At 48.5% G+C, this 70,569-nt stretch overlaps 2 protein-coding genes across 6 annotated transcripts; both read right to left on the minus strand.

The window, feature by feature from the left end:
- Nucleotides 1-2,448: 2,448 nt before the first annotated feature.
- On the minus strand, nt 2,449-35,166 carry L3MBTL1 (L3MBTL histone methyl-lysine binding protein 1). Of its 4 annotated transcripts, XM_027078274.1 has the most exons (21): nt 34,505-35,165; nt 34,107-34,333; nt 33,631-33,772; nt 33,159-33,309; nt 32,892-33,027; nt 32,133-32,217; nt 23,903-23,991; nt 23,305-23,409; nt 22,310-22,445; nt 21,880-21,971; nt 20,468-20,619; nt 18,354-18,430; nt 17,741-17,826; nt 17,447-17,557; nt 16,854-16,968; nt 15,954-16,053; nt 15,575-15,772; nt 15,435-15,484; nt 10,716-10,873; nt 10,222-10,284; nt 2,449-5,265 (listed from the first exon to the last, which is right to left on the minus strand). In XM_027078274.1, exons 1-21 carry the CDS (start codon nt 34,632-34,634, stop codon nt 5,131-5,133), a joined length of 2,538 nt encoding a protein of 845 aa, XP_026934075.1. In that variant the 5' UTR covers nt 34,635-35,165; the 3' UTR covers nt 2,449-5,130. The 4 variants fall into 4 exon arrangements, with proteins under 4 accessions (XP_026934075.1, XP_026934073.1, XP_026934074.1 ...); XM_027078272.1 differs by having other exon boundaries at nt 15,435-15,772; nt 34,505-35,166; XM_027078273.1 differs by having other exon boundaries at nt 2,449-5,229; nt 15,435-15,772.
- A 14,434-nt stretch (nt 35,167-49,600) lies between these two features.
- On the minus strand, nt 49,601-55,466 carry SRSF6 (serine and arginine rich splicing factor 6). Of its 2 annotated transcripts, XM_027078278.1 has the most exons (6): nt 55,213-55,455; nt 54,838-54,986; nt 53,420-53,544; nt 53,061-53,269; nt 52,752-52,835; nt 49,601-52,646 (listed from the first exon to the last, which is right to left on the minus strand). In XM_027078278.1, the coding sequence occupies exons 1-6, from the start codon at nt 55,317-55,319 to the stop codon at nt 52,283-52,285; spliced, it is 1,038 nt and encodes a 345-aa protein (XP_026934079.1). In that variant the 5' UTR covers nt 55,320-55,455; the 3' UTR covers nt 49,601-52,282. The 2 variants fall into 2 exon arrangements, with proteins under 2 accessions (XP_026934079.1, XP_026934080.1); XM_027078279.1 differs by lacking the exons at nt 49,601-52,646; nt 52,752-52,835; nt 53,061-53,269 and having other exon boundaries at nt 53,489-54,155; nt 55,213-55,466.
- Nucleotides 55,467-70,569: the final 15,103 nt, after the last annotated feature.

Raw genomic sequence — 70,569 nt, forward strand, 5'->3', positions numbered from 1 at the left:
GCGCACTGCAACGAAGAGGAGCCCCCGCGTGCTGCAAATAGAGAAAGCCTGCACGCTGCAACTAGAGAAAGCCCACATGCAGCAACGAAGACCCAACACAGCCAAAAATAAAAATAAATAAAATAAATAAATTTATTAAAAATATCAATTGGCCATAAATGTATGGGTTTATTTCTGGACTCACAGTTCTATTCAATTGGTCTTTAGGTCTGCCTTTATGTCAGTATCATACATGTTGATTACATTAGCTTTGCAGTCAGTTTTGAAATCACAAAGTCTGAGTCCTCCAGCTTTGTTCCTTTTCAAGATCGTTTTGGCTTTTGGGAGCCCCTCGCGATTCCATACAAACATGAGAAGCAGATTTTACATTCCTGCAAAAAAGGCCATTGGAATTTTGATAGGGTTTGCACTGACCCTATAGATCACTTTGGGTAGTATTGACGTCTTAACAATATTGTCTTCCTACCCCCGGATATTAATTCTTTCCATTTGTCATGTTGAGGAGGTTCCCTTCTATTCTTAGTTTTCTGCCAGTTTTTATTGTGAAAAGGTGTTGGATTTTTGTCAAATGCCTTTTCTGCATCAATTCAGATGATCATATGTTTTCCCCCTTCATTCTAGTAAGGTGGCATATTATATAGATTGGTTTTCTTATGTTGAAAAGACATATCCTTGCATTCCAGGGATCTTCCTCCTTTTTTATATACTCTCTCATTTTGACGGAACACACCCTCCAGTGGCTTCCTGAGGAAAGGTGCATAGGAGATAAAAGTTTGAAACCTTGTACGTTTGAAAATGTTCTGCTTTCATATTTGACCGATAGCTTGGCTGGGTACAGAATTCTAGGGCAGAAATAATTTTCCTTTGGAATTGTGAAGACATTGCTCCTTTCTCTTGCTTCCAGCATAGCTATTGAGATGTTCAGTGCTACTGTAATTCATGTTCCTTTGGATGTGACCTGTCTTACTCCCTCTGGAAGCTTTTAGATCTTCTCTCTGTTCTCATTATTCTGACATCTCGCCGTAATGAGGCTTGGTATCGTTCCTTTTACATCCATTGTGCTGGGCATTCAGTGTGATTTTTAAATTTGTCTCTCTGTGAAATTTCCTTTTTTTTTTTAAGTTTGTTTCATATAACTTGTTTTCTCTGTTCTCTCTTAATGGCATTCCTGTTAGTTGTATATTGGACTTCTAGTTAGTCCTCTAATTTTCTTATTCTTTCCCATTTTCATCTTTTTTTATTCCACTTTTGCAGCAATATCAACTTTATCTTTCAACCCTTGTATTGAATTATCTCTGCAATCACATTTGAAATTTCCAAAAGTCCCTACTCATCACTCAATGTTTCTTTTCCTTTTTTTTTGGCAGTACGCGGGCCTCTCACTGTTGCGGCCTCTCCCGTTGCGGAGCACAGGCTCCGGACGCACAGGCTCAGCGGCCATGGCTCACGGGCCCAGCCGCTCCACGGCATGTGGGATCTTCCCGGACCGGGGCACGAACCCGTGTCCCCTGCATCAGCAGGCGGACTCTCAACCACTGCGCCACCAGGGAAGCCCCTCTTTTCCTTTTATAGCAGCCATGGCTGGTAGGCGATTAACTTTGGACAAATGGAAGGATCAATTATTCCGCTATGATAGTAGGAAAGAAGGATGGATGGATGTAGGTAGGAGGGGACTGGAAGATGAGGTGGCTGGAAGGTGGGGTATTCCTTCTGAGGACCCCCATTTTCTCTGTGACATAGATGGTGAGGACATCCATTGAGACAACTAGGAAGGTGATGGGGTAGGAGGTTTGAGGAGCATGAAAAGGGAAGTCAAACCTAATCCACCACCCGCCCTCCAAATTCCAGCTGCTTCCTGGGCAGCCCTAAGGGTTGACACTGAAGCCAGAGATCATCAGTCAACCATGGCACAAATCGACTCGGTAAGATAAGTTCCTGGTTAAGGTGTGGAGACGATGGGCTCTTGGACAGCTCCATGGCTGGTATTCTAGCCAAGTAGTCTGGCTAAAGCAGTGGGCAGAGGAATTAAGGACCTTGACAGAAAGGCGTTGATGTGATTGAATTTTTCTGCCACTTTCCCATCAGCTCATACTATCTCTGGGAACCTTAAGAAATTCTAACTGTTCAGCTTGACATTTCCCCACCCCCAAATCTGAGGTTATTTTAAAAACCAGAGGCTTCGTTGAATTTTCTGCCCTTGACCATGTATAAACTGTCAAGGATCAGGCCATTTTCACACGGTTTTCAGGAGGTTCCCGTTGTTTACATTTCTCAGTGTTGACAAGTATACCCATTCATCTTTATCCTTTGTTTTTTATCTTTAAAATAGAATAAAAATCAGGTTCTTTAGGACCCCTAACAGCAAACAGAATGCTTTATTCTCTTCAGTGATGGCACAAGATTCGTCTTGTGTTTTCTGGACGTTGGATCATGAAAAGAGAAACAGACTCAGAGCAAATCATCCCGTTCTTCAGGTTTATTTATGTTGCTTCAATACACTGACAAAATACACCACATTTTGTCACTTTTTCTCTCTCAAGAGTCAAGAGTGACTTTATCTTTAACCAGAGGATTCTCTTAAAGAACACGCACATGTGCGTGCACACACGAACGCGCGCACACACACACACACTCTCTCTCTCACGAGGCAAGTACAAAAAACATTAACTCCACCAAAGTGCATGTGAATGAAAGTGCAAACAGGCTTCATTTTTGAACTCTGGGATCATTCTCTCTGCTTCATAAATTAAACAGAAGGCGTCTCACTGCCCTAGGCCGGGGCTGGGCAAGGGCTGGGAGAGGCTGCCGGGGCCAAAGGGTATGTGGTTCCTGCCTCTGGAGAGCAGGGCGGAGGGCACAGGGCAGCGGTGCCAACTCCCTCCCCTCACCCCTCACCGCACGCGCCCAGGTCAAGGTGCAATGATCTCATTGGGGAAGGGATAGGGGTGAAGCGGCAGCGGGGTCGACAGAAGGCAGATTTCTTTCCCCCTTTTTTATGATTTGGTTTCTTTCCAGAGTTTGATGTTGGCGCAGACAGTGCTGAGGCCTCCAAGTTCGGAGGCCTGGGGGCCCTTTTCTCCAAGGCCCTTGGTCCATCCTGTCTCTCCTGTAGACAAGCATTAGGATGGTGGTGGACAGACCCACATGGCACAGCTGTCCCAGCTGCACTCCTTAGACGCGGAGAGGCCCCACAGCACAGCTGTGTGTACTTGCTGTCTTCTCCTCACACCAGAGTCAACGAGCATCTCTCCCCAGTTTCACAAGGAGCAGACGAGGCCACGGAGCTGGTGGGTTTTACTGCCACCCAAGCAACCAAGAGAGAGAGGCTCAGCTCGCTCCACCTTACTCCTGGCCAAGGGGGCCCCAAGCCTCTGTAAACCCAGCCCCCAGCCCGAGGCAGGGCCTGGCCGAGCCCTCCCAGGAAGGTAGAGCCTCTGAGGACCGTCTGCGGCCCTGCGGCAGCTCAGCTGGGGGAGCTGAATGGCTGCCCTGGCCAAGCTGCCTCTGTGAGAGAAGGTTCCCTCCTGGACTGGGGCAGGGACTCAACAGAGCTTTGGGTTTCCCAAAGATAAAGCTTCATATTTTAACAATAATAGCCCTTGACATTTTCCCAGCACCGAGGCTCACGCCTGCACCCTGTCAAACACTTCCAAGACTGCCCTACACGCACCCGCACGTACACATCACATGATGGATGGGAGGGGTCTGGGGAAGGCCCCTGGCTCCACAGGAGCTTGGCGGCGGCTCCGCACCTCCATGTGTGGGGCTGGCTCTTGCCGTGGGCTCTGCCCCCGCCCCTGCAGGCTGGGAGGCGGGTTTGGCAGTGGCTCAGTGGAGGCTAGGCCCCCTCCTGGACAGAAAGGTCAAAGTCCCAGAGCCCTGGCAGGCACCTGGCTGGCAGTGCAAGACAGATGGAGAGTGGTAAGAGAGGCTTAAGGGACATGGAGACATCAAAGATAGAATTCACCTTCTTCCCAACTCCCAACTTCAAGGGGTGTTTGTAAGACTCCCCAAGAGCAAGACATTTAAGGGCCAGGTTGAATGTGATGCCACGGGGTGTATGTGCCAGGTAGCGTGCTACATCCCCACGGCAGGAGGCCTGGCAGGCATAGGGCCCTCACCCCCCGGGCAACACGTTGGCTGAGACCCACGGCTGCAGAGAAGGATGCGATACCCAGTTTTGAAAGCCACCATGCCTGCCGGACCGCCCTGCTGGCCCAAGGCCCGAGGCTATATGATGTACCCTGGGGCTCGCCTCAGCCACCTAGCCAGCCAGGGTGCCTCTTCTCCACACTTGACACAGAAGGGGGGTAAGGGGGACATCGTGGAACCTTAACCTCTGCTACAGAAGTTAAACAGGTTCTAACCACCCGCTCTACTGGAAACAGGACAGGGCATGGGACACTAAAATACCATGTGGTCCAGAACTGGGCGTGTTGAAGAAGGCATCCTGGCTCAGAATCCCCCACTTCCAGGCAAAAAAGAGAGAAAGGCAGCCAAAGCCTCCCAATGGATCCTATGAAGACATACCTCTGGGGCTCACCCGTCTAAGGGGGAAGAGCCAGCGGGGTCTGGCTGGGCCGTGCCCAGGAAACCAGGCAGCAGAATGTGGGCAGCAAAACCAGCAGACAGAAAGAGGGGAGGTGTCTTTTTGAATAAATACATTTTCGGCAGGGTCGCTTCCTGATAGGAGGAAAGGGAACAAGGAAGCAAGAGCGCAGAGAGATGCCAAAGAGAAAAGGGCCTCAGATTGGAGGACTCCTGTTCTACCAGACTGTTCTTAACGGCTGAGAGAAAGACCCTTTGGTGATGAAACAAGTCGCTGGAGATGCGGGGCCGCCATGGGTGGGGCACCTTCAAACTTCTCCATCAGTGGCGCTCCCCCCGCCCAGTCTCACCCTCACCGGTGCGCCCGGTGGCAGATGAGCTCTAGGACTCGGGGGCTAGGACTCCATCCTCCTCAGGGCTCCTCTGCTTCCCTGGACCTTGTACAAGGCAGCCCCGGAGAGAAGGACCACCCCTGATAAGGGACAGAGGGTGGCAGGGGCACGGATGGGATGTGAGGAACTCAAGCCGGGAAGGAAGCAGCAGCTGCAGAGGGAGATATTTAAGAGACCAGCCCTGAGCCGGTCACTTTAAGGTGTCGTCGGCGTTTTTGAACATGAGAATGGCGTTATAGATCTTCAAGGCTGGGCCCAGCTTGACACTCATGATCTTCACAATGTCCGCCTGTGTCAGCAAAAGGAAGGCCTCGCCGTCAATCATCTGAGGAGTTGCAGGAGGGAGGTGGAAAGCGGAGAAGGTGGAGAGGGTCACGGGGAAGGAGGGGGTGTGTGTGGGGAGTGGAGAGGAGAAAGAAAATAGGAGTAAAGGACAGATGGGGGGAAGGGAAACAGGAGGGAGGGGGAGAGGGAGGAGAAAGGACAAGGGAGGGAGGAAGGAAAAAAGGAAGACAGCAATGGGGAGAGAGAAGGAAAGAAAGATATCCACTGGTTTCCCCACGTCCACACACAGACACATACACACACATGCACGCACACGTGCTCTAGCTCTGTCTCTTTCTGCTGGCTGGTCTGGATTTCAGTATGTGTTTACATAATGTCCTCTGAGTCCTCACTGACAGCGGCTTCAAAATACCTGCTGTTGCTGTGCCCACATAAGGGTCAATCTTGGCACTGCGAATAGTAAATAAGCAGACACCGAGGGCATTCCCACGTGCTGCAGGCTGAGCGCTACCATGTTACCTATGAGCTATTCCTGAGAAGCAAGGGGCAGCGGGGAAGGAAGAGAGGAAGAGAGAAAAAGAGATGAAATCTGAATCTAACCAACCTCTGCACCTGACGTCCAGTTTATAAGAAACACAGGGGAGAGTGGACCTAGTTAAACGACACCACGAGGAAGCAGTGAGACAGATCTAGAAGTTCACATTCACCAAGACTGTTTCCAATGTCACACACACAAAAAAAAAATTAAAAAAAAAAAAAAGAGAGGAAACTATTCTAGAATAGAAGATATTTAAGAGACATAACAACCCAAACCAACTGTGTGGACCTTGCTTGGGTCCTGGCTCAAAAACACCAACAGCAAAAGATACTCTGGGCACGAGCAGAGAAATTTGAATACAGGCTGGGCATTAGGTGATATAAAGGAGCTACTGTCCACTTGTTCAGTGGGATAACAAGGTTGTGGTTATGTGGAGAAAGACTTTAGTTTTTAGAGATGCGTGCTGAAGTACTCAGGGGTGAAATGTCATGATGGCCATTATCTACTTAAAACTACTTCATCTGGGACCTCCCTGGTGGCGCAGTGGTTAAGAATCCGCCTGCCAATGCAGGGGACATGAGTTCGAGCCCTGGTCCGGGAGGATCCCACGTGCCGCGGAGCAACTAAGCCCATGAGCCACAACTACTGAAGCCCGTGAGCCTGGAGCCCGTGCTCCACAACAAGAGAAGCCACCGCGATGAGAAGCCCATGCACCGCAACAAAGAGTAGCCCCTGCTCGCCGCAACTAGAGAAAGCCCGCGTGCAGCACCAAAGACCCAATGCAGCCCTAAATAAATAAATAAAATAACCTTTCTTAAAAAAAAAAACAAAAAAAAGTTGCTTCATCTAAAAATAGGTGAAGCAGGGCTTCCCTGGTGGCGCAGTGGTTGAGAGTCCGCCTGCCGATGCAGGGGACACGGGTTCGTGCCTCGGTCCGGGAAGATCCCACATGCCGCGGAGCGGCTGGGCCCGTGAGCCATGGCCGCTGAGCCTGCGTGTCCGGAGCCTGTGCTCCGCAACGGGAGAGGCCATAACAGTGAGAGGCCCGCGTACCGCAAAAAAAAAAAAAAAAAAAAAGGTGAAGCAAATAACTGTTAATTCTCCGGGATAGGGAGATGGGTAGGGAAAGGGAGGGGAGAAGCCCATTGTGGAGGAGGGAAAGAGATGCAGACAGCCAGGGCGGGAGACGGGGCTAGGGGTGGGGTATGGTGAGCACAAGGGCCTTTTCTCTCAGCGGGTGGGCCTGGCTGGGCTGCGGAGCCTCCGGGCAGGAGCGCAATGTGGCTCCTGGTCCCACCATTTGGCCTGAAGAATCCCCTCCTCTGGGTACTGGGACCCCTTTTTTGAAAAGGTATCCTCCCTCCTATGCTCCCTCCTTAAGAATCATGGCAAACAAAACCCTTCTATGGTGTTTCTTATATGGCCAACACTGTTCTTAAACACCTTTCGTATATTAACTGATTTAATAATTCTCACAACACCCCTCTGAAGCAGCACCAGTATTAATTACCCCCATTTTACAGGTGAGGAAACTGAGGCAGAAAGACTAAGGAATTTGCCCTCATCACATGATGCTGGGCCAGGCACACAGCAGACTTCAATAATTATTTGCCGAGTAAATTAAACAAATACATGAGAGCTACAATAAAGGTGACAAAGGGAGGACTGGGCAGACTTTTCTTAGGCCCATCAGTGCCAACCACCAGACTGAACAGACTACCCCTAAGACCATCTATCCGATATGCTCTAATTTCTCACTCATGAAGCATCCCTCTAATGAACGGTCTGCGTCCTGGCTGGGAAGAATCCTGACTCAAGTCCCTGAAAGCATCAGTTCAGCCAGAGAAAGCCCATTCCTTGGAGCACGGTCCTCCCTGGGGAAATGGATGACATGGACCAGATCCCGGAGAAGGTAATCCTCAGACCCTGCAAAGGTCCTCCTCCACCCTGAGACTCTATTTGATGCCCGTGGGCCACCAGCACACCTTCCCCGCTTTTGCCATTGCTTTTTTTGTTTCACAGATCATGCTGAACTGAGATACACAGTAGATGTTCCTGGGAGAGATAGACCTTTTCCTAAAAAGGGGAGGATGCCCAAGGATCAAACTCTGGGGTGATTCCACAGCTGGCTAAACCACTGCACTCAAAGAGCGTTGATTTGTGACCTGCTGTCACCTACAGGAAGATCTCTAATGGGTGTCACGTACTTCTGCTCTGTCTCATTAAACACATGCGGTGAAGACTTGGTGGAAGACACAGAAAGCTTAGTTTTCAAATGTACAAGTTGTGTGAGGCTGGAAAGCCCTATGAATATCAGAGATGACAGAATCAAGATTTAAAACAATGAGACTATGAAACCAACGAGAGAACATTTAATAGGGATAAATGTAAAGTTTTACATTAGGCTAAAAAAACAAACAAACAAAAAAAACCCCCAGTGGTGCAAGGAACACACTGGAAAATTTGGTTAGACTATAATAGATAATTGACAGAAAAGGCACTTGGGGGACTTTGATGAACTCCAAACTGGTGTGACGTGGCTGTAATAAAGCTAGTGCAAACTTAAGTTTTGCCAACAAAAACATAGGGTTCAAATATGGAGAAGGAGAAAACAATGCAAATGCCCACTAACAGAACTGTGGGATTTTCATAAAACAGAGCACTGCTCAGAAATAAAAAGGAGCTAATTGCTGGTATACACTGTAACATGCATGAACCTGCAAAACATTACACTGAAGAGAGACAAACGCAAAAGAGTACGTGCTGTATGATTCCACTTATGTGAAGTTCAAGAACAGGTAAAACCAATTTATGGTGCTAGAAATGAGAACAGTGGTTGCCTATGAGAGCTGACGAAAGGGGCCAGGAAAGAACTTTCTGGTATGATGGAAATGTTTTATATCTTGATTGACATGTTGGGTTCAGGGTGTATACAGTCCACGAAACTTGTAGAACTGTACTTTTAAGATGTGTGCATTTCATTCCATGCATATTTTACCTCCATTAAGAAAACAAAACATCTAGGTGTCAGTTCATAGGTTGTAACAAAGGTCCCACTCTGGTGGGGATGCTGATAATGGGGGAGGTTGTGCATGTGTAGGGGGCAGGGGGTACGTGGGAACTCTCTGTACCTTCCTCTCAATTTTCCTTGAACCTAAAACTGCTCTAAAAAAAAATAAAGCCTTTTTAAAAACAAAAGCATCAGACATACAGGGGAGCAGCAGCCCAGTGTGTTCTGTGTTGGTCAGACGGCATCTGAAACTTGCGGCATAGACACATTCTGATAAGAAGATCAACAACCCAGAAGGCAAGCACCCAGAGCGGGGAGGAGTTTGGGAGCGCCACCACCCAAGGGGCAATGAAGAAACTGGCTGTGTTGGGCCTGGATAAAGAGATTCTTCCAGGGAAAGAGGAATATACTTCTTTCTCCTGGGCACCTGACCTGGCATCTATGGGGAGCTGAAACCACGCTCTCTTGGGTTAAGGGGGGTATGTGTATTCTTTGGAAGGAAGACCTAAATGAACTGAAAGGTCCCTTCCAATTTCAAACTCTACGAATTAGGCGAGTCACGATAAGGCTCTTTATTTGAGGACAGCTACACATTGAAAGCCAGAAACACCATGGATTGAGCTCTCCCTGTATCAGGCATGTGGCTATAGTGATGTGATCTGTATATTACTCTACAGCATTGGTAGATAATAATATAGATGCTGACGATATAGTTACACTAGACATTCTGGTATAGTGATCCACTCATCATTTCCAGCGCTCACATGGCCCTGCGAGGCAGTCATCATTATACCCATTTTATCTCTATTTTTTTGGCCATGCTGCATGGCTTATGGGATCTCAGTTCTCCAATCAGGGATTGATCCTGGGCCATGACAGTGAAAGCACCAAATCCTAACCACTAGACCACCAGGGAACTCCCCACCTCTACCTCACGGATGAGAAGATGCAGACTCAAAAGAGCTCCAACCAGCAGAACTAGGATTCAAATCCACCTGTCCACAAAACTAGTGGTCTTTCACCTACAGTTCACTGCTTCTCAACTTCGGTAAGCTTTTGGGTCTTAATTTTAAGTGTGTGTTAGGATCCTTGCAGTAAATGGCAATAGCTGTGCCAGTCAAAATACACTTTAATTGACTGGCATTGAGGAAGCTAAGTTTGGAAGACAAAAGTTCGAGCAGAGAGCACAATTTCTGTTGTGAATGGAATCCTGTTTCCAGGATGGTTTCCCTTCCTGAGGACGGTCTGAACAGAGGGTTTGGTTCCCAAGCTGGGCCATGGTGTGTACCAGATTTTTCCCAGAGACGTGGGTCACTGTGACTGGTCCCCCTAGGTGGGATGACAGAGGGCCCTCTCTAGCTGGGGGCAGTGCTGGGGAGGGCTCCTGCATCCTGCTATCTCAACGATGGTGACCCTCCTCTGTCCCCACCCTGCGCTTTGCACCTTACCTCATCTTTGAAGAGCCGTGCTTGGTCCTCACAACCTGTCAGGGTCTGAACAAAGCCGAAGACCTTGGAAACCAAAGAAGACGTGTTGCCAAGGCGACGGGGCTTGGGAGAGGAGGGAGGAGGCCGGCCTACCCGGCCTTGGTGCCTCCTGGGCTATGGCAGTGTTGCTTTTTCTTATCAGCCTAAGAGGATCTTGCATCTCTGTGCTGCTGAGTGAGCGAGGTGGGGCCCCTTGCTCCCGAGGCCCAGGCCTGAGCCTGTCTCTCCTGCTAGACTAGCAACACGCCCTCCTCCCCATGCACTAGGATGGGCCTATCAGACAGTCCCTCAGTCCCCCCCAAGGCCCCCACTGAGCAGCTGGGAGGGACTGTGGACCGCAGGAGGTTGAGTCAGGAGCAGTGTGGGCCTCTGCCCGACAGGGGCCTTTCCTGAGCCCTCCTGCCAGGGTGCGGTGAGGGCAAAGCAGAGGAGGAGGAAGAGGGAGGGGTCCTCACCTCATTGATGGTCCACTTGGCGACTGTCGAGGCTGAGATGCCCGCCACTCCTGGTAGGAGCTTGCGGTGCTGCTCCCAGCACGCTGATAGTGACCGGTCGGGGTGGGCCGACAGGGCCGACATGAAGAGGGACTGGTGCATGACGTCAGTGGTCAGTGCTGGAAGGCAGAGGCAGAGGCAGAAGCAGAGGCTGGCGGCCAAGGCCAAAGGCTAACCTGGTCTCTGAAGCCCGCTCATCCCCAGGCCACCTGAGAGACTGGCTGGCAGAGTGGGCAGGACCATGGCCCCTTTCGGATAGCCCTGCAGAGCCAAGAGGGTGATCCAGATCTCCTGACTCCTCATCCAGGGCTCGCCCCTTGGGGTAAAGTGGGTTCCTCACGTTACAGACTGTGTAGGATGACCCCACCCCCATCCTTCTGAGGCTGCATCACCCTGGGCCCTTCGAGGATGCTCTTCTCTCCTGGATCTGCTGCAGCATCCCAGAAACACCGCTAGATACCTTGCATCAAAACGGCCCCCAACATCCAAGCAACCTCAGCCCGGACATCAAAAGTCCATTCTGGGGCTTCCCTGGTGGCGCAGTAGTTGAGAGTCCGCCTGCCGATGCAGGGGACACGGGTTCATGCCCCGGTCCGGGAAGATCCCACATGCCGCGGAGCGGCTGGGCCCGTGAGCCATGGCCGCTGAGCCTGCGCGTCCGGAGCCTGTGCTCCACAACGGGAGAGGCCACAACAGTGAGAGGCCCGCGTACCGCAAAAAAAAAAAAAAAAAGTCCATTCTGCTTGTCCTCCTTTTCCTAAGTCCTTTTGGGCCCCCATTCTTGCAGCCTCAGGGGGATCCTGTTTGAGAATCAGGATCAGCCTGCCCAGCCTGACACGCACCTGCTACCTGCTGCCTCTGTCTCAAGCTCCACTCCTCCCCACTACGTCCCCAGCCGGGTCTAGTTTATTCTCTGCGCACCAGACCCCGGTCTACTCAGGCACATCTGGGGTGACCCCTGACCCACTCGGCATGCTGCCTGTCCCTCTGCTTCCTGATCTGTTCCTGGAACCCCTGGCTCCCGACTCCAGCCTCCAAGCGGCTCTTCGATTTGGTGAGTGACCCTGTTCTACCTGGCTTCCTCTTTGGCCAGGCTTGGTGGCTGTCTGCTTGGACTTCATCTACTTCTGGCCACTCTGGCAAACCTGGTCCCTACCCACCTTACCTGCCTTGGATGGGCCACATGGCCACTGTCCCATGGGGCTTGCCCTGCCTCTGCCCAGAATCCAAGACAGCTGGCTCCATCCTGTTCAGGTGGTAACTCTACACTCTCGTGAACGCGGCCCCCCACTGCCCTCCTCTTGCAGGCCCACCCTGCTCATCACATTGTCCTTGCATCCCTCCTCTTCGCGTCAGCCTTTCACCCTGACTCCTTGCACCTCACAATCACCCTCAGAGTCTCTGGGATCCCGTTTCCAGCCCCACTGACTGTTCTTCTGTAACTCAGCCTGCCTGCAGCCTCTCTGCTCATCAGCCCAAACCCATCTGGGGTGCACCCCGGATCTCCTGTGACAGCCACTGCCACCAGCCCTTCATTTACCTGCCCTCAGGTCTGGCCTCCTGTCCACCAGGTGCCCCTCTCTGAAGCCCTGTGTCTGGTGCTCCGTGTACGCTGGCGAGGAATCTGGGAGCTGTGCTGCTCCGTATCTTTCTTCCCCAGAGCACAGGACAGGAGCTTTTGCAGGCACCCGTGATATCTTATCTAACTGCAAAACATCTAGCTGCAGGTCAGAAACAGTTCCTCTTGTTCTTTTTTTTTTTTGGCTTAAAAGCAACAGAAATGTATTCCTCACAGTACTACAGGCTGGAAGTCCCAGATCAAGGCACCAACAGATTCGATATCTGGTGAAGGTCTGCTTCCTGACCCACAGGCTGCCATCTTCTCACTGTGTCTTCACATGGCAGAAGGGGCAAGGGGTCTCTTATAAGGGCACTAATCCCATTCTCAAGGGCTCCATCCTCATGACCTAATCACCTCCCAAAGGCCCCACCCCAAATACCGTGACACTGGGGATTAGGTTTCAACATATGAATTTGGGGGGGGATACAAACGTTCAGTCTATAGCACTATTATTATTGGAGGTTAATAACGGTGTGCTGAATAGGCACTGTGGAAAGGCAGGGGAACCACGGTGCGGGGGGCAGTGGAGTTAATGCAGTATAATAGAAAACACAAACTGGATTCAGAATCAGGAAATGGGGTTAGTTCCTTACTAACTTGCTCATTAGTCCTGGGCAGGTCATTTAACATGGGCCTCAGTTTCTCCATCTGTAAATAAACTGGTTGGGTAAGGAAATCACTGCTGTTTCCTCATTCCTTCCAACAGCTGACACTCATGGGGCGTGAATGGCCCTGCGAACAGAGTGAGCACAGCTGAGGCCTGTCCTCTCCAGGCGGTCTCCCCCAGGGAGCTGTTTCCCAGCAAACCGGCAGGGAGGAGGTCTACCCACGGATGCGTGAGAAGACTCCTCCGGAATGAAATCCAGAGTGACAAGTGTCCCCTCTGGGAGAGCCAGCTGGTGGAATGGGGAGCTCTGCCCAGAGGTCAGAGGCCTGGGCTCTGTCCCCCACCCTGTCCCTGAAGTGCTTCAGGCCTTGGGTGAGTCCTTCCCGGTCCAATCTGGGCCACAGCCTCAGTCTGTGGGAAGAGTTCTCAGGATAATTCTGGAATGAACACATTAGGCAAGAGCTCTCTGGCAGTCAGAACATGGAAGCCAACAAGGTGTACCAGGATGGGATAGAAGAGGTGCCCACGGCAGTCCCATCTCTGAAAGTCCCCACTCTGAGGGCCGGGAGGCAGGCCAAGACCCGCCTCACTCAGGCCTGAGGCTGCGGGAATTGCCTTCTGTTTCTACCAAGAGGAAACAGTATGGAACAGCAGCAAGAGGGAGTCAGGCAAGACATCAGGACTAATGATTCCCGCAGGTTATCGAGCACTTCACATGGACCACCTCATTTAAGCCTCTCACCACCTTTTAAGATTGGCACTATTATTATTAGCATTTTACAGATGAGGAAGCTGAGGCTCGGAGAGGTGGCTTCTGCTCAAGCTGTCACAGCATGTAAAAGGCAGTCTGCCTTGAGGTTGTGCTTTAAATCTTTGTGCTCATACTGCCCGGGTTACAGAGACTGTTCCTGAAGAACTGGAATAGCCTGGGTCCTGCCCAGAAATTGTGCATTGATCCAGGTGATTTCTCAAGGTCTCTTCTTGCCTTAAAGTGATGTGCATTCAGGGAATTCCCTGGCGGTCCAGTGGTTAGGACTCTGTGCTTCCACTGCAAGGGGCCCAGGTTCGATCCCTCGTCGGGGAACTAAGATCCCATGTGCCCCCAGGCGTGGCCAAAAAAATTATCTATCTAACAAAAAAAAATGATGCGCATTCAACTCAACTGAAACAAGATCCCCAGCATGTGTATCAGGGGATCAGGACTGTGTATCAGGACCTATGCTGTGTATCAGGACCTATGCCGGTGGCTGAAGATATAGATGAAGTCATCACGCAGTGGACGGCTCGGTCACCTTGTCCCTCCCCTTGGAGCCATGGGCTTGAGCTGTGTCCCATGCCCCTTCCAATTGATATGTTAAAGCTCTAATCTCCAGTACCTCAGAATGCCACTGTATTTGGAGAAAGGGCCTTTAAAGAGGTGATTAAGTTAAAATGAGGCTGATAAGGTGGGCCCTAATCCAATCTGTCTGGTATCCTTATAAGAAAAGGAATTTTGGAGACATGGAGAGACCCTGGGGGCACACAGGCATAGAGCAAAGACCATGTGGGACACAAGCAGGAAGGTGGCTGTCTGTACGCCAAGGAGAGAGGCCTCAGAAGAAACCAAACCTGTTGATCCTTTGAGCTTGGGCCTCCAGCCTCCACAAGTGTGAGAAAGTACACTTCTGTTGAAGCCACCCAGTCTGTGGTACTTGGCTGTTGCCGCCAAGTTAAGACAAAGGAGGTGGAAAAGTGAACTGACATGTGGGTCAGATAATTTACGTCTGTTGTACCAGCAGCGATAGCAGGAGAAGTCAGACCTGAGTTTGAAGCCCAGCTCAGCCCCTTATGAGGCGAATGACCTTGGGCAAATGACCTCACTCTACCAACCTCTCACTCCTCTTCTCTCAGGAGAGAATGACATCTATGTTACCGACCACTTGTGAGAGTCAGCAACGGTATAGGTAAAGCATCTGAAATGGTGCTGGGCCCATAGTAGGTGCTCAATAAACAGCAAAGTAGCCACTATTATTTCAGGTAATTGACACTGGAAAGGCAGATATTATTCATGTTTTCAAATGAGGAAACTGAAGCTCAGAGATGTTAACTAAGTTGCTCAAGGCCACACTAGAAAGTGACAGCCAAGGCCTCCCTCCCTGGAAGCCTAGATTGAGAAAAGCAGAGCTGGAGGCATCATCCCACCTTACAGCGAACCAGAAGTCCAGAGAGGCTCTGCGCCTTTCCTGGAAAATCACAGCAAAACCAGGGATAAAAAGGGGCTGGAATCCGAGGTCGCTCAAGGCCCTACCCGTGGTCTTGCCACTGCTCTGTATCCCCAAGTATCTCGAATGCAGAGGTGGCCTGCCTGCCAGCTTCTCCGGCTCTGGGCACCCCTGGTGACTCCTCCCACCAATTACTAAGTACTCATTGTGAACGCGGCGGAGGACACAGGAATAACTGGCCCAGGACTCACTCGGGAAATCTTCCTGTGGGATCTTCTGATACTTTGGAGGGCGTCCGATCCTGGAGAGAGAGGGACCAGGTCCATGGCAGGGAATCAGGGCCTGGGCTGGCCCAGGAGGACTCGAGGCCCTGCACCCTTGCCCTCCGCACCGGCTGTGATGGCGAGGCTTCTTCCTTAGGGAGAAGCCCGAGAAGTTCCTCTTACGGGCCAAGGCCTCCGTGTCGGACAGCTCTGCCTTCAGCCGGCTCTGGTTCCTCTCGGCCAGCGGGCAGCCCGAGAGGCAGTGGTGGGCTGTGAACTTGCCTGTGACGTGGCCAGAGCCATCACAACCAGGAGTGGGGCACTTTCTGGAGAAGAAGAAGACTTAAGATGGGCTGAATCTGATAGTTCCCACTTAGCTCTTCCCAACCCTGGCCCCATTAGGAGAGCGGCTGGGTGGGCCCTGGTCGGCCACCCATAGTGGGTATAAAACAGACCCTCTCTGAGCAACAATGCCCGAGGGTCTCTTAGCAGGAGCCCTTCACTCACCGGTGGTGAAAGCTGTACTTGGAGGTCCTGGTCTGTGGCAGGCTTCGACAGCTGAGAGGGGGACAGCCCCCAGGGGAGGCAGAGCTGGGCTCTCTGGGTCCTGGAGGGGCAGGAAGAAAAGGGTCAGCACAGGGCCCTGGCGGTGGGGGCGGGGCTGGGAGAGGAGTCATGCAGGGCAGGGAAGGTCAGCTCCCTGACTAGGAACCAGTTCCCCGGGTGCAAGGGGCCCTGAACCAGGCTGGGACACCACTTCCTGGGTGGATATGGATGTCAGCCCCTCTTGGGGGAATGAGGGCTTGGCTCTCATATTCTCTGTGGAAACCTGCAGGCCATACTCTCTGAAAGGAGGAGAACCCTTGGGGAGAGCACCTCAGGGCCGGTGTGGGCACAGCTGCCCCGGAAAGCCACATCAGGCAGATTTGCATGTTATTCGTGTTTCTCAGTTTTACCCCCAAGACTTCGGTGACCTTTTTTAGGCTCTGCCCACATGCAGAGAACAATCAAGAAGAATCAACACCACATGTGAAACAGACGTGGGTGACCTCTAACCCCTGCCTGCTGAGGGGCCCAGGATCTGATTGAGGGAGCCACACTGCCTTAGCAAACACAGCGCATGCTCGGCGTGGCTCTGCTATTCGCTGAGAGAACTCCCCAGGGGTACAACTACCTCCTAAGCATATGCTCCCAAGTGAGCTTGGCCCTTCACACCTCCAGGCTCCAAACCCAGCAAACTGGGGAGGCCAGAGGCACTGCTATGTGTAGCAAAGACCCCTGAGGTGGGGAGGATGAGGGACCCCAGAGCTCACTGTGGGCATGCTATAGAAGGGGGAGGGGTGCCAGAGCTCGGGGGCAGGGCCGGGCATCAGGAGGAGAGGGCCAGGGGGCCCCAGGGGTACACACGGAGAGGAGGCTGCAGGGGATGCCCCGTCTTGGAGCACCAGCCCGCGGGGTGGATGTCAGGGTGGTCGGCATCGATCCAGAAGTCGTAGGCGTGACTCCAGCCATCAAAGTGGAGCTGGGGAGGAAAGACCCTTGGAGGTCAGGTGCTTCTCGTGGAGCCCAGCTCAGCCGGGAGGTCCTCCAGGCTCCAGGAGGCTCTCCCCATCCCTGGGGCCCGTCAGAAGCAAGATCCTGGATTGGAAGAACCAAGGGGCCCACCCCACAGTAGTCTGTCTTGGCCACCACACTTCCCAAGGGTTTCACCCTTTAAGTTAGTGGCATCTCCCATCAATCCCATCAATAGGACAAGGATGATTAGGCCCATTTTATAGGCTCAGAGAGGGGACGTGACTTGTCCCGACTCACAAAAGTAAGTCACAGATGAGGCCAGACTGAGACCCAAGATCTTCGGCCTCAGGTTCAGAGCTCCCTTCCCTGCAACGCACAGCCTCCCTCAAGTCTGGCTCATGCCATGCCCTTGACCTCAACCCAGCCTACAGGAGCCCTGCCCAACTGGCCTGTCCACTCCTCCAGCCCAAGGAGCCCAGAGCCACCTTTATCCGATGGTCCTCAACATCCTCCACGCTGGCCACACGAATTAGGGCTGGGTTCCTGCGGTCCACGGCCTCCAGTTTCATGTTGACCAGGAAGCTGTGCGGGGGTCGCTGCGGGGGGACAGCAGCCTTCAGGCCGAGGCCCAGCTCAGCAGAGCTGAATCCCCAAGAGGGGAGCCCAGGTGCTGTGCCTGGGGAAACCACAGCCAAAGGGGGAGGCCAGGGCCCCATCCTGGCTGGCCGAGGGCTCCTCGCCTTGCCGAGCTCAGCTCGGGGCGGGGAGAGATGACTCACCACCTTGAAGGCCCAGGCGGGCACAGCAGAGGCCCCAGTTTCTTCCAGATATGTCTCCCAACAGAAGCTGTCAGGGTCTGGGTAGTCTGGAGGAGAGGATGAGCGCAATGTCTAGGCACCCAGGTGTACTGGGGGAGCTCTCCCCTCCAAGCAGGACCAGGGGCACGGAAAGGACAAAGGCCCGTGGACAGGGGGCTCCTGAGGCAGGGGGGTGCCAGGCAGAAGCAAGCACACCACCTCACAGCTCACAGGGCTTTCTGGGAACCCTGGCCCCTAGCCCCCTCCTTGGCTCTGCTGCTCCAGCCCCGGTCCCATCTGAACCCCTACTGCGTGTGGGCCAGCGTAACACCCCGACAGGGAAGGATACACTTTCGTTGCTCTGGACTCCTGCTCCCTTGCTGAGGTGGGGGTCAACTAACTTTCTTCCCTTCAACCTTAACAGAGTCAGGGTTTGACAGGCCTCTCCTGAGATCAGAGGGTTCTCAACTCCCAGGCAAAGAAGCTAAGGCTCCAGGCCACATCTGTCCCCTCCCCCTGCCCCCTAAAGACCCAGCTAATGAGATACTGGTAGGGGACCAGGGAGAGGGGGGCTTGGCTCAGGCTGCAGGGTCACCTTGTGGAGGGGTGAGGGGCTTTCCTTGCTTCTGGCACCAACCCACTGGGTGGATGTAGGGGCTGCTGGGATCACACCTGAAAGGCAAGAATTATTCACTGTCCCAAGAATCAATCTTGTGAAAATGACTCTATTACCCAAAGCAATCTACAGATTCAGTGCAATCCCTATCAAATTACCAGTGGCATTTTTTACAGAACTAGAACAAAAAATCTTAAAATTTGTATGGAGACACAAAAGACCCCGAATAGCCAAAGGAGTCTTGAGGGAAAAAAAACGGAGCGGGAGGAATCAGACTCCCTGACTTCAGACTATACTACAAAGCTACAGTAATCAAGACAATATGGTACTGGCACAAAAACAGAAATATAGATCGATGGAACAGGATAGAAAGCCCAGAGATAAACCCACGCACCTATGGTCAACTAATCTATGACAAAGGAGGCAAGGATATACAATGGAGAAAAGACAGTCTCTTCAATAAGTGGTGCTGGGAAAACTGGACAGCTACATGTAAAAGAATGAAATCAGAACACTCCCTAACACCATACACAAAAATAAACTCAAAATGGATTAGAGACCTAAATGTAAGACCAGACATTATAAAACTCTTAGAGGAAAACATAGGAAGAACACTCTTTGAAGTAAACCACAGCAAGATCTTTTTTGATCCACCTCCTAGAGTAATGGAAATAAAAACAAAAATAAACAAATGGGACCTAATGAAACTTAAAAACTTTTGCAAAGCAAAGGAAATTACAAACAAGACAAAAAAAACCCCCTCAGAATGGGAGAAAATATTTGCAAACGAATCAATGGACAAAGGATTAATCTCAAAATATATAAACAGCTCATGCAGCTCAATATTAAAAAAACAAACAACCCAATCCAAAAACGGGCAGAAGACCTAAACAGACATTTTTCCAAAGAAGACATACAGATGGCCAACAAGCACATGAAAAGCTGCTCAGCATCATAATTATCAGAGAAATGAAAATCAAAACTACAATGAGGTATCACCTCACACCAGTTAGAATGGGCATCAACAGAAAATCTACTACAACAAATGCTGGAGAGGGTGTGGAGAAAAGGGAACCCTCTTGCACTGTTGGTAGGAATGTAAATTGATACAGCCACTATGGAGAACAGTATGGAGGGGCCTTAAAAAACTAAAAGTAGAATTACCATATGACCCAGCAATCCCACTACTGGGCATATACCCAGAGAAAACCATAATTCAAAAAGACACATGCACCCCAATGTTCATTGCAGCACTATTTACAATAGCCAGGTCATGGAAGCAACCTAAATGCCCATCAACAGACGAAGGGATAAAGATGATGTGGCACATATATACAATGGAATATTACTTAGCCATGAAAAGGAATGAAATTGGGTCATCTGTAGAGACGTGGATGGATCTAGAGACTGTCATACAGAGTGAAGTAAGTCAGAAAGAGAAAAACAAATATCGTGTATCCACGCATATATGTGGAACCTAGAAAAATGGTACAGATGAACCGGTTTGCAGGGCAGAAATAGAGAGACAGATGTATAGAGCAAATGTATGGACACCAAGGGGGGAAAGTGGCGGGGGTGGTGGTGGTGGGATGAATTGGGAGATTGGAATTGACATGTATACACTAATATGTACAAAATGGATGACTAATAAGAACCTGCTGTATAAAAAAATAAATAAAATAAAAATTAAAAAAAAGAATTATTCACTGTCCCAGATGAAACTTCGAGGTCCTAAATCTGCTATCCTATGAGATCAGGGCACACCCTCATGTTACTTCTGAGTGACAGTGAGACATATGAGGTGAGAAAGTCAGAAAATTCCAACAGTAACTAAAAACTCTAACAGCACCTTAATATCTCAGGGACAATCATGGGTCACAGGGGTTTGCTCATCTTAACCTTGGTACTTTTAGATGAAATATTTAATTGCCGTCATAATTAATAAGTGATGTAGATCAAATCCACAGGGCAGTCAACTGTCCCCCGAGCAATATGTCAGGGCTGGGCTGGGTCTATGTGAAGCCTCCCGCCCCCGCCATCCCCTCCCCATCCCCGTCCCCAACCCCAGGGCCAAGTCTGGGTCCTCCCACTACCAGTAGTCATAAGTGTCATCCCAGTTGTCAAAGTGCACCAGGAAGCGGCTGTCCACCACGTCGGTCACACTGGCCACACAGATGAGGGATGGGTTCATGCGGTCCACGGCCTCCAGCTTCATGCCCACCTGGAAGCCCAGGGGTGGGGGACTCTGGGGGCAAGAAGAGGGGCTGCCATGGCCAGGCCCAGGCTGGCTTGTGCTGGCCCAGGACCCACCGGCAAAGGAAGAGGAGTAGGTTCCCTGGGGGCCATGCCTGGTGGGTGGGCAGGGAGGAGGGTGGGACAAAGAGGCTGAGAAAGAGGGTCCCTCCAGGGCAGAATTACCAACCTCAGCCCTGAGCCACTCAGGAATTTCTGGCCTCCAAGGGACTCTCAGAGGAAGCCTCACTGTGGCAGAAGATGACTGACTAACACGAGGCTACACACTCACCCAAAGAGTCTGCCAGGCTGAGCACAAGCCTCCTCTCCCCAGACAAGCCTGGCCCAGCTTGGGCTGAGGCAGGTGGGTCCACAGAGGCGTGGCAGAGAAAGAGGAGTTGATATGTGAGGCAGGGAGCGGCGGGGGCAGGGCAGGGAGGCACCTGCCACGTGTCAGGCATGAACTCCAAAAACCATCCCCTCCCTCAATCTTTACCACAGCCCTAGGGAGATGGGTATTATCACCCCCATTTTATAAATTAAGTGACTTGCCCAGGACCACAAAGCTGGCCAATGGTGGGGACAGGACTTAAACAGTTTGATTTAAAAATCTGCATCCCCCGTCACAATAGCTGGTAGAAGCCCACCGGTCACACGGGAACCTCTAAGTATGATCTCTGGGGCTGGACTGGGGCTGGGGGTACCTGCCCGTTCCTGGACAGCATGGTACAGCCCCTGGCCCACGGGGACCCTGGGCTTTCCATATGGTAACAGTTGTACTGGGAGTTCCCTATGTATCTCTCAAACCTTTTGCTTGGGATTAGGAGAGATTTTAGCTGCGGGATAAAGTTGCCAGCTGCCTTGAACAGAGAGAAAGACAAGGGGTGAGTGTTGGAACCAAATGGGAAAGCCTCAATGTTGGTCAAAAGGAAGGAAAAAGCCACTCCCACAATACAGGCTTGGACCTGACACCAAGAACTGCAGAGAAACCCAAGCCAAAAAGAAGAATGACACCTCAGTGCCCAGGCTCAGAGGGGGATGTGCGGAGGAAAGGATTTCAGCGGTAGGGAGGAGGGAGGGAACCGGGGGAACCCCGTAATCAGCTTCCTCCTCTGGCCCTGGGCCTGCCCAGTGGGCCCCTCCCATCTGGTGAGGACCAGAGCCCAGCTGGGGGCACCAGGAGATGAGTGCTTGTCTGCTGAGTCAGAGAGACTGGCCGGCTGCAGTGACTCTATCCTGGGAGGCAAATGTCCGCTCACTCAGGGGCACTCACGTGGCTCTGGCTCACAAACAGGTGCTTGGGGGCAGCCTGGGTTCTTGTGCTGCGCAGGTAATGGCTCCAGCTGAACTCCTCCTCCTTGTAACCTGGGCCCCTCGGGGGGGAAGAACAGAGCACCGTGCAGACAGAGGCTGGGCCATGGCGGGCGCACCCCACACTGAAGCAGCAGAATCAGGCAGGCCTGAGGACCCCACAAGCCTCGAGAACCTGCCCAGGGAACCCCTGCCGAAGCAGAACACAACCTGGGTGGACGTCCGCTCAAAGGGCAAGGGCAAAGCAGAAGCCCTGGGGCCGAGGCATAGCAGGATGAGATGCAGAGAGGCTGGCTGTGCAATGGGAACAGGGAAGGAGCTACCAACAGGAAGAGGGGGGGCAGGTCTGGGAGGCTCACTGCCTCACTGGGACCAACCCAGCTAGGCCTTACCTTTGGGGGGCTGCAGCTTGTGCCCCGTCTTCTCGAACCAGCCAGCGGGATGAATGTCAGGGGAACTGGCATTGATCCAGAAGTCGTGGCACTCGGAATACCCATCGAAGTGCAGACGTAGGCGGTAGCCACATACCTGGCCCCACGAGGGGGAGGGAGGGAAGCAGTCGCTGCACTCCCCTTCCCTCACCTCTCCTGGCCCAGCCTGGTGTCTCAGGGGCTCTGGTGCTGGCAGGTTCCCCACTCCACCTCTCCTCACCCCCAGGTTTCCCTGCATCCTGCACTTTGCCCCACACCCTCCCATCCTGCAATGAGGATGGTTCACATACTCATGAGTCCTGAGCTCTGGGCACAAGACAGGTAGATTCTAAGGCACTCTCTGGCCCCTCTGAACCCTGGATAGAATCCCAAGGGCAGTGACCAAGGCTCAGGCCTGCTCAGGGCCCCCAGGGACCTTTCCTTCTGCTACCTTCTCTCACTGCTCAGACCTCAGCAAGCTGATGGCGGCTCCTTGAGCACGGCGCCCTTGAACGTGGCATTCCATGCCTCAGCGCTTCCGCTCGCTTTGCCTCTTGTGCCTGGAACATCCTATGCATTCACAACTCATCTCTCGAGACTCAGCAATGGAGGCCCTTCCTCTCTGAAGCCGCTCCTGTCCCCTCAGTGCCCCCCTGCTCACATCTGTCACCTCCCCTGTGGGCTGTGGCCGTTTATCTGGCTGATTCCCACACAACGGTGAGCTCCTAAGAGGACAAGGACCTTGTTGGACTCGAGCCACCATCCCCGCCCTCAGGAGCGCTCCTCCTCAGTAACATCCCCACCCCGACCCTTCGCCTGATTTCTGTCCGATGTTTAGCTTTCTGCGCCTTCCCCTCCCTTTCTGAGGGCAGTGCAGTGCCCCCCTCATCTGAGTCCGAGCCCTCCGTGCCCCTGGCTGGCTCCTTCAAGCCATCCTGAGAGGCGTCACCAGGATGGGGGTGCCAGCCTCAGCTCACCTCAGCCACGGTGAGGATGAAGTACATGCTTGGGTGCTGAGGGTCGATGCCTTCCAACTTCATGCCCGGTTTGAAGCCATTTTTGTTATGAGTGACCACCTGGTACTGTCAATGCACAGACGGAAAAGGGCTCAGCTTCCCTCCAGCCTCACCCTTGCTTAGTGCGCGCGGGGCAAAGGAACTGCCTTGGGGCTCCACCCGCCCAGCACTACCAAAGGGGTGACTTATTTGGGCGTCTTTAGTGCAGGGATCCAAAGCAGGACGGACTAGCTCCTAGGTCCCTCGAACAATGGATTTCGGGGCTCTCTCTTACCCAAGTCATGGAAAGATCAGAATTGATTAGAAAGCACCAGAACTCAAAAGTCTGCAGGCCCAGTGACGGGTGAGCCTGGGTCCCACTCCCCTATTTCTTCCCACCGAGGAAGCCCCTTACAGTGAGCCCTTTTCTACTCTGGGCCCCTATCGAGTCTTTCCACCTTCCACTGTGCAAGTCCTTTGAGGGAGGTCAGACACAGAAAACACCAGAAGGCCTGAGTTTGGTGGCGAGTCCCTGGACTGGGAAGACAAGCTCCTCCTAGGAGGAAAGTATGTGACTCACGTCCTGGAAGAGGCTGACGGGGGCAGTGATGGCCTTCTGCTCCTCAAGGTAGGATTCCCACGACCAGCCTTCCTTCTTCTCCCCGGAGGCTGTGGGCAGGAGACAGACCGGCTGACCCCTGGGCTGCTCCTCAAATACCATCTTCCAACCCAACTCTACCTTAACCTCCAAAACAAACTTTTGTCTGTGATTACGAGCTGCCCTCTAGTCCCACTCAGCCATGAGGTGCCGCACACAGCGGGCTGTACCAAATTCTGTCCGCCCCGTCCCACCCCAGCCCACTGTCAGCAAAAGCACTTCGGATTTGGGAGCGACTAACAGAGGTTAGAGTCTCAACCACAGAGGGACAAAGCTGCGTGACAAATCCTGAGCCGGAGGACTTAATCACAGCAGCACCTAAGCTCAGCGGGAAAGAAGAGGAAAAAGAGAGATAGGAGGAAAACATGCAATGAGGAAGAAACAGAAGAGACCACACAGAAAGAAGAAACCCCCTTTTCCCGATTCTTCTTCCTCTGAGCACTGACTGACAGGCTCACACAGAGACAAAATGTATGCATGTGTGCTTGGCGTGCCCACAGAGTAGAGACTGATTACACACACATACCCCAGACATACACACAACACACACTCACACACACGTACTTTGGTCAGAGCCTACAGCCCTCGGAGTCTCCAGGTCCTGGGGAGGGGGAGCTGAATCCCCCTGTGGGACCTTCAATTTAGCCTGAGATGGAGTCCTGGCCTCCAACACAGAGGCGAAACATCCTTTAAAGATGGGAAAAGCTGGCAACATGTAAGGTAAGCTCCCAACGTCAGCCTGAAAAAATTTGCCACAATCAATTCATATCGCTTGGGTGAAGAGCTCCAGCTTCTTCTAGAAACTTCCGTGCCTCAATTTTGTCATCTGTCAAATGCAGATCACTTTGTCTACCAGAGAGGGTCATCAGGAAGAGCAAGTGAGAGGCTGTGAGTAAAAGATCCTTATGAGATACTGGATCCTTCCTAGGTCTCCACAAAGGCCGTCTGGTCTGGACTCTCGCTCTGCCTAGCTCTGGCTCGCCTGGCGATTGCTCTGGGTCATTCTGGTGTGGAGTGGTTTGTCACTCAGGAAGAAGCTTTCTCCTTAATTGGAACGTACATGGCTCCTAGGAGCTGCCTAAGTTCACCAGTCACTCCACTGAATCTTGAGATCCCAACCATCTAACCCAGATGGGCCAAAGCAGGTATTTTCTTCACCAACAGATCAACTAAGCCAGGAAACTCTGAGACCTACACCGACACAGCAACCTAGAGCACTGCTCTTCCAACTCCCCTTTGTCCAGAGTGAAACCTGGGTCGCCCCTTAGAATAGCGGTCCCCAACCTTTTCGGCACCAGGGACCGGGTTTCGTGGAAGAGTTTTTCCATGGAGGGGGGTAGGGGGGATGGTTCAGGTGGTCATGTGAGCGATGCGGGGGTAAGGGGAGCGGCAGATGAAGCTTCGCTCGCTTGCCTGCCATTCACCTCCTGCTCTGCAGCCCAGTTCCTAGCAGGCCGAAGACCGGACCGGGGGTTGGGGACCCCTGCCTTAGAACACATCACCCACTACAGTCCCTCAAGAAACTCTCACTGTTCCCACTCGGTCCTCATCTGGACTTACGGTGTAGGGGGAGGGGCAGGGAGGAGGCTTCAGGATGCCAGGCTTAGCATCACGTTGCTGTTTCTGGCCACTGGCATTCCACATCATCCTGAATAATACCTGTTTTTTCAAATCACCAGTACTATTTACCAATCCCTTTACAGCACCCAGTTCTCTGTGGATGACATCTAGCTTTTTGTCTCACTCTTCCCAAACTATAACACAAGCCAAGGAGCTGATTAGCTGTCAGATTCCTCATCTCAGGCACCTCGGCCCCGCCTTGGCTCTTTCATTCCAAGTTCATTTCTCTTTAGCCATACTCCAACATGGCCAAGCTCTAAGCCCCTCATGCCACAGTAGAGACCTCTGACATCTTCACCTGCCATCCCTCACACTCCCATCCTTACCCTCCCATCCTCCCCGCCACTTCCCTCCCTGGGCCTTTATTACCTGGATTCTCTCATAGTCATAACGCATCTTTACAGTTTACCATCGCCCGCCACTTCCTTCTACCTCAACCATTCCTTTTATCATGTAGGGGTACCTCCCATGCACTGTGTCTGGTGCCAGAAACTGGGGGTACAGGGATGGTTCAGAGACTTCATATACATGGTCCCCTTTAATCCTAACATTGTCTGGACATGATAGGCAGGGTTGGTAGTAATCCTTTTCACAGATAGGAAAAGAGATTAAATGTAATCCACTAGAGAGAGGCCTGACCACTAAACCTTTTAGTAATGACTAGACTCCCTCCCTGACCCAGCCCCCAGCCTCCTCCAGTTTCCTGCATCCTTTTTCCATGGTGAACAACTGGCTGAAACTTTAGGTAAATCCCCAAGCTCAAGTACGTCCCAAAGCTCCCGTGCATGTTTGTATAGTTTGTGTACCATACATAGGTGCCCAGCCAAGAGGGTGAATGGGGGCTGAAATCTAGCCTGGCTCCTTGCCAGGCCACGTGGCTTAGTCTGCTATGAAGACACGTTGCCTTTTTCTAATTGGTCTGTTCCAAAGGGGCACCTGTTTATAATTTGCACAAAGGCACCATATAGGCTGGCTGTAGCACCGATCCTCTCTTGATTTCCAGAAATGTTCCTTTGCTTATTTCTGCTCCCTTAGACTAGACGCCCCTGGCTAGCACTTTCTTAGCAAGGTCAGGCTGTCCAAAACCAAACTCGCAACTTCTCTGCCAAAGCTTCTGCCCCTCTCAGTATTCTCTATCCTAGTCAACAGCACCACACCATTCATCCAGTCATGCAAGCTGGAAGCTTGGAAGGGATCCTTTACATTTCTTTTTTTACTCCCCAGGATTCTTTAGTGCCTGAGTCCTACTGATTCCAACTCCTAGCTATCTCTTGACTATATCTCCACTTCTCCATGTTCTCTGTCCTTCTTGTTTTGAACCTAGTCCTAGAGCCTCTTAATTTACTGTGCCTAAAACTCAGTCTGTTGCCAGAATATCTCTAAAATAAAAATTAGTTTGTTATTTTTTTGCTTTGAGGTCCTCAATGGCTTTGGATTTCCAATCAAAAACCAAAAATCCAAATAGCTTTCCACACATACAAACCCCCTAGTGAACTCGCCTCATCCTGCATTTCCATGCCTCTGTGCCTTTGCACATGCTGATCCCTCTGTCTCAGAGATTCTGTCACCACCCTGTCCCATCCTCCTATCTTTTTCTCATCCTTCAAGACCCAGCCATATCTCTGGCACCTAGCATAGGGTTTTTTTTTTGTTTTTTTTTTTTCCGGTACGCGGGCCTCTCAAAGCTGGGGAAAAAAAGGAACAGAGAGAAGGCACACGTAATAATAGGAGAAATTTTAAAAGGGATATCACTACATATCCTGCAGACTTCAAAAAGGTAAAGGGATATTGTGAAGAACTTTAACATTCTTTTGGCGAATTCCCTTCTTAATCACCCAGTCTTAAGCCTACTTCTACACACTAATGAAATTGCTCTCTTGAGTCACCAGGGCCACAATCCAATGATCTTGTCTTATTACTCAACTCTCTTGATCTCCATGTGCTACCAACCACCTGTTCCGTCTCAGCATTTCCTTCTTGCTGTACTTCCTTGGCTGTATCTTCCGCCTCTTCTACTTCCATTACCGGTTTTTCTTTCTCCCACCCTAACCCTGCTCATTAATGGTGGATCCCTAGAAATCAATATAGTACTTCCCTCCCATCTTCTCTCTGGAAGCTTCTTCAGCATGGCTTCAGCTTTTTCAGTAGAGATAATTCCCAAATGAAGGGTTCTAGCCAGACCTTCCACTGGAAGGTCAACAGGAAAGACAAAAAAATGTAAAGAGAAGAACAGAACACCATGGCTCAAGAACAACCGATGACAAGCAGTCATCAGGATGCCACCATTGGCTGGCTCTTTTCATTTTAAATTGCTACAGATACATCTCTGTATTTATCTACTTCTTATAGAGCATGGTTAGCCAATTCATAATCAGTTCATTTTAAGACAGAATGCTTAATGAAGAGCCTGTTACTTGTGTTCCAAAAGTATAAGGGATCTATGCCTGGGAATATCAGACTCAAGAGGTTGGGCTCCATAATGCTGTGCTCTACTGTTTATCCAGCCCTCAGTTTCTATGGAGTATAAATGGACTCTTTTCAAAATCTAATGAAAGCCATGGGCCACCTCCCCAGGAAAATGAGCAATTCACAGAATTTTGCATGTAAATTTAAGAGGGCACTGCTGCAAGCGGCATACTGATCAATGTCTTGTACTGAATCACACACTTATATTCTCAACTTGTTCCCCAACTCTGCATGGCACTCCTTGTATTTTGATAGGAAACGTGTTTCTTATACCCAATTTGAAAACGGCAAGGATCTGAATAAATATTTCTCCAAAGAGAATATATAAATGGCCAACAAGCATAAGAAAAGATGTTCAACATCATTAGCCATCAGGGAAATGCAAATCAAAACCACAAGAAGAGGAACTTCCCCGGTGGTGCAGTGGTTAAGAATCTGCCTGCCAAAGCAGGGGACATGGTTCAAGCCCTGGTCCGGGAAGATCCCACATACCACGGAGCAAGTAAACCCGTGCACTGCAACTACTGAGCCTGTGCTCTAGAGCCTGTGAGCCACAACTACTGAGCCCACGTGCCACAACTACTGAAGCCCACGCACCTAGAGTCCGTGTTCCGCAACAAAGAGAAGTCACCGCAATGAGAAGCCCACGCAACGCAATGAAGAGTAGCCCCCACTCGCCGCAACTAGAGAAAGCCTGCGTGCAACAACAAAGACCCAACGCAGCCAAAAACAAACAAACAAATAAATAAATAAATTTATTTAAAAATGAACACACAAAGAGATACCACTCCATACCCACTATGATGGCTATAATCAAAAAGACAGTTAATAACAAGGCTTGGTGAGAATGTGGATAAACTGGAACACTTATATGCTACTGGTGGGTATATAAAATGGTACAGCCACTTTGGAACACAGTCTAGCAGTTCCTTAAAAGGCTAAACATATGACCCAGCAATTCCACTCCTAGGTATAAACCCAAGAGAAATGAACACTTATGTCCAGACAAAACTTGCACACAGATGTTCATACCAGCATTATTCATAATAGCCCCAAAGTGGAAACAACCCATATATATTCATCAATTGATAAATAAAGTGTGATATAGCCATACAATATTGTTCGGCAATAAAAAAGAGATGGAAAAAAAAGGGATGAAGTACTGATACATGCTACAACATGGATAAACCATGAAAACACTGTGCTAAGTGAAAGAAGCCAGTCACAAAGGACCACATGTATATGATCCCATTTATATGAAATGCCCAGAATAGGCAAATCCACATATACAGAAAATAGATTGGTGGTTGCCTAGGGCTGGATGGGAATTGGTGGTTTGGGGGGAATGTCAATTAATGGGTATAGGGTTTCTCTTTGGAGTTATGAAAATGTTTTAAAATTGATTGTGATAATGGCTATACAACTCTGTGAATCAACTAAAAACCACTGAATTATACACTTCAAATGAGTGGACTATATGGTATGTGAATTATATCTCTATAAACCTATTAAAAAGCTGTTTCTTGGGAGTTCCCTGGTGGCCTAGTGGTTAGGATTCCTAGCTTTCACTGCCATGGCCCAGTTCGATCCCTGGTTGGGGAACTGAGATCCCACAAGGTGTGCATGGTGGCAAAAAAAAAAGCTGTTTCTTGTAAAAATATGTATAAAGCACTAACTGTAAAAAAATGGATATGTTAGACATCATCAAAATGAAAACTTTCTGTTCCTCAAAAGACATCATTCAGAAGAAAACAAAAAAGCTAGCCAAAAACTGGGAGAAAATATTTGTAATATATACATCTGACAAAGGACTTGTATCCAGAATATATAAAGAATTAATAACAATTAATTCAAATAATTAAGACAATAACTCAATTCAAAATGGGTAAAAATATATGTCTAAAGTAACTATAAGGAAATAGAACAGGATGCTTGTAGCATTGCTCTGAATCTGAAAAGGCTATAACAAGTTGACCCCAAAGAGTGCCACTGCAGATACTTGACCTGGATGTGGGCAGGATGAGAGATGAAATGAGAATATCAGTAACTGTTAAAATTATCAGAATAGCTATTAACGACTATATAAATTATTAAGACTTTTGCAATGGTCTGTTAGAAAATGATGCTTCATTGGACTTCCCTGGTGGTGCAGTGGTTAAGAATCTGCCTGCCAATGTAGGGGACATGGGTTTGAGCCCTGGTCCGGGAAGATCCCACATGCCATGGAACGACTAAGCCCGCGAGCCACAACTACTGAGCCCGCATGCCACAACTACTGAAGCCTGCGCACCTAGAGCCCGTGCTCCACAACAAGAGAAGACACAGCAATGAGAAGCCCACACACCGCAACAAAGAGTAGCCCCTGCTCACCGCAACTAGAGAAAGCCCGCAGGCAGCAACAAAGACCCAAAGCAGCCAAAAAATAAATTTAAAAAAAGAAAATGATGCTTCACACAAAACAATTGAAAAGGTGAAGGAGATATATGGGAGAGAAGGCTGAGTGTGTGTACATGAGTTCCATGGTTCTAACTCTTAAACTATTGGAACATTCCATCAGGACTAGATACGTCAGGTCTGTAGAACATGAATCCAATAGGGTAGCCATCAAACTACCAAATAGAATGTAGATAAAATACAGATTATCCACACACACAGGACATGCAAGCAGCTCTGCCACCTCCACCTCTACCCCCAGATTCTTCTCCCAAAAGATCCCAAAAATGAGTGGAAAAAGATTTTAGCCATAAATGCAAACTTCTGTCTACTGACAAAGTTTCTTCCCTTGAAAAAAGGCGGAAGGGAGAAAATATCCAGAAACAAATGCCACACTAATGTTCACAGTTGAGATGGTGAAATGTATGAATCAAAAGATAACTTTAGACTGGTCAACAGGAGCCAGCTAAGAAAATGCTGGTTTAAGAATGTATTCCTGGGGAGGGAATTCCCTGGAGGTCCAGTGGTTAGGACTCCGTGCTCTCACTGCCGATGGCCCAGCTTCGATCCCTGGTCAGGGAACTAAGATCCCACAAGCCACACAGTGTGGCCCCCAAAAAACAAAAAAAGAATGTATTTCCTTAAGAAAGATAGAGCAGTTGAGCCAACCGCAGTTAGACAGTAACTCCTCCCTCTCTTTAAGACTTAAGATGCCATAAACCAATGAGAGCTAAGACTTTGGCTTCTGATGTGACAGCCTCGGGTGAAAGAGAGAGCGGTGAAAATCTGGTTTGGCTAAGATGGGCAAAATATGGAATAGGCACGATAGAGTTCAGAGCCCTGGACACAGATTGCACTCTTCTGCATGGCACTGGAGCCATCAAGGCAGAATGATGCCCTAGAACTGACCTCGCTCTCTGGTTCTCCCTGGGACAGGAAAGACAGTGACTCATGCAACTGAGCCATGGTCCAAGAGGAAGCACCAACATACAACTCCTCCATTCATCCACTGAACAAACACATTTATTGAGCGTGTACTCCACACCAGCCTCTGGACTAAGGACCAGGGATACAAATGCTTAGTAGAAGAGATTCGGTTTTGGGGGAGAAAGACAGACATTGCTACCCAGTATCTAGGTGATTATAAGTGTGATAAATGTTACTTGGCTCCAGTTGGCTGTTGTCACATGGCAATGTGGAGATGGTAATGGAGGAGACCTGAGGGCCAGAGCTAACTATGAATGACCTTGGTTCCATTTTTCTTAGAACTGAAGGGTCAGAATGGGGGCCCAAATAGCAAGGTCAGACCAATGACCAGTACGGACTTGCTCACACCACCACATGCTGCCATTAAAGGCTGCTCAAGTCTTTGGATATTGTGAGGCCTGCTCACAACTGGATAAAAAAGGATAAACAAACACATGCTATAACCCCCAAGAACACACATATACTGATGCACAAACCAAAACTACCGTCTCTCTCTGTCTCTCTCATTCTCTCTGTCACACACGTGCTAACTTATGGTTATCTGTATATGTACAACACACCATCACAATGGTAACCCGCACTCCCAGCCTCACACTTCCGAAGGTGTATCCACACATGAATATAATATATACACGGGCCATCATACCAGGCTGGCTGCTGTTCCACTCCTCACTTTCTGGGGTGCTAGTGGTGGGCTGTCCCTCTGAATCCTTTCCTTCTTCTTGCTTCTCCTGTGGAAGGCAAGCCAGATCCCAGCTTCCTGTCCTCATGGATTGGCGTGAAGCCTCAGCCTCTATTCCTGGCCCCTGCCTAGCTCTCTGGTCACATGGTGCTGTTCCCCAAACAGATGGATATTCTTCTAGGCTACCAGCAGGAACACAGCTCTGGCAGACAGTCCCTTACCACATGGGCAGAGACTCACATTAGCACACCCCCCCTAGTTACACAGCCTGACTACAATTCTCCTCATTACCAGGTGGGGAAACTGAGGACACAAATACTTGCCCTGTGCCAATTTTGCCTGCCCAGTGGAACTTTCATGCTCTGTCTTTTCCAGCTTCTTTGCAACTAGAGCCCTGTGCTCCCTGGCCTCTGGCTCAGAGATGGGGCTCCAGTGATGAAGCTTTCCATCTGCCTGCACAACTACTTGGTTATTGATTCATGTCAATGTGACTTAGCCCTGCCACTAGACTGAGATGGGAGCTCTAGAAAAACAGGAGAGCGGTTTATTTATTTCCCTCCAACCAAGTACAGGATCTGACTCAGGATGGGACCCCAAAATATGATGAGTGAGTCACTATGTGTCTTCTCTAGCCCAGCCCCACGATCTGGATTAATGGAGGGGATAGTGGAATTGAGGTATAGCCTCTAGCCTCCCCCTCCCCTCCCCATGCCCTCTTCCTACCATGGCCTCCGGCTCTGAATCCTCCTCAGATAGGCTCTGATATTCCCTATGCTTCCTTTTCTTCATGGGTTTGAGGAGCTCAGAAGCGCTGGTGCAGGAGTTGTTCTGGCCTGAAGAGTTCTCCACTATGACTGACCTGAGGGAGGGGCAGCCTGAGGGAAAGAACTACCCACCCCGCACCATCCACACCCTCTCCTAAGCCCTGAACAGGCGTGGGGCTTTGAGGCCCGCAGGCAGAGAAGAAGAGGTGAATTCCCTCCCCCTTACCGCTCCTGGAACAGCTGGGGGCAGCCATCATTGGAGGCCCCAGGATCTGGACCAGCGCCTTGCTGAGGCCCACACGCCTGGCATTGGCAGGTGCCATCATCCTCTGGCGGGTCCTGAGGGTTATCTCCTGGAGGGTCCTGGGGGAGGTCTTCTGCAGGGGGCCAAAAGGGTCTCAGGCCTCCCACCCATCACTTCCACACTCAGGCTCCGCCCACCTCGGAGCCCACGCTTGGCCTCCCCTTTGGTCCCCCCACCTTGGGCTCCCCTACTGGATAGCCCCATCTACTTCCCCTCCCACCCCACCCCACCGGCCCGCAGCCTTCTCCGCCCCAAGACCGACCCGTGGGCGTGGGCACACCTGCTGGCACCCGGGCCACGCCCCCTCGGGCCACGCCCCTGGCCTTGGCTCCTCAGGGAGTTCAGGGCTCCCCCTACTCCCACAGGGGCCCAGCTTCGGGCCTTGGGCTCCTACCCGGCTGTTGGGGGCCCGCATCGCCACCTCCCGCCAGGGCCTCGCCATCTTCGTACTCGGCCACGCCTTCCCGCCGCAGCTCGGGGCTTGGGGGCTGCTCCGCTCCTACCATGTTCGGCGGTGAGTATTCACTTATCTGAAACTGGAGTGCGGAGGGTCAGAGGACCACGGCTCCTGTACTGGCCCTTGACCCACCCCTAGTCAGCATGGTCCTTCTCCAGCCGCCTCACTGCAAGCCACGCCCCCGGAACCCATTCCCCATAAGCCACGCCCCTAGGGCCCAGCAAATGTCTCGTTTGGGGAGGTCTGCACTCCAAGCCACGCCCCCAGAGTCCCTCACTCCAAGTCCCACCCCCAGAATCCTCCCTCTCGGCCAGCTTCCCCACCTTCCGCCTCAGGCCCCGCCTCCAGGCCCGCAGGCCCCGCCCCACAGCTGCGGCTCGCTGGACCCCCCCCCAATCCTCACAGATACTGACCCGCAGGCCACTCCTAGAAGGCGGGGCCGCGGCCTCGGTCCACTCCAGGAGCCGCACTGTGCTGGCGCTGGGGCTGGCCGCCGGCCCAGCGCTTAACTGTGGCAGGACGGTGGCGGTGACAGGTACGCTGCCAGCCACTCGCTCTGAGGTGCCCACATGGATCTGCTCCCGCGGAAAGCAGGACACATCCAGGGCACTGCTGGGCAGACCAAGGGTGGCCGAGCTGGCTGCGAACAGATACACGGACAGACACGACACAGATGAGCCTGGTGGCCCTGCCCCAATCTGGCCATGCATGTGTACAGGCAGGTGAAAAGTATCATCTCCTCCCCAGGACCCACACCTGCTTGGGCAGGTATATGGGTGCTTCTCTTCTCCAGACCCCTGGCTATGCCCACCTGGAATGATAAAGGCAGCAGCGGGCAGGTGAGAGCCTGAACCTGGGCTGTCTCTGGCCACCAGGTGCACGCTGACCTCCCCTGTGGAGGGCCCCTTCAGTGTCCTCAGCATCTCCGCATGCCCCTCCATCCTGGTAGGCCTACAAAAGGAACACAGCCCCCAAGGTGATCAGGGAGGTAAGAGGCCTCCTTGAGGAGGAGCTGCCCACCCACAGAGAAAAGCCTCAGTGCTGGGGCGAGTAGGGTGTTTTAGGAGCCCAGCATCAAGTTTGGCTCCTGGCTCTGTCCAGGTCACTCAGGTGAGGGCTCTGGCCAGGCCCTGCACCTCCCCCAGTCTCTGTAAGATGGGCATGTGTGAGGGTGCTTTGTAAACTGATGTGCACACTCTAGGGAGTCTCGGGCAGTGTGTTTCAGGCCAAGGTTCTATCTGGCCAGCTGTCTCATGGCACAGCCCAGGCCAAGTCCAAACTCCCCCTCTTTCTCAACCCCCACCTCCATCCCCAACAGAATCACTCCCTTCTCCCTCTGGGGATTCAGAGCCTTCAAGTACCAGATTCTCCTTCACTCATACACGTTCATTTTCCTGGGAGATGATCTTTCCTGATCGTGTTCTTTTATGTCCCCTGTCCACCACTCCCTCCAATCCCAAGCACAGAGCAGGCACTCAAACATCTGTTGAAGAAATGTATGCATCTGAAGAGCAGAGGTAGGGCAGGAGAACGCAGGCAGTGCGTGATTTTGCTTTAATCAAGCCAGGGCAGCAGAGACATTTAATAAAGAGTGAGTTGAACAGGTAAGTTTATAAGAAAGAAGACCTAGTGACATAACAAATGTGCTTAATACCTATCATGTACTTAACTCCTAAAATGTGTCGGCCACTGTCCTAGATGCCCTCCCAGCACTGTCCAGTAGAATTTTCTGTGATGATGGAAACGTCCTATACCTATACTGTCCAACACAGTAGCCACATGAGTCTACTCAGCACGTGAAATGTGGCTCATATGTCTGAGGAACTGAATTTTAAATTCCGTTTAACTGTACTTAAATTTAAGTAGCTACCGGGGCTGGCCATAGCTATTGTTTAGCACAGAACAACTTTATACATTTTCTTTTTTTTTTTGGCTGCGCAGCACGTGGGGTCTTAGTTCCCCAACCAGGGTTTGAACCCGCACCCCCTGCAGTGGAAGCCAGAAGTCTTAACCGCCGGACCACCAGGGAAGTCCCTACATATTCTAATTAGCCTGTCACCTCCACCTCCAAAACACATCTCAGAGTCTGACCACTTCCCCCCATCTCCATCACCACCATGCTAGTCCCAACCACCATCAGCTCCCCTTGGACTTCTGAAATTGCCTCCTCATTCATCTCCCTGCTTCCCCTCCAGCCCCTGCTACAGTCTATTCTCCATTAAGAGCAAACTTTAAAATTTTTCTTTTCTTTTTTTTTTTTTGCGGTACGCGGGCCTCTCACTGTCGTGGCCTCTCCCATTGCAGAGCACAGGCTCTGGACGCGCAGGCCCAGCAGGCATGGCTCATGGGCCCAGCCACTCCGCGGCATGTGGGATCTTCCCAGACCGGGGCACGAACCCGTGTCCCCTGCATCGGCAGGCGGACTCTCAACCACTGCGCCACCAGGGAAGCCCTAAGAGCAATCTTTAACAATGTAAACCAAATCACATAATTTCCCTATCCACAATTCCCCAAGGGCTCTTGGCTGCCCTTAGAATAAAACCGAAGTGCTTTATGGTATAGAATCCAACCTCTGCCTTCCTCTCTGACCTCATCCTCCACCACCCTTCACCTTGTTCTCTACCCTTGATAGATTCTGGTTTTCTTCTATTGCTTGACGAACGTTCGCACCTCAGAGCCTTTGCCCTTGCTGTTCCTTCCACCTGGAATGCTCTTTCCCAAGCTCTGTGTTTGGCCGCCTCCTTCCCCTTCAGCAGGCCTCGGCTCAGCGGTCACGTCCCCAGAAGAGGTCTTTCCTGATCACTCAGTTTAAAGCACCACGCCCATCACCCTATCTCTTATCTCATAACTGTGTTGATTTCCTTTATGTCCATCATTATAATCAATAATGATCTTCATTTATTTATTTGTGTTTGATCAGTCGTCCCCACAGAAATATAAGTTCCACAAGGGTAGAGACTTTATCTGTCTTGTCCATTGCTATATCCCTAGCACTTAGAATAGTCCCTGGCACACAGTATGTACTGTGTTGGATTTCAGCAATTTGAACTTGTTAATAAAAAGCAGTATAGGGGGGCTTCCCTGGTGGCGCAGTGGTTAAGAGTCTGCCTGCCAATGCAGGGGACACGGGTTCAAGCCCTGGTCCGGGAAGATCCCACATGCCGCAGAACAACTAAGCCCATGTGCCACAACTACTGAGCCTGTGCTCTAGAGCCCGCGTGTCACTACTACTGAAGCCCGCACACGTAGAGCCCGTGCTCCGCAGCAAGAGAAGCCACTGCAATGAAAGGCCTGCGCATCATGACTAGGGAAAGCCCGCGTGCAGCAACGAAGACCCAACGCACCCAAAAATAAATAAATAAATAAATTTATTAAAGAAAAAAAGCAGTATAGGGAATTCCCTGGCGGTCCAGTGGTTAGGATCCATGATTCCACTGCTGGGGGCCGTGTTCAGTCCCTGATCGGGGAACAAAGGTCCCACAAGCTGGCGGTGCAGCCAAAAAAAAAGAAAAAAGGAGTGTATGAGTAAGTGATACTTGGTTGCTTTAAGGTGTTAGCAGGGCTTGACAATGGCTTTTGGCATACAGCTTAAAGGAAAGAACATAGATGTAGGCTTAAGATAGACAAGTCAGTTTGAATCTCAGCTCCCCCTTAATACCTGTGATTCTGAGTAAGCAGCTTACCTTCCCTGAGCCTCAGTTTCCTCATGTGTAAAATGAAGGGGGTAATGGTATCTATCTTGAAGGGCTCTGATGAAGATTAAATGGAAAAAATATGGAAAGTCTTGATACCGGCAGGCCTTCAATAAATACCAATTCACTCCCTTTTAACAGAAATTTTGAGGAGCTTGGTAGCTCTAGTAACAAATAAGCTGCTTGCTGGCAAAATCAGCTTGAATGGTTGCTATCTTTCCCACCCTTCATTCCTCCCTCCTGCTGTTCTTGAGCACTGATTTATCTTCCAGCTTCTCCTCCCTAAAATACAGAGTACCTCCTATATAGTATATAGAGAGTGTATATTCAGGTAGGCAAAGGCTTGAACATATAACCTGATGAATTAAGGCAACAGTCAAACCAAGGTTTGTTCTCCCCCCTTCCCCCCTTCAAAAAAATGTTAAAATATAATAGCATTCCCTGAATTTCAATTCCAATTATTTTGCTTTGCACAGCTGACACAGTTGTACCATTTTAAGTTCTTTTAAATAGAGTTAACCTTTTTATTCAAAACATTGGCAGTCATTAGGAATGAATATGGTTACTCCTGAAAGAATTCCATTCCGTCTGAAAGCCCATCATATATTTCAGGTCTATGAAGGGAGGGTGGTTGAGAGAGCTGCCCTTCTGTTCAGGTTTCTGCCCTTTTTTCAGCAGACACTGGAGGGCCAACTAGGTATCAGCATCCTTCTGTGCCCTGCGAATAGTCTCAAACGAGAGAAAGTGCTCTCATGAAGCCTACATTCTAGAAATAAGGGATAAAGTTAAGGCTGGAGTTATAATTTAAAAACCATCCTGTACAGACGGGAGGGAAAAATTATAGTACCGAGTATAAAGAAAAAAGTGGGAGGCTTGGAGCTCACCAAAATTTATAGATTGGGAAGAGGAAGAAGATCTAGCCAAAGAGACTGAGAAGGAGCTTGCAATGAGATCAAAGCGCAACCAGAAGCATCTGGGCTCCTGGAGGGATTTCTGGAAGAAAGTTTTCTCGAAAGTGGGACTGCTCAGTGGTGTTCAATGCCACTGACAGATCCAGTCAGATGAGAGCTGAGCGTTGACCATTTTAGCAATAAAGGAATCACCAGAAATCTTGACAAGTGCCATTTCAGAGGAGCTGTGGACACAAAAACTTGATCAGAGTGGGTTCTAGAGAGAAATCATTGATTAGTTCAATATTTATTGAGCATCTACTATGTGCCAGGCACTGTTCTAGGCAATGCAGACTTGTAATGAACAAAACAGACAAAAACCTCCATTATGGAGTCTACATTCTAGTGGGGAAACCGACAGTAAGAATTGGTCCTTGTAGGGGGATGGGAGAAAAGGTAGTAGAAACAACAAGACTAACAACTCTTTCAAGGAGTTGTGATGGGAAGGAGAACATGGATGTGGGGGATGGTATTTGGAGAGTGATGAGTTCTCAGGGAAGGGGGAGTTTGTTTTGTTTTTTTGTTTTTTAAATAGAAGATGCTACAGCATGTTTGTAGTTGACGAAAATGAGCCTATAAAGGAAGAAACTGACAGAGCAGGGGAAAAAGAATAATGCTAGAAGACAAGTCCTTGACAGTGCAGGAGGGGAGAGGATCCAGGGCACCTGTGATGTTTGGGACCCATCGCATGTGGCTGTGGGCTCCTGGCTAGCAGCACCAACTGTGTGTGTTTTTTTCCCCGGCTGGACCATTAACTTCTCCGAGGCCTGGAACTACCTCCTCTGTGGAACTACCTTCTCTGTGTACTTCTCCTCTACCACTACCAGCCCCCAAATTTGCAGCTCACACAGAATTTTCATAAGCTTTGTCCCTCTAGGTCCACACAGCAACACAACCAGTCTGACATGGCTCCCAGGCCTGAGCCAGATGCCAGGAATCCATCCACTCCCCGCTGCAGCTTGGTCACAGCTTCAGAACCCCACTTCTGTGGCCTTCTATGTGCACACGCTGATCCTTCTGCTTGGTACCTTACCAGATCCCATATGTCTGGAAAATTCCTGATCAACCTTCAAGATCCAGCTTGATACCTCTTCTGTGAAAGGCCCAGAATCCACCCCCCAAAACAAAGTTCATCGCTCCCTCTACTGTTCTCCACTACACCACAATCTAACTGTACATTAACTTGTGTCTTCCCCTGGGACAGAACAAAGCACCAAAGAGCCTGATCCAGAGCCTGCACCCACAAATAGTCAGTGAATGAATGAAAGAGAGATGGGAGTAAAGAGTGATCAATAACATAAGAAGAAACACATATTCCTGAAATCCGTAAATGGCTTAGCCATTCTTGCCTTAGGGGCTAGAATACTATTTCCTCCTTCTGTGTCTCTCAGAGCCTGGAAGAGGAGGGGATAGAGTGGGAGGCCCGGGCTACTGCGAAGGTTGTCACTGGCAGCCCTCAGCTGTCAGCTCCTCTCTGAACTGCCCTCAGCCAGGGGAAGCAAGTGCCCTCTCCGGGAAGCAGCCATCTGCTCACTAGTTGATACGGGGTAGGAAGGCCCCGCCCCCTTGCCTCAATTTGGGACATCTCTGCAGGGCCTTCTTCCCTCCAGAACTTCCCTTGGGACAGGCGGAGGCCTCTGTTAAGACTACATCAGCAGTTCACCTTCTTCCTCCGCCCAACCAACCTGCTGTCTTCACTCCCCTACAGGTGATATTCCCAAGGCCACCCCGATAAACCTACACTCAAACCTCCCTCTCAGAGTCTGTTTCCAGGGAACCCGACCTAAAACAACCGTTGGATTCCCAACCCAGATTAGTGTCTAGCACATAGCAGATGCTCAATAAATATTTATTGAGTGAATGTGTCCGTGTTTATTTTCTCTTGGCCTGTCTGCCAAGGCTTCCCCCAGCCCTTGCCCGTCAAGGACTCACATAAAACAGACCCTCAATAAACGCCCTTGCTCTAGGTGTCGGGGGTGGCGAGCTACCGCCCCAGACAGATACCCCCAACACACACTCTGAGCCTCAGCGAGCCTGAGCGTCGCAAACTTGGGGCCTCGGCCCCGCCCCCCGCTGCAGCTGCGGCCAGAACCCCGGAGGTATGGATGCGGGCTCCAGGGTACCCGCCTTCAGGGACTAGTGTAGACGGCGGCGGGCGGGGCAGTCACTGACCAGTCAGCCCCGCGGAACGGTTACTTTTTAAAACGTCAAAATGGCGGAATTCTTTTTATTCTTTCCCTTTATGGCAAAATAATAATAATAATTCAATTTTCCGTTATAAAAATTGGAAATTAACGGTAGGAAAGAGAAAGTTTGCCAAATGACCCATTTCAAGAAAACCAAAGCCCCGCCCTCTACACCCTCTCTTCTATTAATGAACAACTCTTAATTGACTGCATATCTCTAAAAACCAAGCCGCCTCCCTCCCCACCCTCCCGATCGCCGCCAGCTGCTGGCGGGCGCCTTGCTCTCAAGCCCCGCACCCGCCCAGACCCCCTTGCACTTAGGCTCCCCGAACCTACTCCTGGGCCCGTGCACCCCGCCGGAGGCGCTCTGGAGGAGCAACGCCCCGCGGCCGCAGACGCGAGCACTCGCTTTGCCAGGCGGGGCCGGGCGGCGCGGCGCCCCGCACCCGGGGTCCTACCTGCAAGGCCCGCGTGCGGCCACCCAGCGCCAAGCTGCGGTCCGAGCCCCGCGCGGCGCGCGCCTGCGCGCACAGAGGGGCGGGCCCGCCTCCCCGCAGGACGCGGAGCGCAGACCGAGCGCGGAGCCCGTTTGGGGGACGCCGGCCGGGGGCCCTCCTGCCAGGCACCGACTGCGTGGGCCTAATGTCCCCTAGCCCCGGGGTCGGATTGCTGCGCGGGCGGGGCGGGTCGAGATTCTCCCTGTCCCCCACCCCCTGCCTCACAGCTAGCAGGGCGCAGCGGGGCGCGGGGAAGAGAGAGCCTGGTGGGCCCCTGAGTTGAGTGGTCAGTGACACGGCCCCGGAAGAGAGAGCCTGGTGGGCCCCTGAGTTGAGTGGTCAGTGACAAGACCAGGCTGCACTCCCGTACGCACCCCGGCCGGGTCGCTGCGCTATCCAACGCCTTCCCACGGCGCCTGCTTCTCACCTGAGGAAGGAGAGCCGAGGAACGTCAGAAAACCGTCTCAGGGCGCACGAAGGGCCATGCGACCAGAAGAAAGGAGCCCCCCGCGAGGTGCGGGTTCCGATCCTGGCCCTGATGGCCTAAAGGGCAGTATCAGCCGCGCCTGCGTCTGGATGACCACATTGCCATTGGCTGTTGCTGTGACCTGGGGCATATCACTTATCCTCCTGGTCCTCCATTTCTCCATTTGTAAAGACTATAAGCTACTTCATGGCGTAGGGTTTTTGTTTTGGGGTTTTTTGTTTGTGTATTTTGTTTTATTTTGAATAATGGGTTCCCGTGGTGGTGTTGCCTTGCGCAAATCATTGTCTGTCTGTGCTTCGATTTCCTTGGTTGATCTAACTAGTCAAATCTCCCTGTTACTGGTTCTTGTAGCACAAAATGCCTCTAAACGTACGGCAGCTGTAACTTCACATAGATTTGTGTTATTGGAGAGGTTAAGAGACTGCAAGCTCCGAGAGGGAAGGAAACACACTGGTTTGTGTATCCCCAGCACCTAGCACAGGGCTGGACACTTGAGTGGGGGCTCAATAAACGTTTGCTGACTAATGATGTACTGCATGCAGATGAAAACAGGGCAACTCTTGGTACAGTCGAGTTGTGCCCCACACCCACATTAGTGATTTAATCTAACCTCTTATTTTACAGAAAAGGATATTGAGGTCCATCTGGCCTAAGGTCATGGCCACAGGTCAGACCTCCAGGCTCCTGATTTCCAGTGCAGATGAGAAAAGAGTTCCTAATTAATTGTAGGCAAATTCTCCTAACTGTTGTGATCATCAGATTTAAATTTATGCAGACTTTATTCTGGTTGCCACACCAACGCATTACATGTGTCCTTCCTCGCTGCCGTGTCAGTTTTTAATCACAACTCGTATTATTGGGAACAGGATTACAGCAGTTGAGGATGCTGGTTGCCATAACAATGGAAGTCTCTTTATTCACACCAATATACACACCATCCACTCACTTTTCTCTCATTTCTACCCAGACTGTGCTTGTTCTAGATTCCAAAAGGTTTATTTTAGGTATTCAGAAGATTAAAGGAAAGTGACAGAACTACACAAACACATAAATTTCAATAAGGAATGAGTCTTTTAGACTAGTGGAATCTGAGCTAGTGGGACGCAGGAATAAACAATGAATGCGGGTGTGAGTTGCCGATATATTATTTTTTTCTGCTCGTTAACAGTATTTTGGTGGTCTTGATACCTTTGGTGGGCCTGCTTGCCTCCACACCTTCAGGGATGGAGAGCTCCTCCCAAGTGGATGTGTTTGGGGAAGGTTCTCCCTCTAATATAGCCAGAGTTTTCTCCGCTGGTCCAATCTGCCCTCAGGAGAAAGTGATCAAGTCCAATTCTTCCCTCAAGAGACAGTCCCCTCTTCTACAAGTTAATAGCCCCCAGTGTCTTCTCCAAGTTAACCCCCTACCCAAGAGTGGACCCAAAGCTTTTTGAAATGTTGATGAATAGAAGCACAGAGAAAACTGTTGTGAGCAGCCCACACCTTTCTGTTCCTACAGATTTAAAATTCACCATTGGGGCAGTCCATGTATTTTACGAAATCATCCGGATGTGCCCTTTTTGTAAGTGGGAAAACACTTCTGCTTTCAGCGGTATGGCACATTTTGCTAATAGGGAGCATTTTGTAGCACAGACACCCCAAAATCCTGGATAAAATATTACAAGGAAGGGAGGAAGGAAGCAGGCAAGTCAAGAAGGAAGGAGAGTAAATTCATGGCTGAACTTGAAAGAAGGGGAAGTCAGCAGGAGTCAGAAACAAAGAAGGAAACAGAGCAACCAGGGGGTGGCCTGATGTCTCTCTTGTCCTGGAGGTGGTTGGATAGGGATTTGGATTTCATCACACACATAATGATGGGAGATGGGATCTTGGGTCCATGTGGTACTGGGAGTTGAAACTGAATCTCCTATATAAAGACTGGATACCCCTGACCTGGGGGTCCCATGGTGGAAAAGGCAGGGGAGGTGCAAGTTTCCGAATATGATTAGCTTCAGGTCCTGCTTTCCCCCTGGACATAGGTGTATGGGTGTATGTTTTCCAAAGCATCAGAAACTGACAAAATTTGTATTTGGCTTTGGGAATTGAAGCTTATATTTGCAACCACTAGGTAAATTTGTCTCAGTGAGGGCCAGAGCCTCAGCTATTTCTGTTACCCCAACCCTGCTAAATATCTGAATCTTGTTCTCAACATACTGATAGAATTCATGTCTCATGATGCTACTGAAAAACCCAATGGGTGGGCTTCCCTGGTGGCGCAGTGGTTAAGAATCCGCCTGCCAATGCAGGGGACATGGGTTTGAGCCCTGGTCCGGGAAGATCTCACATGCCATGGAGCAACTAAGCCCGTGCATCACAACTACTGAGCCTGTGCTCTAGAGCCCACGAGCCACAACTACTGAGCCTGCACACCACAACTACTGAAGCCTGTGCACCTAGAGCCCATGCTCCGCAACAAGAGAAGCCACTGCAATGAGAAGCCCGCGCACCGCAACGAAGAGTAGTCCCTGCTCGCTGCAACTAGAGAAAGCCCGCGTGCAGCAACGAAGACCCAACGCAGCCAAAAGAATAAAATAAATTTTAAAAAACATTTAAAAAAAAACAATGGGAAAAAAATCACTGGATTAAGCTTTTTTTTTTTTTAACTTTTTGGTTGCGTTGGGTCTTCATTGCTACGTATGGGCTTTCTCTAGTTGCGGTGAGCAGGGGCTATGCTGTTGTTGTGGTGAGCTGGCTTCTCATCGTGGTGGCTTCTCTTGTTGCGGAGCACGGGATCTAGGTGAGTGGGCTTCAGTAGTTGCAGCACACAGACTTAGTAGTTGTGGCACGTGGGCCTAGAGCACACAGGCTTCAGTAGTTGCGGCGCACTGGTTCAGCAGTTGTGGCTCACAGGCTCTAGAGCACAGGCTCAGTAGTTGTGACACACGGGCTTAGTTGCTCCGCGGCACGTGGGATCTTCCCGGACCAGGGCTCGAACCCATGTCCCGTGCATTGGCAGGTGGATTCTTAACCACTGCACCACCAGGGAAGTCCTTACTAGTTTTTAATTGGTGCTGAACAAATGACCACAAAGTTAGTGGCTTATAACAATACAAATTAATTATCTTGTAGCTCTGGAGGTCAGAAATCCAAAATGGTGGTGCTGAACTCTTTTATCTTTTGCTTGTCCCTAGAACTCTTTCTCTCTCCTTCAAATTTAAATGACAGACTTGCTGGGTATTCTTGGTTGTAGGTTTTTTTCTTTTCATCACTTTAAATATATCATACCACTCCCTCCTGACCTGCAGTTTCTGCTGAAAAGCCAGCTGATAGCCTTACGGGTGTTCCATTCTACTTCCCTTGCTACTTTTAAGATTCTCTCTTTGCCATTTTAATTACAATGTGTTTTGGTGTGAACCTCTTGGATTGATCTTGTTTGGGATTATCTTTGCTTCCTAGACCTTGATGTGTGTCCTTTCCCAGGTTAGGGTAGTTTTCAACTATTATTTCTTCAAACACATTCTCTGCCCCTTTCTCTTCTTCTCAGACTTAGTACATCTGATGTTGACCCAGAGGTCTCTTGAACTATCGTCACTTTTAAAAATTCTTTTTTTCTGTTCAGCTTGGGTGATTTCCACTACTCTGTCTTTCAATTCACTGATCTGTTCCTCCATATCATCTCATCTACTGCTGATTCTTTCTAGTGTATTTTTATTCTTGCATTCCTCAGCTTTTCGGTTTTTCTTTGTATTTTCTAACTCTTTGTTAAACTCCTCCCAGGGTTCATCCATTCTTCTGCTGAGTTGGTTGAGCATCTCTACGATCATTACCTTGAATTCTTTATTGGGTAGATCACTTATCTCCACTTTGCTTAGCTCTTCTTTTGGAGTTTTGTCTTGTTCCTTTGGAACATATTCCTGTGTCTCCTTACTTTGCCTAAATCTCTATTTTTATTTCTTTGTATTAGGTAGATCAGTTACATTTCCCTTTCTTGGAAAACTGGCCTTATTAGATGTCCTATGGGGCCCAGCAGCACACTCCCCTCTGGTCACCAGTGCTATATGCTCTAGGGGTGCCCCCATGTGGGCTCTGTGGCCCTTCTGTTGTGGCAGAACTGATTACTGTGGGTGCAGTGGTAGGTGAGGCTGAACCCTGGGCCACAGCTGGCTGTGGGGCTGGGGTGTTCTGGGACTGATGCTGGCCTCCTGGTTGGTGGGTTAGCACCTGGCACTAATAGGCCACAGGGAGGACTCCAAAATGGCGCTTGCCAGCACCAGTGACCTCATGGTAGAATGAGCTCCCCAAAATGGCTGCCACCCAGTTCTGTATGCCCCCGGGGGGAGTCTCACTTGCCTCCTGCCTCTCTGGGAAGCTCTCCAAGGTCAGCAAGTGGGTCTGACTCAGGCTCTTGAGAATAAAGCAGCAACCAGGGCTCCTGGGAGAAATGCCTGACTGCAGGTTTGGGACTAGATAGATGAGCCTGGAAATCTTATACCAGAAAGCAAAAAAACTGCTAAGATTATTAGGGTTGTTTCAAAAGAACTCAGGAAGCAACTTAAATTGACTCCCACTGATCGAAGATAGAATAAAGCAACATCAAAAAGAACTGCAGTGGGTTGAAAAAAAGTTTTAAAATCAAGGGTTCATGGATTAATGGATCTTGACAAAGATCCTGACAAAGATCAGTGGCTGCCAATATGAACAAGAGATGAATCAGAATCTTATAAAAAGCCTCCAGAATAACGGGTCTCAAATTTAAGCGTGCCCCAGATTCACCTGGAAGGCTTGTTAAAACACCTATGGCTGGGCTCCACCTACAGTTTGATTCAGTGAGTCTGGGGTGGGGCTTGAGAAAGTGCATTTCTAACAAGTTCCCAGGTGATGCCGATGTTACTGATTCAGGAACCACACTTCCAGAACCACTGCTCTAGGTTTATTAATTCACAGGGAATGCAGGGGACAGAACACGCTAAAGGATGCAATCAGTGAAATCAAGACCAAGAAACTACTCAACAGTGACCTTCAAGAAATACATTGCAAAAACAAAAAAACTCCAAATACAGTGCAAGGAAAAAAAAACTGGAGGACCCTATAGATAAATGGGACTTAAGATGTCTTTTTAGAGGTATATATTGAACCATCTTCAGCTGAAATGTCTAGGATTTCCTTCAAAAGTATCTATAGAGAAAGTGGATAGGCATATAGATAGTTAAAGCTGGATGAGTGCACAGGAGGTCCATCACACTATTCTCTAGCCAGTGTTTGAACTTTTGTATAAAAGCAGCAGCAATATATTTAAATAGTACATGCAAGGCTGTTCATGAATGACTGGAAAGGGGTACTGACATTTCTAATACTTGGGCACCATATTCAGCAACTCTGCTTTACCTTTTTCTCACCTGGCTAGAACATTAAGGTTTGACTATTCTAATCATGGAAATTTTTATTTTATCTTTGGCTGCACCGCTCGGTGTGCGGGATCTTAGTTCCCCGACCGGGGATCGAACCCGAGCCCTTGGCAGTGAAAGCACGGAGTCCTTAACCACTGTACCGCCAGGGAGTCCCCTGGAATGGTTTACAACACAGGCAGCTACTATTTCACAAGTGGCTGTGCCAGCTGCTCTGATGATCGCACCCACTGCCTACAATGTGGGAAGACACTGTTTCATAGCTGAGGACAGTTTTCTATTGCATATTCCTCTCATCTACGTAAAAGTTACCTCCAGCTCCCTTTCGGCCCTTGGCCAGGGGAACCACTGTCCTGGTTTCCACAATAACGGAGTACAAATTGATGCCATCAAAGCTCTCCGTTCAGTAACTTTGTCAGTCTCCAAAAGGATTCCTTCCCCTCCTAAAACCCAAACACCCCTTCTTTAGATCTGACCTTTAAAACAGTCTACCCCCCACAGAAAGCACCCCGACAGAATGCCAATGAACAAAACTTAAAAAATCAACGAATGTTAATAGTGGGTGACCGTTTGATAGGAACTGGGTATTGAATAGGCTCTGGTTATCTCCCACAAATTGACTATAAAGGGAAAAAGCGACTTCATAATTGATTCAGGTTATTATCACAATGTGCCACTAGGTATGATGCACTGAGGACAGTCTCATCCTTGTGATATTTCTGCCAAAAATGCAATCATGAGGAGACAGACATCAGACAAACCAAAATTGAGAAAACTTCTACAAAATAACCACCCTTTACTCTTCAAAAATGGCAAGGTCAAGAAAGGCCAAGGACCTGTTCCAGTTTAAAAGAGACTAAATAAAATCATGACAACTAAATGCAGCAAATGATCCTGGGCCAATTGAAAAAAAAGCATAAAGGATGTTATTAGACAACTGACAAAATATAAATACTGTGGATGAGATAAGATTATATCAAAGCTATTTTCCTGGTATTGATAGGCAGACACTATAGTTATATGAGAATGTCCCTGGAAATACACAAAATTTTAGGGATAGAACAGAAAGATGTAACTTACCTTCCAGAGGGTTTAGGAAAAAACAGCGTAAATGAAACAAAATATTATTGGTGAATGGCAAAGGGTAATTTTTTGTACTATATTGCAAGTTTTTCCTGATCTTGAAATTTTATCAAAATAACTATAAAAGAAGACTGCTCATTCATGCCTCTTCAATGCTTTTCACTAAGAGGAAATGAGTATCTGAAATAGATGTTGATACTTTAGGGCTGTTAAGAACTGAACCAGGATTTAAATCCTGCCTCTGTTGACAAACATACAAATAACATACCTTTCTCAGTAATGATCTCAAAAATGGGTGCAAGTTTCTGGATGTTAACAATAAATAATATAAATTACACGTGAGAGTTTCTTAGTAGAAGGTATAATACTTAAATATCACTTGACTTTGTAAAATTCAGATGAGCTATGATCAAACTACCTGGGAAACATTAATTTTACCGGGTTTGCATCTCCAGAAAGATGCATAAGAAACTAGTAATCCTGGCTTCCTCCAAGGGGTCAAGGATGGAATTTACTGTTTATTAACTTTCTGTATTTACCTTCTGATTTTTGAACCATGATTCCTTTCTATTCACTTTATCACTTTATTAAGTACTATGCTGGGGGCCCATCTGTGAAGTTGTTATAAGCCAGCCAAGCAAATCTAAACAAGCTATTTAGGATCTAGAAGACCAATTACACAAATGCAAATACACATCCTTTTAGTGAATGGAAGCATACATGGTGTTAGGGACACAAAGATGTATCTTGTTCAAGATGTGGTTGCTGCCTCAAAAAGCTCAATATTTTGGGACTTCCCCGGCGGTCCAGTGGTTAGGACACCTCGCTTTCACTGCCGAGGCTGTGGGTTCGATCCCTGGTTGGGAAACTGAGATCCCACAAGCCGCACAGCTTGGCCAAAAAAAAAAAAGCAAGTCGCAGAACACACTCATGGTTTGAATACCTTACTGAAGCACATAGGAATTACGACTGGAGAAGTCTGGGCAAATACACTGTGTTAGAAGCAGCTACCTTAGTAAGTGGACTCTAAAAGAGCGATACTTTATATTCCAAGGACATACTACTTTTGTAATTAAAAATTAAATCAGGAACTTAAAACATTCCACAAGATTTGTGTACAACCACAAAACCTGGATGAAGGTAGAAAACAATGCTTTCTGAAAGCAACATAAATAAAAGTGAAATTAGGTGGGAAAAGATGACTGAGCTCCCTAGTTTATCTGAGCAATTGTCACAGAAAATGTTCAAACTGCTACAAGGTAACAATGGGTAAATTCTGTGTGAAAACTGAAGCAGGGCAATAGCAGAGACTTAGCATGTTTAGTCCTTCGTAACAGCATAGTTACTTATTATGGTACTGTTCTAAGTACTTCTCACATATTAATCTTCATCTTAATCTTTCATCTTCACCACCCATGAGGGGTTATCCCTACCACTTTGTGGATGACACTGAAGCCAGTTAAACCATCTACTATGTTGATCCTAACCTCATGTTTCTGAGGAGCTGAAAACGAGACCTTTTCGCATACTCAAATCAGGAATGAAACTTGCCAACGGCAACTCAAATTCAAAAAACCATCTGCCAAATATTTGGCGCTAAGTGGGAATACGCAATAAACTCAAAACAAGCCTTTCCCTCAGTGAACATTTTATTGAAGTAATAAAGCACAAAGCAGGTTAACAAAGTGGGAGAAAGAAGATACCAAGAGAAAAGATGGTAACAACACAGGAGTGGAACATTAAGTCACAGGAGCAGGAAGGACTGGAACTGGCCATAAAGGCACTATGGCATGTCCACACGCTACCACATAAAAGAAAGGGGGATCCAGTTATCATTCACTTCTAGTTTGCTCTCCACCAGGTTAATACTCCATCTAGCCACAGATGAACATGTGGCAAGTTGTAGAGACTCAGATTCTACTTCAAAGTTAGCAAGGAACTAAACATTTCACTGGTCAAGTGGGCCAGCGTTATACATACAGTGGTTTAGCACGTCCAATGATGTAGGTCCACAGGTGTGGGAGAGGAACCAGAATTTTAATAAGTTGGCCTTTGCTGCTGAATTCTTATGGATGCAGACATTTACCTACACAATTACCCACGGGGTGGGGGGGAGGAGCTAACAATGCAAACAAACCTGACTACCATGCGATGGAATATCGACACAAGAAAGCCCAGTTGAAGGATGCTGCATACTTTTAGAAAGCCTAATTTCACATTGTAGTACTCCCCTCTTTCATTTTAACAGGCTGTGGTTTTAAAAGCTTTTGTTCTTTTGCTGAAAACAAGAGAATTTTGGTCAAAGCCAATTCTTAAAAGTAACTTATCCTTAAATGTAATTTGAAAGGCAGTGGAGGCTTGCTTCCTCATGTAAGAGTCCTAACTTTTGTTCTTTCAAACAGGCAAAACAATGAAGTATAATTACAGATACCAGTTTCTTCTCTCAAAATCTGAGGCTTATATTGAAAAACAACCCCAAACAAACCATATTTCTTATGAACATCTAAAAAAAAAATATCAAAAGCATTAAAGAAAATAAGGTCTTGGAAGAAGCATCAACATTCTGGGGCACTATGTTCCTAAGATTAGGCTCTAAGATTTCATAACAGGAAGCCCAGTAATTATTAGAACAAGTCTTTTTACATGAGCAAACACTAGCAGTTACAGTGTCACTTTGGCAACTACATCTTTGACTCAACCTTTTCCACACAGTCTCAATTTGATTAGGCTTGCCTTCTGGATTATCTGAACCTACAAACCAACTCTAGATTATGATGCTTTCTAGTCCCCCCTGCAGCACAATGAGTGGTACCCACCACACCCTAACACTACCCAGCCCTTAACACCTTATATGAGTGACAGCTCCCAGGAAGATGTTAAAGCTGAGCCATATAACCTACATCTTGATTTCAGACTAAGATTAATGAATGCTTTTAATGAAATTACCTTATTTAAACAATCTGGAGAAAGAGATACATACATATATATATATATATATATATATATATGGTAATTCATTTCTCAAACTGCAATCTCAACTAACTAGGCTTAACGGATGTATGGACTAATTGGTAACCCAGTAACTCCTACAAATTCGCAGTATTATAAAATTTGGTTTCCACAGTATTCATTACCCTTCATGACGAAGTACAAAAGTTTAGGGTTAACCCATTTAAATTTTTTCCAAGCCAACCACATAAAGTTCTACAAGGATGATCTAACCAATTATCACAGAACCCCACTAACTAAAGGGGACTGACTGTTAGGTGGAATTTTACTTTAATCAGTAAAACTGATTTATCAAGAGATCTGTTTTAAGTGCCTGTTAAGGATCTTTCAGTAGAAAATGAAATATTTGCTTTTCCATTTTGAATAACTCACCAAATTTCTGATCAAAGAAAGGTTACTTCCATTTTTACATAACAAACATTAAAGACCACGGAACCTTATTCTAACAAAACACTAATTACAATGACCACTTCCAGAAAGTGGGATTCCAGGCTAGATAAGATCCCAAGTAACAGGAACTATTTTTTGAAGAGTTCAATCAATTTAAGTTTGAAAAAGGTTTCATTATTTAAAAAATCTATTAATTTAGGCAAAATTGTATAACAGATCGACTATAAAATCTTTTATTTTTAACTTAACCTGTTTAGGGGGCCAATATGACTTTGGCAAATTTGAATAACAGGACAAAATAATGTTATCCAAATTGAATAATTTATTGCTGGTCTGAGACTTGCCTTGTTTTACACTTAAGTAGAATTTACATTACTTCCACAGATAGCAGATAATCAGTATTTGAAGGAATTTAAGAGTGACCTATTCAATAAGGCAATCATCTTGGTAGCAAACTTTTATTGAAATCTTACATAACTCAAGCTTTATAAAAAGCCAACATAATTGGAAATTGGGTTCTCCCTCTAAAGCCTTAAGTGTTCAAAGCTTGAAACGGTTAATTTAAAATTAAGCAAACAAATATAACAATGACAGAAACCCCTGCAGCAGATGCTGCTGAAATACTTAAAAAAAAAAATCTAAATGAGCTTAATCTTTACAAAAGTTATTTTAGCTCAAAAGCTATAAAATCAAAGTTATCTTAATTCTACAAAGGGAGAAGATCTTTGATTTCATGCCATTTCTTTAGAATCTCATCTTTTTCATCAAATTTGGCTACAAATCCAATTTTTGTATGCCCCTGTTTTCGGGAGACTCTTCTTGCAGAAGAGGCCAAGTACAAACGTGGAAGAGTAACTGCCTAAGCAAGTAGGAAAGTGTTCCGTAATAGTGTGCAAAGAATGTAGAGTTCTGGGTTAATCTCTGGAACTCGATCTGGATCGTGACCTTGACTTTGAATGAGATCTAGAATGGGATCTTGAAGCTCTTTTTGGTGGAGGGGACACAGAACGGGCCTTTGAGGGTGGAGCAGGTAGGGGTGAATTGGAACGAGACTGGCTCCTTGATCTGGACTTTGACTTTATATCACCTTTCCCATTTTCTTTGGGGGAACGAGATCGAGAACGAGACCTGCTTCGAGATTTCTCATATTCATCCTTCGATCTGCTCCGAGAGCGCGAACGGGAGCCTCGATCAGACTTAGGTTTAGATTTGCTTTTTGATCTAGATTTCCTGCCTTTTGAACGAGAACGTGATCGACCTTTGCTCCGAGACCTGGATCTAGACAATAAAAGCCAGATTTTTTTTTCAGTACCTTGCCAAACACATAAGCACTCTATAAACATAAAGTATGTAATTCAGAAAAACACTCAAGGACACATTTACCGGGAGCGACTTTTTGAGACACTTCGAGATCTACTGCGGCTGCTCCTACGACTCCTACTTCGTGACCTTCTTCTAGACCGTGACCTGTAACAAGAAACGTGACAATAAATCTTTATCTTAAGACATCTTGATGTGAATGTTTGTACAATTTATGAAAAATAGACTAACCAACAATTACTCCAATGATGCAACAAAAGAAACTAAGAACTGACCTAATTTCAATTAAGCAGCAATTGAAATACTGCTGACTGAATTTTTCTTTGTGGCAAATACTGTTTCCTCCCTTCTCCATATCCTTCAATAAGTTACCTTGATCTGCTTCCAGAATAAGACCGCCTGTGGCTTGTTCGTGGTTTATCTTCAATTAGTCTAATATTTCTCCCATTGATTTCCGTACCATCCAGCTTATCCAAAGCACGCTTCATGTCAGAGTAGGAGCGAAACTCAATGACGCCTTCATTTGTGCGTTCTTTGTGAGCATCCGCATAGGTTACTTCACCTGCTTGTCTCATGAAATCCTAAAAAGAGCAACAAGACTGGTCAGACCCAAAAATCTAAAGAGAAAACAACTATGCGTTAAATCCAATCCTCAGAAATGAAAGAGCAATACAAAACCCTACCTTTTAACCATTAGTCGTATCTTTTTTACCTCACATCATAGCACTCACCTTTAAATCTTGCCAACTGCAACGACTAGAAAGATTTTCTACAATAAGCCTGAATTCTGTGCGTACAGGTGGTCCATATTTGTCTCTGCCAGAGGTTCTCCGACTGCTGTATCCACCTCCACCACCTTTATCACATGAAGAGAACAATTAGATGCTTTGTAGTGATAGGGATACAAGTTTTTGAAAGTTAGTACAAACATATCAACTTTTATTTACTGGAGTAGGACTTTGCTACTATATTGCTAAACCTTTGATACAGTTGTGATTTGCCATAAATTAAATTAAGGGCAAGTCAAATAGACTAAATCCAACTAAACTCTCCTACATTCTGTTAGAAAGTGACTGCTCCTTTATTCAATTTACCTCGCTAAGTTTTATTTTACAGAACATTGTAAAATATAAAACTTAACTGATTACATGCATTTCTACATTTTACAAAAATGTTTACTAGTTACACTAAGTACTTACATCACAGTGTGAGGTTTTTGGTGGTGGTTTGGCCACAAAACACGCAAGGTAACAGTCACCTAGTTCAGATTAACCAGTTTTGTCTAACCCTTGGAATCCTCACCATCACCCTGCGTCTAATGGCAAAAGGCTGCTGTCGTCATGGCTTCCGGTAAGGTCAGCCAAAGGGTCATAGGGCAAGGGTCACACAATGTATGGAAAAGCCAAGGCCAATCAGGAAAGGCAGTCATCTTAGCCTCAGTGGACACAGCCTCAGCCCCATTGGTCACTTTCAAATTGAAACATCAAGGACTTGTTAAAAAGTTTGAATTCAACATGCAACAATTTCAACATCAAACATTTAACATAACCAAAAATCCCCCCACCTCCTCCCAATAACATGCCCCAACTAGTTCAAATACAGCATAAAGCTCATTTAAATCTACTTTGTGGTAGACTACCACATTACTTCTAAAGAATATTTCCTTTGGCCCCCGCCAATTTGAATAACACTAAAATCTACTCTTAAAACCCCACCCCCTTTCCCGCCCCGACCCCACCTCCACCCCAGCCTGTCCCCAAACTTCTAGGCTAAATCATTCACATTCCCAGCTAATGCACTGACAGGTAAGTAAGGGGCATGCAACAAATACAGCCATCCCTCACTTCCTCCGTAGGCAGAGCCCACGACAGTGCTGACAGGGGCCCAGCACGTCACCCCCTCCCAGCTTAGCAACCCCGCCCCCAAACACCCAAACCCTGGCTAGGCAAAACCCACCACCCAATCCCCGCGCTCCGGCGTCCCGTGTCTTCACCGGGCAGGCGTGAAGGCAGCGGGCCCCGGGGACACCCGAGTCAAACGACCCCGGCCACCGCGCCTGCCCGGCTGGGAGGCCCCACCCCGGCCCCCCTAAGCCTGCGCCCGCCCCCCGGGGTCCCAAGGACGCGGAGCGCGCGGGGGTGGGACTCACTGCGGCTTCCGTAGCTGTAGCCGTCACGATCGCGGCGCGGGCCCCGGGCGTGCTCCACGATCACGCGCTCGCCGCAGAGCTCTTTGCCGTTCAGCTCGTAAACGGCGTCGTCGGCGTCGCGGGAGTCCTCGAACTCCACGAAGCCGTACCTGAGGGGCGGTGCGAGGGCGGGAGACCGGCGGGAGTCGTTAGGCCGGGGGCGCGCACGCACGCGCCCCCGCTCCCCCCGCGCGCTCCCGCAGCCCCGCGCCGCCGCCATCTTGGCGGCCCTGCCACGCGGCGCCGCGGCCTTGGCCGTCTCCTCCTTCCGATGTTGCCCTGCCGCCGCAGGCCCGGGGCGCTGCGGACGGACGTGGGCACCCAGGCCAGACTCACCCATTTTTAAGGTCTATTTCGAGAAGGCGGCCATAGCCACTGAAAAAGCGCTGGATGTCCTTCTCCCGGACGTTGTAGCTCAGGCGTCCTATGTAGACGCGCGGCATGTCCGTGGCGGGCGAGGGGCCCGAGGGCTGGCTGTCGAACGGCGGACCGCAAGGCAGAAGCCGCGGCGCGGGTGCGGGGACGGCGAGAGCCCGGACACACACCTCCCTCCGCAGCGGCGGCCGAGTCCAGCCACACAATGGTGCGCGCGCGCCTGGGCTACGCTATAAGGGCGGGCGGCTGTGGGTGGGGCCCGGCGTGTGGCGTCAGCGCGCTGCACCTACCCTCCCGCGCTTTAAGCCGGAGCGCTGGGCGCGAGGGTGACTTGCGAGTTCTTCGCCCGCCAAGTTTCGGGGAAGTGAGGTGCTACCAGCTCACCGAATTTTCTCCACACATCCTTGTAAACGTCGTATTCCGTCTCCAGCCGCGGACCTGTTTTCTAATTTGTACTTAAAATAAAAAACCGAACCGTTCCTCTGTGTGATCTCTCCAGGACGGGCGCTAGGAGAATCCCTTTTTTCATTGGTTCTCGCGGTTGTCATAATAGGCCTCCGCGGTCTCTGATTGGTCCTGGGAAACGAGGCTCGAATTTTCTCCGCGGGTCGTCCGGCTCACGCTCGGCTGGTGGGGAAGGTGCTTTCGGACACAGCCGATTAGGTACCCTTTTCCACAGGGTACGAGGTTTGCGCTCCGAGGTCGTGGGGACCCGGCCGGGCGCGCACAGCCCTGCTGGCTTCTATCCCTCTTGGTCTCAGAGCCGTCATCGTGGTCTCACAGCCGTCATCGTGGTCTCACTTCACCGCCTCCCTGTACGTCCACCTCTCCTTCCATGGGTCTTTCTTGGAGCACTGGCACCTGGAGCCACCTATAGATTGAGGTGTATATGGCAGTCTCACGCTCGCTCTAATTGCCGACGAAAGGAGCAGGGCCAAGGCCTCTGGCCCAAGAAAGTTGAGCAAGACCTGGCAGTCCTGCCCCAGAGGTACGCTCATGTTCTCCCCACTGTGGAGAGTCCGTTGTCCCAACGCGATCCCTTCCCCCATTGGTTTGGAAGGCATCTTATCTATGTGGCAGAAACGCACATTTTGGAGTTTATCACTAGAGATGCCATTTAAAGCTGGAGAACTAGATGAAAACCACAGAGGGATAAGTTTAAGTGGAGAGCAGAAGACCCTGGAGTCCTCTGAAACTTCAGTTCAGGAAAAGGTGCTGGGAAGAAGTGACCAGAGAGGTGGGAAGGAGAGCTGGAGGGCGTGGTGTCACACAAGCTGAGGGGAAATGGCATCACGGGGATAATACTGGCTGTTTAGGTATCTCCGTATATTCCAGCTCTTCGTGAGTGGGGCAACCTTGATATTCTACAGGTTCTGTTGAAAGGGGGCGATTTTGCCCCCACCAGGGGACATTTGGCAAAGTCTGGGGGTCTGTTGGCTATCATGACTAGGGGAGGGGGAGTGTTAATAACTGGCATCTGATGGTAGAGGCTACGCTGTCTGTGCTTAAAGTGAGGTAAGTAAAATATATAGGTGGATCTTAAAAAAGTTGTGTGTGGCACACAGTAATTAGGGAAAGGAGAATTAACGGGAGAACCTTTTTTTCACTCATTGAATTGTCAATATTTTAAAGTTTGTTCAAATTCATTGTTGGAGGGGAATTCCCTGGCTGTCCAGTGGTTAGAACTCCATGCTTTCACTGCCTTAGCGCACAGGTTTGATCTCTGGTTGGGGAACTAAGATCCCACAAGCCGCGCAAAAATTCATTGTTGGCAAGAGGTGAACCAGGAAATGCCACTCTGAACATTCCTTTTGGGAAGGTAATGGGGTGGTACTTAGAAGCATATGGGGAGTGGGGTGTCACCTCCTCTCTCCTTTCAGTTCATTTGCCCAAAGAGAAAGATGTAGCTGACGTCCTCCACACTCTCTCACCTCTCTTTCTCCAGAGCCCAGTGACTACTCCTTTTTTTTTTTTTTTTTGGTCGCGCAGCAGCATGCAGGATCTTAGTTCCCCGACCAGGAATTGCAATCATGTCCCCTGCAGTGGAAGCACTAGACTGCCAGGGAAGTACCACCCACTGACTACTCTTAACAAAAAATTTGAATTGCCTAAGAGGAAACAGTCTCAAGTAGCATCATTGAAGGGAGTGTTGGGTCATCAGCTTTCTGTGGAGTCTTGCTGATAATCTAACTCACCTCTGTTGATATTTTGGAAGAACAACTCGAAGGAGAAATGATGGATGTACAGCATGTGGCGGTGTCTGAAGTGTCTATAAACATGGTGGCAGATAAAGGTCACTGCTCATTTGAAAGTTGTGGAGTGCTGACAGGAGTCTGTCAGAAAGAGAGGGAGAGAAGCCTCAATCTGATACAGAAGAGAGTTAATAACTTCAAATCCATAATTACCCAGATTGTAAAGTACAGTCTGGGGCAGGGCATAGTTGTGATTTTCAATCCAGTGGGTATTCTTACTTTTGGAAACCAAAAGTATTTCCCAAGCTTTGAAGTGATGTAAGCTGGATTCTGATAGGCTGTCTTGTGTTTGAAAAATTTATCATTCCAGAGGCTGTCAATTTGAATGGATTTTGGGAAAACATGGCAACTCAAGAGGGTGGAGTGCAATGACTGTGGCAAGCTATGGCGCCAGACCAAATCAGGCCTGCTTTCGGGTTTTGTAAATAAAATTCTGTTAGAGCACCGCCGCACCCTCTTACTTACCTAGTGTCTGCTCTTAAGCCACAACAGCGATATTGAGTAGCAGAGACTGCCCGCAAAGCCTAAGATATACACTAGTTGGTTCTTCACAGAAAAAGTGTGCCTACCCGTGGTCCATGTTAGGGACTTTAAAGATGCCTGTGGTATGTTGTTAAGTGAGAAAGGCTAGTTTTAATATATGCATGACTCTATTCTTTTTTTTTTTTTTTTGCTGTATGTGGGCCTCTCACACAGGCCCAGCCGCTCCGCGGCACGTGGGATCTTCCCGGACCGGGGCACGAACTCGTGTCCCCTGCATCGGCAGGCGGACTCTCAACCACTGCACCACCAGGGAAGCCCTGACCCTATTCTTATAAACAACGACAATCACCCCAAGCCTCAACCCTATATATGAACGTATATGTGTGTAAGGGTTGGGTTTGTGGTTGTCTTTGAGCATCCGTGGGGGTGAGTCCTACCCAATCATGTCCCCGCTAATCCTCTCCTAGCATTCCTTACTCCTCCTCCCACTTGCTTCTTACTGTGCCTTGAATGTGCCAAACACCCACCCACCACAGGGCCTTTGCCCTGACTGTCTCCCAGTATCTGGAGCTCTCTTTTCCAATGGTTTGTTCCCTCATTTCTGGTTTCTGCTCAAAATCACCTTAATCACTCCTCTAACCACTCACTTTATTTTATTTTTTCCCAGTTTTATTGAGATAGTATTGACATATAACACATGTAAGTTTAAGATGTAAAATGTGACGATTTGATACATGTATATGTTGCAAAACGATTACCACAATAAGGTTGGTTAAGACCTAAATGTAAGGCCAGAAACTATCAAACTCTTAGAAGAAAACATAGGCAGAACACTCTATGACATAAATCACAGCAAGAGCCTTTTTGACCCACCTCCTAGAGAAATGGAAATAAAAACAAAAATAAACAAATGGAACCTAATGAAACTTAAAAGCTTCTGCACAGCAAAGGAAATCATAAAAAGACCAAAAGACAACCCTCAGAATGGGAGAAAATATTTGCAAATGAAGCAACTGACAAAGGATTAATCTCTAAAATTCACAAGCAGCTCATGCAGCTCAATAACAAAAAAAACAAACAACCCAATCCAAAAATGGGCAGAAGACCTAAATAGACATTTCTCCAAAGGAGATATACAGATTGCCAACAAACACATGAAAGAATGCACAACATCATTAATCATTAGAGAAATGCAAGTCAAAACTACAATGAGATATCATCTCACACCGGTCAGAATGGCCATCATCAAAAAATCTAGAAACAATAAATGCTGGAGAGGGTGTGGAGAAAAGGGAACACTCTTGCACTGTTGGTGGGAATGTGAATTGGTACAGCCACTATGGAGAACAGTATGGAGGTTCCTTAAAAAACTACAAATAGAACTGTATGACCCAGCAATCCCACTATTGGGCATATACCCTGAGAAAACCATAATTCAAAAAGAGTCATGTACCAAAATATTCATTGTAGCTCTATTTACAATAGCCAGGAGATGGAAGCAACCTAAGTGTCCATCGTTGGATGAATAGATAAAGAAGATGTGGCACATATATACAATGCGATATTACTCAGCCATAAAAGGAAAAGAAATTGAGTTATTTGTAGTGAGGTGGATGGACCTAGAGTCTGTCATACAGAGTGAAGTAAGTCAGAAAGAGAAAGACAAATACCGTATGCTAACACATATATATGGAATCTAAGAAAAAAAATGTCATAAAGAACATAGGGGTAAGACGGGAATAAAGACACAGACCTACTAGAGAATGGACTTGAGGATATGGGGAGGGGGAAGGGTAAGCTGGGACAAAGTGAGACAGTGGCATGGACATATATACACTACCAAACATAAAATACATAGCTAGTGGGAAGCAACCGCATAGCACAGGGAGATCAGCTCGGTGCTTTGTGACCACCTAGAGGGGTGGGATAGGGAGGGTGGGAGGGAGGGAGACGCAAGAGGGAAGAGATATGGGAACATATGTATGTGTATAACTGATTCACTGTTATAAAGCAGAAACTAACACACCATTGTAAAGCAATTATACGCCAATAAAGATGTTAAAAAAAAAAGGTACAAACTTCTAGTTATAAGATAAGCACTAGGGATGTAATGCACAACATAATGAATAGAACTAACACTGCTGTGTGATGTAGGAAAGCAGTTAAGACAGTAGATCCTGAGAGTTCTTATCACAAGGACAAAACATTTTTTTCCTTTTCTTTTTCTTTTTCTTGTACCTTTATTAGGTGATGGATACTAAATAAACTTATTATAGTAATCATTTTGCAATATATGTAAGCCAAAACATTATGTTGTACATCTTAAACTTCTACAGTGATGTATGTCAATTATATCTCAAGAAAACTGGGGACAAATGAAGTAAATTAAAAACAAACAAAAAAATGAGGTTGGTTAACACCTCCATCTCCTCACATAGTGACAATTTTTGGGGAATGTGTGTGGTGATAATTTTTAAAGTCTACTCTCTTAACAACTTTTAGGTTGTTAATACAGTATTGTTAATTATTAATTATAGTCACCATGCTGTATATGAGGTTCCCCAGAACTTATTCATTTTAGAGCTGGGAGTTTGTAACATTTGACCTACATCTCCCAATTTCTCCCACTCCCCAGCCCCTGGCAACCAGTATTCTACTCTGTTTCTATGAGTTCGACTTTTTTGGTCTCTGTGTATAAGTGCGAACACGCAGTATTTGTCTCTTTCTGTCTGACTTAGTTGGCTTAGTATAATGCCCTCAAGATCCACCTATGTTGTAGCAAAAGGCAGGGTTTCCTTCTTTTTTATGGCTGAATAACATTCCATTGTGTGTGTGTATATATCACATTCCTCACACTTTTTTTCTTTTTGGCCACGCAGTGAGGCACGTAGGATCTTAGTTCCCCGACCAGGGATTGAACCTGCGCCCCTGCAGTGGAAGTGCAGAGTCTTAACCACTGGACTGCCAGGGAGGTCCCTCCCCACGTTTTCTTTTCTTTTTTTTTTTTTAAATTAATTAATTTTATTTATTTTTGGCTGTGTTGGGTCTTCATTTCTCTGCGAGGGCTTCCTCTAGTTGCGCCAAGCGGGGGCCACTCTACATCGCGGTGCGCAGGCCTCTCACTATCGCGGCCTCTCTTGTTGCGGAGCACAGGCTCCAGACGCGCAGGCTCAGTAGTTGTGGCTCACGGGCCTACTTGCTCCGCGGCATGTGGGATCTTCCCAGACCAGGGCTCGAACCCGTGTCCCCTGCATTGGCAGGCAGATTCTTAACTACTGTCCTACCAGGGAAGCCCCCCTACGTTTTCTTTATCCATTCTTTTGTTGATGAACACTTAAGTTGTTTCTATGTGTTGGCTACTGTGAATAATGCTGCAGTGAACATGAGAGTACAGTTATCTCTTTGAGACAGCACTTTCATTTCTTTTGGATATACTGTATACCCAGAAGTGGAATTGCTGGATCATATAATAAGTCTATTTTTAATTTTTTAAAGAACCTCCACATTGTTTCCATAGTGGCTGCACCAATTTACACTCCCACCTTCTCCCCGCATCCTCACTTTTTGATCATAGCCATTCTGACAGGTGTGAGGTGATACAGTGATCACCCACTTTAAACCAGCATCCCTCCCTGTACTTTCTTACCCTGTTGTATTTTTCTTTATCAAACTTTCACCACGTAACATGTATTTATTTACTCTCTCCCCACCCCCACTAGAGCATAAGAGTCATTAGCACGGGGATGTCGTCTGTCTCTTCACTGCTGTATCCCCAGTATGGAGGAAAGTGCCGGGCCCACAGTAAGTGCTCAGCGTGGTAACTGTTCAGAGCCCAGGAACTGAGGCTGTCCATCCAGCAGATACCCGCGCTGAAGGGCTCACTGGGACATGCTGGTGGGATGGAATCTTCCTCCTTCTGGCTTGTGCTCACTCACTCGTGTTGCCCATACACTCACCCACTCTGAGGGCTGAGAGGTGCGCAGAGATGTCCACTCCAGATCCCACACTTCCTCCACCCAAACTTATCTAGACAGAGGGAGAAGGCTGGGGTGCCTATGGAGACACCAGAATTCTCATACATTGTCAGTAGGGATGCAACTTAATACAGTTGCTTTGGAAGACTGGCTGGTAGGGTCCACTAAAGGGGAAACCTGCTAGTGCTTACCCCATGACCTAACAATCCCACACCCAACAGAACCATGTACATTTGCTCTCCTAAGGGAATGTGCTAGAAATTCATAGCAGCATAATGTGTAGCAGCCCCCAAATTGGAAATCACTCAGATGCCATCAACAGGAGAATGGACAAATTAGTTGTGGTTTATTCACACAGCAATGAGAAGGAATTACAACCATTCACAGCAAAATCAGTGGCTCTCACAACGATGTAGCCCTCTGAGCGAGATGCACGGGAATCCGTACTCTATGATTCCATGTATATGAAACTGAAAAAAACAACCAAAACTAGGCTATGGTGTTAGAAGTTAGGACCGGGAGTCTGGGGAGTGACTAGAGAGGCGGCTTCTGGTGTTCTGGTCATAGTTTGTTTCTTGAGCTGGGTGCTAGTTACACAGTGTGCTGTGTTTGGGACAATTCATTAAGCCGTACGCGTATGACTTGTGCACCTTGCTGTATGTGTGTGGTACTTCAATGGAAAAATTTTTAAAAAAAGGTAATAAATCTCTCGCAAAGAAAATTGTAACTTACTTGACCTGGAGCCCTCTGGATCCTGCTGGGGACTAAAGGTCTACTGAGGACTTGATTCATAATTTTTGCCCATGAATGTTGATTTGAATCCATTAGTTGCTGTGTTTGCTTCCAAATGGTTTTCTGTAAGCTAATTGCTCCTTGGCTAGGAAGATGTGGCTCTGTCGCCACCTGGTGGCTATTTGTTATTACAGTGGTAGATAAATTCCACCTGCTGCCTCGTCCACGCCTCTTGAAGCTCAGTGACAAGGTCTTTGAAGGTCCCTGAATCCAAATCTTCTAATTGTCAAGCCCTTACCCAGAGGTTTTCTGGCCCTTACTTGAACACCTCCCCTGATGGAGAGTTCACTGCCTAACTGGGCAGCCAAGTCCATTCTTGGACAGCTTGCACTGTGATTAAATTCTTTGTAGAAAGTAAAAAAGTTGCTGCCTTGAACTGTCTACCGGCTGGTTCTGATTGTGCCTCCGAGGCTGTTCAGTAACCACATCTGTTTCCCACACATAGGTCTTTCAGATGTTTGGGGGCAGCACACAGACCGTCTCCCTGTTCATGCCCCCTCTTTTGGCTAAATGTCTACAGTTTCCGCCAAATCTTTCCTGGGGCCTGCTTTCAAGTCCATTTGTCACCTTGGCTGCCGGCTGCTCGTGTGTGGAGACTCATCTGTGGTCCTCTTCAGGTGCGGCCCTAAGAGCCAAGCTCACCCCCTTGGGCTTGTCTGGACGTGCCCGTTGCTGCTGCCGCCGTACTGTTCTCTGGGCCAGTTAAGAGCTTCGGCCGCTGTTGGCATAGGTGGCGGCTGCTGTCTTATTCCTCACTCAGCCCTGCCTCTCTTGCTGTGCAGAACCAAATGGGGATTGAGAAGCTCCTGGAATACCCCGCTGTGGCAAAAAATGTTTGTCTTGTGAATGGAAGCAGGCTAGGCAGCAGGATGGAAATCCAGTGCTCATAGGCAGGTGGACTCAGAATCATTGCTCCAATTTCTGGGGCAGCCGGGAGGCAGAAGTGCCGATGAGAAAGGTCTGAGTTGGCCATGTGTCAGGTGAAGAGCACGAGACAGTGGAGGAAATCTGAAAAGAATGACTACAGAACCCACAGCAGACTTCAGCCAGTGCTGTGGGCTCCAAACCTGTCAGAGTCCCATGAGAGGCAGTGCTGGGTCCCCTCACAGATGTTCCCCGAGGCCACTGCATGTAGGTTTCTGTTCTTCCACCTGGCACTGAGCTTGGCTTGCAGACATTTTACCCATCATTAGTTCCACATGCTGTTATTTGGAAAAATTTAAGCTGAAGCTGATTGCCTCGCCAGTGCTCATGCTTATCACTACAGCTCTTACCCTGGCAGCAAAAGCTACATCGCATGGTGGCCCTCTAACGTCGTAGGGCAGAGAATTTGAGTGGAACGTGCTGGAGAGCATCCAGGGGTGTGCCCAGCGCACGAAATCCACCTCCTAGCAGAGGGAGGGGAAGTAAGTCTTTTTAAAGGCATCTTGCATGGTCTCGGCACTCTGCGAGGCTCAGGGGACATAACTGCTGTGAAAACAGACCCAGTCAGGACCTCCAAAAACGAGTCCCAAAGCAGTGGTCCGTGGACACTGGCCAGCATGATTTCAACTCAAAGCTATGCAGGCTCCATCCCTCAGAGCCGGGGTCAGTGCGTATGGGGCAGAACCTGGGAATCTGCATGTTTAACATCCTCCTGTGTGATTGTAAAGCAGATGGTCAAGTGACCATGCTCGGGAAATACTGGTCTGGGGTCTTACTACTCAAAGCGTGGTCTGTGGACCTCCCTCCCATCAGCATTCCCTGAGAGCGTGTTAGACAGGCAGGATCTCAGACCCCATCCCAGACCTACTGAATCATAACAGGCATTTTAACAAGATTCCCGGGGGATTCGTGTGCGCATTCAAGTTTGAGAAGCATCGTCAGTGCAAGGTGCAAGGGAGTCGTTCTTTTGGCCCTACTTGTGTATTATTTTGATAAGAGGAAGAGTGTATTCATGCATTACTTGGTAACTAAATGAATGAAAATCTTTGCCAAAACTGGGAAAATCTTGTACGTGAATGTTCACAGCAGCTCTGCCCATAATAGCTCCAAACTACAAACAGCCCAGGTGAATGGATAAACAGATTCACAAAATAGAATACTACTCAGCAATAAAAAGGAACAATGTGGATTAATGCATTATACTATGTGGAAGGAGCTGGACTCAAAAATCTACATGCTGTGTGAATTCACTTATATGATGTTCTGGAAAAGGCAGAACTAAAGGGACAGGTTGTGGGGCCTGGTGTTTGGAGGGGAGGATTGACTGCAGAGGGTCAGGAAGGAACTTTCTGGAGTGAGGGGAATGTTCCATGTCATGACTGTGGTGGTGTGTACACAAACGTATGCATTTACCAAAACTCATTGAAATGGATGCTTAAAATGGGTGTATTTGTACGTAGATTATATATCAATAAAAATGATTTAAAAAAAAAAGACATGTAACAAGACCAAGACCATCAAGTGCCCCCCCGCCCCCGCACCTGAGCTTCCTACTCACCCTGCCAAAAATGAGTACTGGCCCTCCAGGCCTGAAGGGGACGCTGTGCCCTGCAGTGTCTCACTGTAATAGTCCACTAGGGGACTTTCCTGGTGGCGCAGTGGTTGAGAACTCGGAGTTCGAGCCCTGGTCCGGGAAGATACCAAATGCTGCGGAGTCCACTGAGGACTCTGGGAGCCGGTGCAGAACACACACCTCAGACTGGCGAAGAGAATGGCCTTTGCGCAACTGAGAGGTTTCACAGCGGTACATCAGCTGGCCAGCCGTGTTGGAGGAGGGCTGCTTCCAGGAGCGTTCACGCCCTGCCACTTCCAGCTTGCCCAAGTGGCCAGCTGTCTCCTACAGCCAGAAATCAAGCCCTGGGGCAGAGAGGCGCAGGTGTCGCCAGCACTGCAACCTTGGCTGTGGGGGTGAGTGTTGAGAAGACGAAGCAGCTAGCTCGGCATCTGCCACGGGCATGTCGACTTCCTCCCCTTGCAATTCCGTTTTCAAGGTATCTTTCCCTGATATGAATGGATTGATGTACGGTTTCTTGTGAACTGATCTGGGCGCTTTTGTCATGCAGCACACTCCAGTCCCCCCACCCCTTCCCTGCCTTCGCTAGCTCCACCTTGACATGCCAACCCCAGTGATTGTTGCTCTGCCCTTCTCATAAAAAGTTCAATAATAAAACCAGTAGGAATAATTACTCGGGGCCTCAGATTTTGGGTACTAGCTGGAGAAAAACATGATACAAGGCTGGAGACCAGATGGGCTTCAGCTGTAGGAGCAGCCTGGCAGATGTCTGGAGGTGGGGAGGGTGGAGGTCAGGGGACTGGCCCAGTGGCACAGTGCTGGTAGGGGTTGTGGGCTGTTTCAAGAGTGAATGTCAGTGTTTCAAAACTTTGGCCGCCAATGTTTTGGATGTGACTTGGAGGAGTGCCTAAAAGGAAAGGGTGGAGGGCTTTGGAATTATCCAAATTTCACCTTTCTGGCAGTGTGCCAAGTCATCTTGTGCCTCTGAGCCTTATTCCTCATCTGTAGAATGGACATAACTATAGGATGAAGTTGTAGAGTTGAGTTGAACAGTAGTTAAGATGGTGCATCTGCAGTGCACAGCCCGGTAGACCAATGTCAGCAAATGTTTTCTGTTAAGGGTGGGGCAGTGCATACTTTGGCTTTGTGGGTTAAATCTCTGTTGCACCTACTCCGATCTGCCCTTCTAAGGCTCAAGCCCCCAGGCTGACCCCTGGGGTAGGGAATGGGCAGAATGGGGAGGTTTTAATTTCTCTCTCTTAGAGGGAGGCAATGTTCCCTACTCACCTTTGTCCTCCTTTGGGCTCAGCATAGGGCCTGGTGCATAGTAGGTGCTCTGGAAAAACGGCATATGACACTGGGAAGAGAATGGCCTTTGGAGTCAAACAGACCTGGGTCCAAATCCTGTGAGTAAGAAAGAAAGGAAAAAAATTAAAGAAATGTGTTAAGGAAAAAAATTATTCACCACCCTTGTTAAAAAACGGGAAAGCAGACTCAATGCAGGGGGGAAAATTGAGATAAGTGTAGGGGCGACTGCATTGGGGTTTTGTGGTAGGGAGAGAGATTTAGCTCAACTCCGAATACAATAAGGAAAACAAGTAATTTATAGCCAAAGAGCATGGTGTGTCAGGTTGACAGATGGAAAATTATCAAGAGGAAACATCAGGAGTAAGGGGCGATTCTGGTTAAACCAACCGAAAAGGATTCTTGCTGAAGGTGGGCCAGGGGGATTTGTCATCACCTGGGGGATGGTAGAAGATGAGGAACCTGATTAAATATTGACCGTGTTCAGATATCAAGGGTGGGGAACTCTGGTGAAACCACCTTAGCAGGATTCTTGCAAAAATCGTACATATTAGCAGAGATGAACACAGAAGCTTCGAAATCAGACCCTAGCTGGGAAGAGAGTTCAGAGGTTAAAGTTTGGTCAAGGAGAGATTCTTTGTCACCTAAGCTAACATACTTCCTTTCTCTGAGCCTCTTCATCTGTAAAATGGGCGTGATAATCCTACCTACTGCATAAGGTTGTTGCAAGTGTGAATGGAGATCATGGGGAAAAGCGTGGATGCTGAAAAACTTTTTCCTGAAAAGGAAGCATAAAGTCTCCACCTTCGATGACTTTTGACTCCACCCCTTAGGCCCCCTGGATTGCGGGTCATTTCTTGTCTTTAGTCTTCACCAATAGCCCTCTCTGGCCGCTCTTGGGATCTGTGGGTGGGTGGGAGATGGAACCATGGGAGAAGAGAGGTTGTCTGTAAAGAGGGTGAGGGGGAGAGTCATGCTTCTTGTTATGAATTCAGGGCCAGGCTGGCAGTAACAGCAGACAATCGGTTTTTGCCCCAAGGGCTCAGTGTTGGCTATGACAAATTAATGGCCAGGAAAGGTGTCTGCCAATTATTTTTCCACTCAAGGTGCAGAGATTACAGAAACACAGTGGAGCCCATTTCAGATCCAGGCCTCCCAGCGCTGGCTGGCAATTACCCCCCTACTGACTTCCCTCCCGGGAGTGTGGAAGTCAGGGGTCTCTCTTTGGGGGCAGACTCAGACTTCCAAGTATATGCAGAACATTCCATGATTCCACAGAGAAGAGGGTAAGGGAAGAAAGGACACACGCGGATCTTGAAGCAGGCTCTGAGACGAGGGTTTGAGTCCATGGAGTTTACTTGGGAGGCGATCCTGGGAAACACCAGGAGGGAAGGGAAGCGAGGTGGGGAAGGGACACAGCTTAGAGGTGTATTATCAAGCCAGTTACATGGTGGACAATGGAGCTTAATCTCACCTGGGGACTCTGGAAATGGTGTAGCATAAACACTTCAAAATTACCCCATTGGAGGGTGAAGGAGTGGGGGTATTTACACTCTTGTGGATCATTGGTTGAGGGCTGCTGCAGGGGTGTTAGTTACCCAGTGCTTCTGGCCTATTTCACTTGGTGGCCAAGACAGTCCTCAGGCAGGAAATACAGGTGTTGGCAGCTGGCACGCCTTGAAATGGTAAGGCCTGGTGAATTCAAGCCAGGCACCCATAGAGACCTCCTGTGGTCCAGGCACTTAACATCTGCCATCTCATTTAACCTCTGCATATATCTGAGACTGAATCTTAGTTTACCTCCTCTTCTCAGTCCTACTCCTTAGGACTGGGACTAGGGTGAGAGTGAGGCCTTCGTGCCAGGCTCAACATTTAAGGGGGCACCAAAAAACATGGCCATCAAATAATATTTTAACGCAATATTTAAAAAAGAAGGAATGAAGGGGGGGGGTGGGATGAATTGGGAGATTGGGGTTGACATCTATACAGTAATATGTATAAAATAGATAGCTAATAAGAGCCTACTGTATAGCACAGGGAACTCTACCTCACTTCACCATACAGTAGAAACTAACATTGTAAAACAACTATGCCCCAATTTAAAAAAAAAAAGGAATAAATGCAAAAAAAATCCACAATGAAAAAGATATCAGAATTTAAAATCTAGACAGGATCGGTTACAGTGCCAAGCCATATTGAAGCCTGAGGCAAAGGAAAAATCAGTAGTACTGATCTTGTTCATCATGGATTTTTTTGGCATTCATTTTGATTAAAAAAATATTGCACTAGAACATTATTTGTCTTGATTACTGAGTTTTTGGCATGCCCTTGTATCTGGTGCCCGAGGCAGTACCTCATTCGTCTCACCTTTGTCTTGGTCCCGTTGCAGCCTCTTTGTCATCCCCATCTTGGTAGGTTGCGCTCAGTCCACTCAGGGGCTCAAGCCAGAAATCTGGGCTCCTCTGTGGCCCCTCTCCTTTCCATTACTCATCTTTCAATCCTACCTCCAAGCATCTCTCAAGTCTATCCTCCTTTCTCCATCTCCTTTGCCACCACTTCTCCACAATGAGGCCCCCCTTTGTGGGCTCCCTTTGGCAGACAGGAACAGCTTCTTGGATTACCCTGTAGGCTCTGCTGTGCACTGCAACACTCATGTCAGTGTTGCCAGCAGACACAATAGCGCCTCTTTCTCTGCCCCTCTCATTTCCTTCCCTTCCCCAAGTCCTCCCACACCTGTGCAAGTCCTTACAATATGAAACATCTTATTCCCATAGCACTTGCAGAGGCTCTAATTTCTGTGACTAAATCCTGATGGCTACCCCACCTTTCTCCACCATCTTAGCTGCTCCAGGTGGGCATGGGGGTATCCTGAGGCACAGTCTCCTCTTAGAGCCTCAACAAAGCAAAACTCCCTCTGATCTGTCCTTATCCCCTTACCTACTGGGGTTGCTAGTTTCTTACCTTCCCATTTTGGGGTGAGAGAGGTGGGGGCACTAGGTCCCTGAGGCCCAGTCAGTGTCTTTCTCCTATTCACGTTGTTTCCAAGTCTCCCTCCTTCCTTGGGTCCACCTCCAGCTCTAGAAGAGATCACCTTCTTCTCGTGGGGTGGGCACTTTCCTGACCTCTTTTCCTGAATCCCATCTCCTGATTGCTCATAATAAACTCCAGATTTAGGCTTTGCCCTTGTTATGTAAAAGGAAGATTCTGGAATTAAGAAACTCTATTTTTTTTTTCCTCCCATGGCCAGATTTTAAGACTACCGTCTCTAGACAGACTCAAAGCCAAACTATGACCTCTTTATTTCAGGTGGTGTCTGCACTCCTTTTAAGGTAATACATGCCTTTGATTGAATGGGGCGGGGGTGGGGTGGGGTGAAGGGACACATAACATCATGATTATGGGGATGCAAAATAGACGGATCCACTTGATAGTTTCAAAAACATTGTCCCCTTTACGCAGTGAAATGAGTCCCCAATTCCCAGCATCTTTGCCCCTCTCTGGGCGTTCACTGTTTCAGGAGAGTTCCAGCAAGTTCTCCTGTTTAGCATTACTTCCCCACATCAGAGCCATATTTGTCTTGGGCACATGGATGGCTTCCTTGCTCATTTATGTCCTGAGTGGACAAAGTGGCTCCTTGAACTGTTGGTGGTATAATCCACACTTTGGGTGGGCATTTCCGTAAGGAAAAGAGAGACCTGGATTCCAGTCCTGGCCCTGTCTGGGTCTAAAGTCCTTGAGTGGAAAATGGTACCCTCCCCCACCATACGGGTTGTTGGAAGGACCAAACAAGATAATGTATGTAGAGTGAAGCTTTACATAGCAGCTGGCACAGACTGAGTGTACTCTTGGTATCTGTTTCCTTTCCTCCTCTACCTCCCTGTCTCCTCAACTTCCTGCCATCCTCTGCCCTCTGAGCTGAGCCTCCCTGTACCAGAACTCTGGGCTTCTGTACACAGAGCTTGGTACTGGATCTGTTAACCTGCTCAGCAAAGCTTATCCAGCTCTCAAGCACCAG

This window comes from Aethalodelphis obliquidens, unplaced genomic scaffold (genome assembly GCF_003676395.1).
Source record: "Aethalodelphis obliquidens isolate GAN/ISIS:26980383/991018 unplaced genomic scaffold, ASM367639v1 scaffold42, whole genome shotgun sequence".
Classification (NCBI taxonomy): Eukaryota; Metazoa; Chordata; class Mammalia; order Artiodactyla; family Delphinidae; genus Aethalodelphis; species Aethalodelphis obliquidens.

Bases quoted from the DNA above. Each gene is read 5' to 3' on its own strand.
- L3MBTL1 (XM_027078272.1), bottom strand. From the start codon at position 34,634: ATGGAGGGGCATGCGGAGATGCTGAGGACACTGAAGGGGCCCTCCACA. The intron at 33,310-33,630 runs GTAGGAGCCCAA...GGCCCCCTGCAG, and splicing joins TGCGGGCCCCCAACAGCCGG to AAGACCTCCCCCAGGACCCT. The intron at 5,266-10,221 runs GTAAGGTGCAAA...GCAACTCCTCAG, and splicing joins CACGGCTCTTCAAAGATGAG to ATGATTGACGGCGAGGCCTT.
- SRSF6 (XM_027078278.1), bottom strand. From the start codon at position 55,319: ATGCCGCGCGTCTACATAGGACGCCTGAGCTACAACGTCCGGGAGAAG. The intron at 54,987-55,212 runs GTGAGTCTGGCC...ACCGCCCCTCAG, and splicing joins GAAATAGACCTTAAAAATGG to GTACGGCTTCGTGGAGTTCG. The intron at 53,545-54,837 runs GTGAGTCCCACC...CATGTGATAAAG, and splicing joins CTACAGCTACGGAAGCCGCA to GTGGTGGAGGTGGATACAGC.